Source organism: Spinacia oleracea, chromosome 1 (assembly GCF_020520425.1).
Source record: "Spinacia oleracea cultivar Varoflay chromosome 1, BTI_SOV_V1, whole genome shotgun sequence".
Classification (NCBI taxonomy): Eukaryota; Viridiplantae; Streptophyta; class Magnoliopsida; order Caryophyllales; family Amaranthaceae; genus Spinacia; species Spinacia oleracea.
In genome coordinates this window covers 70,775,213-70,847,301 of record NC_079487.1, presented here as the reverse complement: position 1 = coordinate 70,847,301, position 72,089 = coordinate 70,775,213, and the positions used below count along the sequence as shown (strand labels likewise).

At 39.3% G+C, this 72,089-nt stretch overlaps 1 long non-coding RNA gene and 1 pseudogene across 1 annotated transcript; one reads left to right on the top strand and one right to left on the bottom strand.

The window, feature by feature from the left end:
* Positions 1 to 16,306: 16,306 nt before the first annotated feature.
* LOC130465939 (uncharacterized) lies at positions 16,307 to 19,137 on the bottom strand. The gene is made up of 4 exons (XR_008925961.1): positions 19,088 to 19,137; positions 18,883 to 18,952; positions 17,447 to 17,516; positions 16,307 to 16,795 (listed from the first exon to the last, which is right to left on the bottom strand). It is a non-coding gene; the product is annotated as an uncharacterized lncRNA (long non-coding RNA).
* An 11,460-nt stretch (positions 19,138 to 30,597) lies between these two features.
* On the top strand, positions 30,598 to 33,995 carry LOC110775574 (uncharacterized; annotated as a pseudogene).
* The last annotated feature ends 38,094 nt before the right edge of the window (positions 33,996 to 72,089 follow it).

The following is a 72,089-nucleotide window of genomic DNA, read 5'->3' as shown; positions in this document are numbered from 1 at the left end:
GAATTTTGAAATGGAAAGGGATGCATTTTGTATGTAGAACATTAAGCTTCGTATTTGGAAAATCCAGCATTATGTTGCTGTGGATATTGAATTTGGGAACTTGACAGTCCGGCATTATGCCGCCGTGGACTTGGAGTGTAGGATTTGAAATTTGAAGGTTTGGAATTTTTGAACTTCGAGCTTGAGGTTTGAAATGCGGAATGGAAAATCGGCATTACGACGTCATGTATTTGGAATTTAAAGTTTTTAGCATAGGACTTGAAATTCGAAAGATTGACATGGAATTTTGAGGTTTGAAAATTGGAGTTGAAAAGTAGGCATTACGCCGGTCATGAACTTTGGCATTTGATCTTTGAGGTTTTGAGACATGGAATTGGCAACTTGACTTCGATGCTTGAAGACTTGAATGTTTGAAATAGAAAATCCGGCATGACGCTGTTGGATTTGTGTTTTTTGACTTTGAAGTTTGAAGTTTGAAATTTGGACTAGAAAATTCGGCATTAAGGCGCCGTTGGATTGAGTCTTGACTTGGAACTTGAAACTCGAAATTTGGACTAGAAAGTCCGGCATTATGGCGCCGTTGGGTTGTGTTTGAAGTTTTGGGCTAGAAAGTTTGAATTTGAACTTGAAGCTTGAAGACTAGGAAATCCGGCATTATGATGCCGTTGGATTTGGACTTGAAAATTGAGGTTTTGAACTAGAAAATTTGGATTGAAATTTGAAACTTGGAATTTGGACTAGAAAATCCAGCATTATGACGTCGTTGGATTTGGACTTGACTTGGAGATTTGAGGTTTTGAAAATAGAAAATCCTGCATTATGACGCCGTTGGATTGCATTTTGAACTTGGAACTTGGAATTTTGACTCGAAAATCCGGCATTATGACGCCGTTGGATTGATTTTGAATTTGTAGCTTGGAATTTGGACTCGAAAATCCGGCATTATGACGCCGTTGGATTTGAATTTTGAGTTTGGCATTTGTGCGTGAGGCGTGTTTAAGGGTTTGGAATCAAATGGAGTGACACTCCTAAAGACCCTAAAATCGGCGATTTAGATGCATGAGGTTTGAATGATGCTCCTAGGGGTTTGGTTTCCTAGTTGGAGGCTAATTGGTTTTGGCAAGCTAGAACTCGAGGTTAGCCATTCACACGTGCAAAGACGCCCACACAATGCACAAGTAGCATGTTGTCACACTAATCATGAATATGAATGCGACATGCAAAGTTCTCAACCTAAGGCCGGTCTAAGTTTTTGTATGATGCAAGTGGTCGGCTTTGGGTGTCAAAAAGGTACTCGGCTAAGAGACGGATCCGGCGACAAGCTTTCGTACTTGAATTTGTATTTGTAAAGCCCGTTTTTCGGCACTCGTTCACGAGGCTTGGGAGCGTCCTTCTAGATGCAAAAACAGACTAACTCCCAACACGAAAAGTTGAGCAAAAGTGGGCAACAAGCCACTATGAGCCACTGTTCAGGATGCAGGCAGCGGCGTTGGGCGCAGGGGCTGCGCCTGACGCCAATGCTGGCATCCAGTACTTCGGCAGATCAGTGGCTAGTTGCTCGAAATCTGCTCTCGTTTTTGAAATTGAAATTAGAAAAATCCCCAGCGGAGTCGCCAATTACTGTAGGGGTTTTTTTTTTATCTTTTTCCCGTTTCCTACAGTGGGGGGTTTGGCACGCGGCGGTTCGTTTAGAGAACCGTTGAATTGTTTTTGCACCTCGAAGGAGTCGCCACCAAACTTATTTTAGGTCTCGTTTGGGAAGACCGCACAATGACTCTATTTTTGGATAAGGCCTTGAATCCTTGGAACGGATGGGTGAGATCCGGGCTCGGGAACGAAAATGCTTATTCGGCGAGCTTTAGAAATATTCAAGTACGTTGGCACAATATTGTTTCGAAAATAAACCCTAAGATTAGACTATGTGGGTTTGCAAATTAGAACAAAATAGAATTTCTAATTGTACGGTGGTCACTTTGCTTTAAAGATTGATTTAAGGAACCTAAGGCCGGTTTGTCCCAAAATATCTTCGTTAAGCGTGATGCAACCTTTGTATTTTGTTGTATTTAGCATGTTGGTGATGAAAGCGATAAAGAACATAAAGCAACATCACAATACTAAATAAAGTGCGGAATTAGTAAACACAAGAACCCCTAGAAAAGGACTAGGGAGTAGGTCCACATTGCCTAGAAATGGACTAGCCAAGTAAAGGTGCGGAATTGAAAGTGCGAAATTGAAATTGCGGTATTGAAATTGCGGTATTGAAATTGCGGTATTGAAAGTGTGATATTGAAAGTGCGATATTGAAAGTGCGATATTGAAATGGCGATATTGAAATTTGTACTTGGGCACATGATATTCGAACGCCAAGCGGCTCCTTAAAAATAAGTGCGCCCGACACGAATTCAAAGCCAAAAATCTCAACTTGAGAGAGGTTCCTCAACCCAAATGTCCTAGATTTTGCATATTGAACTTGAAATTGAAAGCTTGAATATTGAAAGGTTTGAACTTGAAAAGATTAAAACTTTGAACTTGTAATGATTGAAATTTGAAAACTTGAACTTGTATGTTGAAATTTGAAGACTTGAACTTGTATATTGAAAAATGGAGTTTTGAATCTCAAAAGATTAAACCTTTAAATGCTAAAAGGTGTCATCTTTTATTACTCCATGCTTGAAGGTGATTCTAGTTCAAAGAGATGAATGCAAGCAACTTTGAACATCCTTGAATCTTGAAAGTTTGTATTTTGTATTTTGAAAAAGTTTGTATTTTTGAAAAAGCATGTATGATTGTTGCAAGTGGTGTTTTTATGACAAAAAAAGAACCAACTTGCTAATCATTTGAAATCAAAATAGCATGATTAATTGAAATGGGATTCGGATTTACCTAGTTAAGCTTAGGCTCGAGCTCCCAATTGCTCTTGAATTTAGGACTTTTTGTATGTGTTTTGAAGAGTTTTGAAGTTTGTATTGTGAAGAGTAATGTCGAAATTACGACGTTATATGTGTTGTGCTCCTCCTTTTTCGAAGGAAATTAGGGGTATTTATAGGAGGGAAATGGTGCAAAACGCCAGCACACGCCAGCGCTGGGCGCTGCTGACGTGGGCTGAATGCCGCCAAAAAGGACGAAAAGATGCCGTCCTTGAATTGTCTTGTATGGGTGTACCTTCGTACGAATAGTACGATGTTTGGAACGTAGTGTTTGCTTGGAGGTTAAAGCTTGAGTTTGCGTCTAAAAACAAACCTTTCTCGGGTTTTTGAATTCCGGTTTTACGGGGCGGGGCCCGGCATGCTCGGTTTTGTTGGTCGGCGCCAGAATTTGACTTGCCTTATATGATTTTGAGTGGAAAAGGCCTAGTAAGATCAATGGGATGGTCCAATAGTTGAGATTGTACTTGGATCTTGAAAATTGGATTTTGGAAGTTATATTTTGTACCGAGTTCCGGGAGGGGAACGGTCTCGGGGATTGGATTTTGGACTTTGGATATCGGAGGTATTCTTAGAAATTGGGATTTCCGCCTGGAGTTACTCCAATCGCCTAACAGGGATAATGGTTTCGTCATCATCCCAAAGGGGAGACACAAATTAGGTGTCTACAGGTTGGGTCATGTCAGATCGGAATTCATATCGGGTCATGTTAATGTCGGATCGAGTTAATCATGTAGCGGAAAAAAACAAGTCGATTTTCATCGGGTTTGGCATCTTATCGGTTCGAGTTAATCTCATGTTGGCTATTTATAATTATAATAGTCATATAATTTATTGTTACTAATAATAATAATAATAATAATAATAATAATAATAATAATAGTAATAGTAATAATAATAATAATAATAATAATAATAATAATAATAATAATAATAATAATAATAATAATAATAATAATAATAATAATAATAAGAAGAAGAAGAAGAAGAAGAATGATAAGAATAATGATATAACAATAAGAATCACAATAATAATAATAATAACAACAATAATAATAAAATATTGTTATTATTATTAAAATATATTAAACTTATTTCCGCTGGGCCCATCGCACAATGCCAGCGCCCAGCTGGGCGCACGGTCCAGCGCTGGCGCTGCGCCTTTGTGCTTGGCGTTGGCGCTGGACCTTGTGCCTAACGCTGTCCGTACGTCCCTTGCTCGTCGAGTGATGGGCCAACTCCCTTGCCGGCTTGTCGCTTGTTGTGATTCCGATTCGTTTTTCATTTTCGAAATTTCTTTTCGTTTCGAACAATATTTACGTTTCCGTTAATATTTCTGATTCCGATAATAATTTCCGATTCCGACAATATTTCCGATTCCTGTAATATTTCCGTTTCCTGAAATATTTCCGATTCCTGCAATATTTCTATTTCCGATAATATTTTACGATACGAACCATGTTTCCGTTTTCGGCAACATCTACGATTTGGATAATATTTACATTTCCGTCATGAACCATATTTCCGTTTCCGGCAACATCTTCACTTCCGGAATATTCTTTACTTTGCCTTTTGACGATTTCAGGTCCCACTAGAACCGAGATTCGTCATTTCCGAATAATCATAAATAGAGTACTTTAATGAATAATATATATACTTAAATACTTGATCCGTTCGAGTATTATTTGTGTGACCCCACAGGTTCAATCGAGAGTAAGCTGTGGATTAATATTATTAATTCCACTTGAACTGAAGCGGCCTCTAGCTAGACATTCAGTTCACTTGATCTCACTGAATTATTAACTTGTTTAATTAATACTGAACCGCATTTATTAGACTTGGCATTAAATTCATAAATGCAAACTTGGACCAAGGGCATTATTTCCTTCAGTCTCCCACTTGTCCTTAGGGACAAGTGTGCATTTCCTAATTCCTTTATCGCTCGATGCCTGCTCATGAACATAAGGTAAGAGTAGTCATCCTTATTATGTCCAGGTGTATTTCTCGGTGTTAGAGTACAACTGATCAAATAAACAGATAATCATAACCTATGATTCATCTAAGCACGACTATGCATTTTACAGTTTTTAGCTCTCCGAGTGGCCTTGTACAACGTTCGACATCTCATCCTGATTTATGGGAGGACAAACCCAATCTTGTGATCTTGAGGTTAGACTTAGTTTGATAGGTGACTACCTCATCGTTGCCGTTATAGTCTCCTTTTACGTTGCGACGATTGACAGCGTCAAAGCAACCAGTTCTCGAACAAGTAATCTTAAATCACTCAGGTATTGAGGATTAGTGTCTAATAATGTAGTGAAATTTACTTTGACATATTTTCATCTCTTACAGTAAAGTTTCATAGGTCTGTCTGATACTAATCTTATCAAGTAAGTATCTATGCAAATGATTGTGACATTTCCATGTCCACATAGTTCAAGAAACATAACTACAAGTCATCTTGCCTTTTAGTCGTCTAGCATTTTCTATGCATCCACCTTTATAGAAAACTTCCGACCAGGGAACATTTTCAACTTTTGACACTCAAGTTCACTTGATAGACATTTCTTAGTCACAGGACTGGTCCTGACAGTCTATCTTGAATATATTGTCAAATTTAAAGGACTCATCATTTAATAACCACAAATTTAATGGAAAATGATTTTTATTCATTTCTATGAATGGTTAACCAATTTTTTTTACAAAGTATTAAACTCTAAAACTTTAAAACATTCATTAAGGACATCAAAGCCATTCTCCAACATGCTTGATTCCCATAGCTGCAGTGTGCGAGTTGTGCTTCGCTTACGACAGAGGTTTAATTAATGGATCTGAGATGTTGTCGTCAGTTCCAATCTTGCTTATCTCGACCTATTTTCTCTCTACAAACTCTCGTAGAAGGTGAAATTTGCGAATTACATGTTTGACTCTCTGGTGATGTCTAGGATCCTTTGCTTGTGCAATATCTCCGTTATTGTCACAATATAGAGCTATCGGTCCTTTAATGGAGGGGACTACACCAAGTTCACCTATGAACATCCTTAGTCAAATAACTTCATTTGCTGCTTCATGTGCAGCAATGTACTCCGCTTCAGTTGTAGAATCCGCAATGGTGCTCTGTTTAGCACTTTTCCAGCTTACTACACCTCCGTTGAGGCAGAAGACAAACCCAGATTGTGATCTGAAATCATATTTGTCGGTTTGGAAACTTGCGTCCGTATAGCCTTTAACAATTAATTCATGATCTCCACCATAGACCAGGAAATCATCTTTGTGCCCTTTCAGATACTTCAGAATGTTCGTGGCAGTAGTCCAATGTGTCTCTCCTGGGTCTAACTTGTTAGGTTATGACAAATATAAAACATATATTTTATCCGGAAAAACCATAAAGCCAGGAATCCAAATTAATTGTCACATAGTTAATTAGCATAATTTAAGATACATACGTGTGACGCGTGCCTTCCCTAGCTGCTCCCGAACCGACCAAGAACAAGTTTAGGACTCCAAATGTCGCCCCTCCGTAGATAGTCCACAACACGTTCGGATCCGCGTTAGATTCAATTAACTAGAATATTATCTAAGGTTTTATGTTATTCGAAAGCTTAATTATTTGGCAAATTATTAAGTTAGTTTAATCCTAAACTATATGAATACCTGAGATTGTGATGTATAAATTGTGATTATGTATCACCTATTTATAGGGAGGAAATATCGGACTTAGATTTCCACTAGGATTCAATTTACTAAATCGATTTGAATTCTAGTTAAATTAATCCTTTTGAATTAAGTGTTTAATCAAACAACTAACTCTTGCGGATTTAGGAAAACCATTAATCGAATAATCCTAAGCGTCTAAGGGTTCGTAGCATCGCACGAACACACACACACACGCATCCCACGAAGGGGCGCGCTGTGCGCGGCCCTGCCCAGCAGCGCTGGCAGCACGCGGCCCATTGCTTGGGCGCTGCTGCTGGCCTACCATGCTTTGCTCGGTTGGGCCTGGCCTTGCTCCGTGCTCGGCTGGGCCTGCCTTGCTTGGCTGGGCCTGGCTTCATGCTGGGCCTTGCGTCTAGCAAGCTTGTCCGATGATTATTTCGTACGTCGCGCTTCCGATTCGTTTTCCGAATCCGGAATTCATTTTCGATTCTAACAATATTTAATTTTTCCGATTCTGGAATTTACTTCCGTTTCGAACAAATATTTAATATTTCCGATTCCGATAATATTTCCGATTCCGGCAATATTTCCGTTTCCGGCAATATTTCCATTTCCAATAACATTTTCCGATACGTACCATGTTTCCGTTTCAGGCAACCTCTACGACTTGGATAATATTTATATTTCCGATACGATCCATATTTCCGTTTCCGGCAATATCATCGTTTTCGTATTTATATTTTGCCTTTTGACGATTTCAGCTCCCATTGGAACCGAGATCCGTTGATTCCGAATATTCATAAATGAAGTATTTAATTCACTTAAATACTTGATCCGTTCATGTACTATTTTTGTGACCCTACGGGTTCAGTCAAGACTAAGTTGTGGATTAATATTATTAATTCCACTTGAACTGAAGCGGCCTCTAGCTAGGCATTCAACTCACTTGATCTCACTGAATTATTAACTTGTATAATTAATTAATACTGAACCGCATTTATTAGACTTAGCATTGAATGCATACTTGGACCAAGGAAATTATTTCCTTCAGTCTCCCACTTGTCCTTAGGGACAAGTGTGCATTGCCTAATTCCTTTGTCGCTTGATGCTTGCTCTTGAACATAAGGTAAGAGTAGTCATCCTTATTATGTCCAGAGGTATTTCAGAGTTCAACTGATGAAATAAATAGATAATCATAGCCTATGATTCATCTGAGCACGACCATGCATTTTTCAGTTTCTAGCTCTCCGAGTGGCCTTGTAAAACTTTCAGCATCTCATCCCGATTTATGGGAGGACAATCCCAATCTTGAGATCTTGAGTTTAGACTTCGTTTGATAGGTGATTACCCGAGCGTTGCCGTTATAGCCTCCTTTTACGGTGCGACGGTTGACAACGTCAAAGTAACCAGTTCTCAAACAAGTAATCTCAAATCACTCAGGTATTGAGGATTAGTGTCTAATAATGTAATGAAATTTACTTATGACAGATTTTCATCTCTTACAGTAAAGTTTCATAGGTCTGTCCGATACTAGACTTCTCAAAGTAAGTATCTATGCAAATGATTGCGACATTGCCATGTCCACATAGTTCAAGAAACAGAACTACTAGTCATCTTGCATTCTAGTCGTCTAGCGTTTTCTATGCGTCCACCTTTATAGAAAACTCCGACCAGGGACCATTTTCAACTTTTGACAATCAAGTTCACTTGATAGACATTTCTTAGTCACATTACTGGTCCTGACAGTCTATCTTGAATATATCGTCAAATTGAAGGGACTCATCATTTAATAAACCACAAATTAAATGGAAAATGAATTCTATTCATTTATATGAATGGTTAACCAATAACGTTTTACAAAGTATTAAACTCTTAAACTTTAAAACATTAATTAAGGACATCAAAGCCATTCCCCAACATGCTTGATTTCCATAGCTGCAGTGTGCGAGTTGTGCTTCGCTTGCGGCAGAGGTTTAGTCAATGGATCAGAGGTGTTGTCGTCAGTTCCAATCTTGCTTATCTCGACTTCTTTTCTTTCAACGAACTCTCGTAGAAGGTGAAATCTACGAAGTACATGCTTGACTCTCTGGTGGTGTCTAGGCTCCTTTGCCTGTGCAATAGCTCCGTTATTGTCACAATATAGGGCTATTGGTCCTTTAATGGAGGGGACTACACCAAGTTCTCCTATGAACTTCCTTAGCCAAATAGCTTCCTTTGCTGCTTCATGTGCAACAAGGTACTCCTCTTCAGTTGTAGAATCCGCAATGGTGCTATGTTTAGAACTTTTCCAGCTTACTGCACCTCCGTTGAGGCAGAAGAAAAACCCAGACTGTGATCTGAAATCATCCTTGTCGGTTTGGAAACTTGCGTCCGTATAGCCTTTAACAATTAATTCATCATCTCCACCATAGACCAGGAAATTTTCTTTGTGCCTTTTCAGGTACTTTAGAAAATTCTTGGCATCAGTCCAATGTGCCTCACCTAGGTCTGTGAAGGAAATATGTCCTTCACCCAAGGTGCATTAAGTCTAATACCAAGGTTCAGATTAATTGCGAACAATTAATTCAGTGAGATCAAGTGATCGGAACAGCTAGCTGGAGCAATGCTTCCGATCTGTGAGTTCTAATGGATATTGAACTCACAACTTACTCTTGACTGAACCTACAAGGTCACACCAATAACACGTAACAGATCACCAGATTAAATGAATCGGAAATGCATTTAATAGATTTTCGGGAATTAGTTGGAAACGTATTATACGATACGACCTTGGTCGGAATCGTAAATCGTATCGCGAATATTCGTAAGCTGGGCGACACGAATAAATCGTATCGTACGACGGTGATTCGTCGTATACGAAACGATAAATAATATATCGGAAATATATTAAATCGCGAATACGAAGGGCATCGGAGTTGCCGGCCCGTCGAGCCAAGCACGTAAGAGTGCAAGGCCCAACGAGCCAGCAAAGCTCGCGAGCCAAGGCAAGCAAGGCAAGCCCATTGGGCGCGAGCACGCAGCAGCAAGCAATAGCGCAACAGCAGCGACGAGCGAGCAAGGCCCACGGCCCAGCTGCTCGGCGCGCGCGCTGTGGGCTTCGGCCTGCAATGTGTCGCTGGACGCGGGCGTGTGTTTGTTGCTTGTCTCGCACGGCTTGCTAGCCGGCCTTGCTTCTTGCTTGGTCGGTTAGTAAGGTTAATGATATAACCTTACAACCTTGTTTCCAACATATACACAATTCATATTACTCAAACCCTAGAGACACAGAGAACCCTAATTCTCTCTGTGCCTCCAAAGTGAGTTCTTCCCAAAAGCAAAGTATCTTGATCAATTGTCTAAGCTACGATTATCAAGACGGATCTTATCGTATCGGTGAACCAAGTAGAGGAACGACAAGTGGAGTTCTTTGTTCGTGTTCGTTGACGGATTATTGTGGAAAACACGCTTCGAATGTAAGTATGCTTAATCTGTGCTTTATACATGTTTCCTGGCTTTGGGGATTGTTCCGCACATGTTATTATGTTTAATTGTATTCCCCTACAGTGGTATCAGAGCCTTATGTATTCAAAGCATGAATTAGCATGATTATTATTGTTTTTGCATCTGTCGAAAATTTTGATTTTTTGTTGATTTTTCGGAATTTTTTTACGAATTATTGGATGAATTGCGTATAATCAGGTCCGAAATCAAAAATCATCTCTTTTTCGATTTTTAAAACCCTAATCTGATGGAAAACGATTTTCTAAGATCAACTCATGGGAATAGAATTGCAAAAACAGGCCTCGAAGTATCGTTTTTTAGGCATTTTTGTTAATTTTTCATTAAAAATTAAAAGTGTCGGACAGTAATTCAATTAAAAGGTCGATCTAAACTACTCGGAATTGCTTGAAATTTTGACACAATGTTGCTGGGTAAATGCTTGATCTATGGTACAAATTTCAGATTTTCCGATAAGCATAAACCCTAATTTTGCCTTTCAACAATTCGTAAAATTTGAAACCCTAATTGAATTTTAATTAATTTTGGTTTAATAATTCGGTTAATTGGGGAAGGGGGTATAATTTCATGGGCCAGTGGCTATTTTTTAAAATTATTGGATTAAAATTTTGAATGGTTTTGTTAATTTTAATCGCACTTAAACCAAATTATTAATAATCTGAAATTTAATTGTTTATGAACGATATAAAGTTTCGGATTTTATTAATTAAAAGTTCAAACTTTAAAGTTAATTCGATCGTTCTTGAAAGTTTGAATATTGTTAGCCCTTGATTTATTAATTTTACGAAATTGGATTGTCGTTAAAGTTTATTAAATCGTTAAAAATCGTTGTTTTTCGAAAATTAAATCGTATCTTTTTTTTTGAAAAATAAAATTAATGCAAGTTCGTGAATTAAATTTAATTTTAATTAAGTTGGTCCGTTTTACGAACCAAAAACACGAACATGAGCATGGTGGAAGTATGGCTCGTCGAGCCATACGAGGCCATTGTGCTCGACCGAGCCATGCGACACGGGCAGCAGCAGCGATGCTGCGTGCCTCGTGCGCGCTAGGCGAGGAAGGGCAGGCGAGGTAGCTTGCGGGGCTGCGACGAAGCGAGGCGCAAGCCTTGTGACGTCGAGCACTCACGATGCACAACACGCAGCGCAGGGCAGCATCGCTTCGGGGACGCGCGCGCGCGAGCAATGGGGCGGGGTGCGCGAGCTCTTGCTCGTGTGCTCTTGGGCCTCACGCGAGGCGGGGCTGGGCGCAAGCCTAGCCCAATCAAGCAATTGGACTTTTTTTTAATCTTTTAATTCGTTGGGCTTCGTATATTTGCATTAATTTGGGCTAACGAGATATTTAATTTAATATTTTATTTGCTTGGGCCGGGCCGCGAGTTTTAATTTAATATTTCATAAATAATTATCCGGAATAATTATTGGTTTGAGTGGGAGCCACTAAATGAAATTAAAATGAAATAATTATTTTTTAATTATTTTCTTAGGTCGCATTATTTTAATTAAATTCAATTTTAATTAGAATAAAGTCTAAGGATTAATAATTTGGAAATTGATTAATCTTTTAGGACGCGTTTATGTGAACGTGAATTTTAATTAATTCACGTAAATACTTGCATATTTACATGGGCCATTCGTTTTAGCATACAAATGGGTGAATGCGTAGAATATATATTTTATGCAATGCAGGTACTCTAAGTGACTAGTATGGCCAATTTAGGATAGTTAAATACGGTCTGCGCACCGTTCTATATTTGAATTTAAAGTTTTAAATATGGTCTGCGTACCATGGAAATTTTGATGTAATTTTATTATTTTCAAGTATTTCTAAGCTTAGAACTTTAAGTTAGCATTTGAACGAAGATTCAAGACGATGCCAAGCCAACAAGGAGGTGATGAAGATTGGATGCTTCAAGACAAGAAGTTTTGGGCCATACTAGATCACCAATTATTTATGCAATTTAATATATATATATATATTATGCGTGAATGTATGAATGTATGTATGCTTTGCATGAACAGGTTGTTTCATATGAATCGATTAGTTTTAAGTTCACTTAATAATCGAACCAACATAGAAACAACTAGGTCCAAGTAATATTGAGTTTAAAAATTGCATTCCAAATCAACACTTACAAAAATCTAGGGATCTAAGATAGTAGGTTTACGCTAAAGCGATGTGCTATTTTAGTTGACTTAGGTGGTAAGGCGTCCTAAAGGAGCACATTGATTGTGGTTGCAACTCAAACAACAATGGCATTAAGTTGTGGCAATGGGATAAATTATGGCATTAGTTTATTAACCAAGAGTAATTTGGAGATTGCTAGCAATAGGTTTTTCTTACCTAAAATCTTAAACTACTTAAGACATGCTAAAGCTGCTTAAGGATTTAGGACTTTTAGGGTCTTGGAATCGTTTCATTCATTTTGGACCATGTTTTTTGCTTTTTGCATGAATGAAATGTTTTAATAGCTTTAATGATTGAATGTTTTTGCTTTTATTTCAAAGTTATTGAATTGTATGAATGGTTATTTATTGCAAATTCTTTTCGATTGTAGTAATCAAAATGGCCGCAAACAATAACACTTTCAACTTGCGTTCAATTCTCGGCAACAATTTCCTCGACTGGCAAAGGAACTTACAAATAGTTCTTATGCATGAGGAAAAAGAATATGTCCTTGAGGAAGAGTTACCGGAAGAGGCTGGGCCGGAGGTAACTCAAGCTGCCCTTAATCGTTGGATTCAGGCCAACAGGGATGTCAAATGTGTGATGCTTGCATCCATGAGTCATGAACTTCAGAAAACGTTCATTAACTCGGATGCTTACCAAATCATCTCGGAATTGAAGAACATGTTTCAGGACCAAGCCAGAATCGAAAGATTCGAGACTCAGAGGTTGATCCTTGAGACTAAGCTCAAGAAAGGAGAACCAGTGAGCCCACATGTTCTTAAAATGATTGGACTCTTTAAGAATATGAGAGCTCTAGATTCTGACGTCTCAAATGAAATGGCTATTGACATCATTCTCCATTCGCCTCATAATGGCTATGATCAGTTCAAGTTGAATTAGAACATGAACAGCATGGAGAAATCTCTTACTGAGCTTCACGGTATGCTGAAAACCGCTGAAAAGACGCTCAAGCAAGAGAACAAGCACGATATGCTTATGGTGCGTAAGGGCAAGAACTTCAAGAAATCAGGCAAGAATAAGGGCAAGAAGGGTAAGGGCAAGGCTTCACCCTCATCCAAGTCTAACGGCGCCAGTTCTGGTAAACAGAAAAGGGCGACTCGTTCTCCTGCCGACTCTGAATGCTTCTACTGCAAGAAGAAGGGGCATTGGAAGAGGGATTGCTTGAACAAGAAGGAAGATGAGAAGAACGGGAACGTTGCTTCTACTTCAGGTATGTATGTTATACATTGTAATCTTGCTAATTCTACTTCTTGGGTATTAGATACTGGTTGTGGCTCACACTTATGTTCCAATTCACATGGACTAAGGAGAAGTAGAAAGCTTGATAAAGGCGAGATGGATCTACGCGTGGGAAATGGAGCACGGATTGCTGCATTAGCCGTAAGATCTTATTTTATTTCTTTGCCTAGTGGGTTTGTTTTGGAACTAGAAAACTGTTACTATGTTCCTAGTATCACCAGAAACATCATTTCCGTTTCAAGTTTGGATTCTAAAGGTTTTAGTTTTCAATTTAAAGACAATAGTTGTTCTTTTGCTTTGAATGGAATGTTTTATGGTTCAGCACAACAAGAAAACGGTCTTTATGTGCTCGATACGAGCAAACACATTTATAACATAAACACCAAAAAGGCTAAAACTGGTGATTCGGATCTCACATTTCTGTGGCATTGTCGATTAGGCCATATAAACATAAAGCGCATGGAATTACTTCAACGGAAAGGAATTCTAGAATCATTCGACTTAGAGAAGATTGATCAATGCGAATCTTGTTTACTTGGCAAAATGACAAAGCAACCTTTCTCAAAGGTGGGAGAAAGAGCAAGAGAACTACTAGGGCTAATACATACGGACGTATGTGGGCCTATGAGTACGAAAGCTAGAGGTGAGTTCAGCTATTTCATAACGTTTACGGACGACTTCAGTAGATATGGCTATATTTACTAAATGAAGCACAAGTCTGAATCGTTTGAGAAATTCCGAGAATTTCAAAATGAAGTAGAGAATCAACATGGCAAGAAAATCAAAGCTCTAAGATCAGATCTAGGAGGTGAATATCTTAGCCACGAGTTTGATGACCATCTAAAAGAATGCGGTATTCTTTCTGAATTGACTGCTCCGGGGACACCTCAATGGAATGGAGTGTCGGAACAGAAATAGGACCTTACTCGATATGGTCAGGTCAATGATGGTTCAGGCCGAACTTCCTTTACAGTTCTGGGGACATGCGTTGCAAACTGCAGCACTCACACTGAATCGTGTTCCGTCAAAAGCTGTTGAAATGACTCCATACGAATTATGGACTGGGAAACTTCCAAAGTTGTCTTTTTTGAAGATTTGGGGTTGCGAAGCATATGTCAAGCGATTAATTTCGGACAAGCTACAACCTAAATCTGACAAATGTTTCTTCGTTGGGTATCCAAAAGAAACTATGGGGTATTACTTCTACAACAAGTCAGACAACAAGGTATTCGTTGCTCGTGACGGTGTCTTTTTGGAAAGAAATCATATTTCCAAATTGACAAGTGGGAGAATAATAGACCTCGAAGAGATTCGAGACGAACAACGAACTCAGAAATCTTTAGAAGGAGTTCAAGTTGATGAACCTCCAAGGTCTTTAGAAGAGCCAGTGGGAGTAGTTCCTCAAAACGTTGTTGCCCCTCGTAGGTCAAATAGAACTATTTTTCATCCGGACAGATGGACAGGCGTCCTCTTGACTGAAAACTTAGACGTTCTCATATTGGATAGTGATGAACCTTTGACTTACAAGCAAGCTATGACGAGCCCAAGCTCCATTAAATGGTTAGAGGCCATGCAATCTAAAATAGACTTCATGTCTGAAAATCAAGTCTGGGATTTGGTTGATTTGCCGGATGGGTTCACACCTATCGGATGCAAATGGGTCTTCAAGTTGAAGAAAGACAAAGATGGAATGGTATACATATACAAGGCTAGATTGGTAGCAAAAGGTTACAGGCAAGTTCACGGCGTTGACTACGATGAAACCTTTTCTCCAGTCGTGATGCTTAAGTCTATTCGGATAATCCTTGCGATTGCCGCTTTTCATGACAATGAAATATGACAAATGGATGTCAAAACTGCCTTCTTGAACGGTGTTCTTGAAGAGACTGTGTTCATGACAGAGCCGGAGGGTTTTGTCGATCAAAAGAACCAAGGAAAGGTATGCAAGCTTAAGAAGTCCATCTACGGACTAAAGCAGGCATCAAGGAGTTGGAATAAACGATTTGATGAAGCAATCAATAAGTTTGGCTTCATCAAGAATCAGGACGAATCTTGTGTATACAAGAAGGTCAGTGGGAGTAAAATTGCATTCCTAGTCTTGTATGTTGACGACATACTGCTTATTGGAAACAACATTCCTATGTTGGAGTCTGTAAAGACTTGGCTCGGGAAGTGTTTCTCAATGAAGGACTTAGGAGAGGCACAATATATATTGGGCATCAAGATCTATAGGGATAGATCTAAGAGGATGATTGGACTAAGCCAAAGCACTTACATTGACAAAGTGCTAGCTAGATTCAATATGATGGAAGCCAAGAGAGGCCATCTACCCATGTCACATGGTGTATATCTAAGCAAGAATCAGTGTCCCAAAACATCTGATGAGCGTAGAAAGATGAGTGGAATTCCATATTCTTCGGCTATTGGATCCATCATGTATGCTATGATTTGTACAAGGCCGAATTTTTTGTTCGCACTCAGTGCAACGAGCAGGTACCAGTAAGAACCAGGTGAGGCGCATTGGACTGCTGCCAACACTACTACAAAAATAGGCAAAGAGACCCGTCCAAATATGCATAAGAGACCTCCTCTGGACAGGTCTCTATCTCAGAGGTCTCTTTGATAAAGAGACCCCCTCATTAAAGGGGGTCTCTTATTAATAAAGAAAAGACCCTTTATCAGAGAAAGGGGGTCTGTTTTCCTAGCAACTCTAAAAATAATTTAATAGAAGAACAAACCCATCATTAAAGAAATGGGGTCTCTTTGATAAATAAAAAAGACCCACCATCAGAGAAATGGGGTCTCTTTGTTAGAAAAATTCAAACCCTATATTGAAGAAAGGGGGTCTCTTTGACATTTTAAATTTTTTTTTATTTTGAAAATCGAAAGACCTATGCTTATAGATAACGGGTCTCTTTTCAGCTATATTTTAAATAAAAAAAAAAAACAGTAGCGCACACACACACCAAAAGGGAAGCATCAAAACAAAATTACCATAATAATTAGTATTATATACAATATTTTACAACAAAAATTTAGAACTAAACACATATAAAATTAAGTCCTGCTACAACTATAGCATTAAACCATTTCATACGACCACCTACATTTTTCTAAGTTGTGTCTTTATGCTCCGTGAAATATCACCCAAAGCATCCCCTCAAAAAAAAAAATCACCCAAAGCATGATTCTAACGTAACACGCTCCAACATATGTGTCAAATCCACATCACGCCCTTGATCTCATCAATATTAGTTGGAGTAGGCACCGGGAGCTCGAACAAATAACTACAAGACAACTAAAGCACGTGAGAGAGAGCCCAAGGATAACAACTTTAGAAGTCATAATCACAAAGCATAATGTCACTAATTCACAAGTCAAAGTTGTGCAAAACAACATGAAGAAACTCGGATTAAGAACGCAGAACAAGACAAGCTGATAAGCACAAAATTGCCCATGAACGGCAAATCAGCAAGAACCAACACTATTTTGACCACCACAGAATTTACTCTGAATAGCAGATATATCTTGCAGGACTTAAATTTCAGAAGATTAAATTTCAGACAGCACAGTAAATACAGAAAATTAACGAACAAAACTTCATTTTATTTCCACCAAATTTTATCCAGATAATCAAAGTTACAACTTATGAAAGACAATTTCTGTCTGAACCCTTAACACGATTGTTCAAAATTATGATCTCATGAATATCAACAACCACAGTGAATCAAGCAGGAACTTATGATGATAACAAGCGATGAACCATCAGTTTTTTGTACAAAAACAGTGATCACAAGTTCACAACATAAAGTAGCAAAGCAGACATCAAGCTATCAGCCCCAGACTCCCAGTAAGCTCTTCAAACCAGAACTTCAAATCAGGACTTTGCATACCAGGTTCGAGGCTATATATCGTTCCAATGGAGAGTATATAATTACCTGGAAAGTATGTTGATCCATTGATCCATGCAAGCTAATGAGATATGTCAAGGTCCAGTGGTCCACAATCCTTCACAATGCAGAATTGTTCCTTCAGTCTTGCCAAATTGAAGTTATTTCTAAAATTCTAAATGACATGCATCGCTTTCATGAAGAAAGTAGACCAAATAAGAGTCAGAACCATTATTGCCATAAAAGGATACTTCTACTTCTAAGGCGCAATGCACAAAACTGCTGCTAAGTGCTAACACCTCAAGCAATCAGACCTATACACTACCACCAACAGAACCAGTTCCAAACACATAGTTGTTGACAGAAACCCAAGACTCTACATTCATTCGTGTACTGAATAAAGAATAAACGCAGGAAAAAACCACACAAAACAAACCCCAACATAAACTAAGCCCTCTAAAGTCTAAACAACTGAAAGCAACATAGATTTACTTTGACTCAAGGCCTAGAAAGTTATAAAGTTCTTAAGAATAAGACTATTCTAGGAGCAAAACTCAATACCAATGAATTGAAGTAACTAATAAGACTTCTTATAAATATATATCAACAACAGGCTCTGCACTCCGCATTTGTGATATTGTTCAATTGATGAATTCCTTGTTACACCAATGCTCAAGAAAGAAAGACCAAGATGAATGCCAACTAGGCAACTACAATTTCTGATGTTAAGGGAAGCTCCTTCTCTAACAAAATTTTGGCATTCAAGTACGCCATTAGTAATGGTGACATTAACAATGTAATTTTCTAAACAAGGCATAATCAAATACTCGTAAAAAATTCATGAAAAAACAAATGCCTGCGGCTGTAAGGCTCTGAGTTACGGCCACTTTATGGGAATGTCTACTTGTGATGTTATTTTTACTGAAACTGATCAAATTTCAGCTTGATTATACCTGTTTCCTGAAAACTAAAACTGAACATCATTCTGCCCAATTCAGCTATTTCAACTTGATTATACCTGGTTCCTGAAAACTAAAACTGAACACCAATCTGCTCAACATAAGGTTTATTTTTATTGCTCATTAACTTTTTCACTTTTTAAAAAAAGATACAAAAAGAAAGTAAACTAATTTCTGTTAATTATGAGAATGTTATATACTGGTGTAAACAGAAGGGACGCGCTGAAGTCTAAGAGATTTTAATTATGCCCGAATAATCTCTATCATATGAGACTCAAGTAACAAAGAATTCTGACTAATCTCAAGTCTTTAGAAGCTGCACAACTTGGGCTGATTGTACTAAAACCATTTTAACACACAAAATCAAGCAGGAACATCATTCGTAATCTTATCATAAGTATCGTCATGAACAAAAACCAAAACAAAAACCCTACCATACAAAGTCAATATCAAATCCAATTAAAAATATACAAATTTACAATCTTCAATGATACCAAATTATACGAAAAAATATCTAATTTTTACCTCACTTCAAACTTCCAAATCAAATTAACATGTCTGTACAATAGCTGCCAATCAACCAAATTTCATACGCCTGTATAAAAATCAGATTATCAAGCAAACACGTTCAAGAACAAACTAATTACTAAATAATATATTTAAAAAACCTTAGAAACCAAATCAAATTCATGGCGGAAAAAAAAACATGAAAAATAAAGTGCAGATATACCTTGCTCTGTTAGTTGTTGTTTGAGCTCCGCGACTTACTCACCATACGAAGCCTCCAAGGTTGATAAACTTTACAATGGAAAAATTGGAAACTATTGTATGAATTAAAGTCGGAAATTGAAATTTATATTTCGAAAATTAGGGTTCTTTTATTCAATTTCGATGAGCTGCAGAAATTGGTGATCTGCAAGAATATAAATTGGGGATTTCGATTGAGAATAACGGAGTGAGAAGTTTGAGAGATGAATGAATTCTCTGCGAATTTAATCAGATCTGAAATTGAGGTATTTGGGGTTTTATTTTCGCTGTACAGGGAAGGGAGAGAGAAGTAGGGGTTATGATTTCTGACCTTCTAATAATAATTTAATTGAGGAGCAGACCTGTTATAGGAGATAACGGGTCTCTTCATTTTTTATTAGTGGACCCCGCCTCTACGAGAAATCTCCTTTCTAAGCTAACGGGTCTCTTTTTTGCGCCCAGATAACATAAGAGACCTCTGATTTGTATCACGAGGTCTTATTAAGTAAAGAGACCCGTTAAGTACTCTAATGGATCTGTTTTTTTAGGTCTCTTTGGACATTTTTGTAGTAGTGCAAGAACATCCTAAAGTACCTGAAAAGGACTAAGGATCAGTTTCTGGTTTATAGTGGTACAGATGAGTTGATTGTTAAGGGTTATACGGACGCAAGCTTTCAAACCGACAGAGATGATTTCAGATCACAGTCTGGGTTTGTGTTCTGCCTCAACGGCGGAGCAGTAAGCTGGAAAAGTGCTAAGCAAAGCACTATTGTGGATTCTACAACTGAAGCCGAGTACATTGCTGCCTCAGAAGCAGCAAAGGAAGCTGTTTGGATTCGGAAGTTCATCGAAGAACTTGGTGTTGTCCCCTCCATTAAAGGACCAATGGCTTTGTATTGCGACAATAGCGGAGCCATTGCCCAGGCAAAGGAGCCTAGGAGCCACCAGAAGTCCAAGCACGTACTGCGGCGATTTCATATACTTCAAGAGATCGTTGAAAGAAAGGAAATCGAGATTTGCAAGGTTGGAACTGACGACAACGTCGCGGATCCATTGACTAAACCGTTGCCACAAGTGAAACACAACGCACATGTAGCAACCATGGGAATCAAGCATGTTGGAGGATGGCTTTGATTTTCTAAGTATTGTTTTAGAACATCTGTTAGATCTATGTTTAAAACAATTGGTTTAACCATTTCATATTTATGAAATTTATTTACTTCATATTCATTTAATTGTGGTTTAGAATTAAATGATAAGTCCATGTGATTCAAATCATTCAAATGGGATGTCAAGATGGATTCTTTGACAAAGAAACACCCATAAGTGAACTTGAATATTGAAGTCACAAAGGATCCCTAATCCAGGTCATTGAAAGGTGGACGACCAATGACTAATGAAGATTAGATTGCAAGTAGATAACTTAGTTCTGTTTCTTGAACTAGAGTGACTGGATGTCAGATTCTTTTGCATAGATACTTATTGGATCTTGTATCGGATTGACCATGACAACGCTTTAAGAGATTAAAGTCATGTCATAGGTAGTTCTCATTAATGGTGATTAGAAACCGTTCCTCATAACATGAGCGATTATGTCTGCTCGTTTGAGAATTAGTTCGCTTTGATACTAGCTAAACGTCGCACCGTAAAAGGAGGCTATAAAAGCAGTTATTGGGCATACTATGAATCAAAGTGAGTGTTCATAGATTGCAAGAATGGATTGTCCTCCTATCTTTGATAGGATAAGGTGTTGTTGTGTAACAAGGCCTCTTGGAGAGTTAGATACTATAAAATGCATGGCCGTGCTCAGAATGGTTAGGCTTAACCTTCTGCAAAAGTTTGACAGTTGAACTCTGTAATCCGAGAAACACTTCTGGACCTAATAAGGATGGCTTGGATCTTACCTTATGTTCAGTAAGTAACACTAAGTGACAAAGGAATATGGATGCACACTTGTCTGAATGACAAGTGGGAGATTGAAGGAAATATGTCCTTCACCCAAGGTGCATTAAGTCTAATACCAAGGTTCAGATTAATTGCGAAAAATTAATTCAGTGAGATCAAGTGATCGGAACAGCTAGCTGGAGCAATGCTTCCGATCAGTGAGTTCTAATGGATATTGAACTCACAACTTACTCTTGACTGAACCTACAAGGTCACACCAATGACACGTAACAGATCACCGGATTAAATGAATCGGAAATTCATTTAATAGCTTTTCGGGAATTAGTTGGAAACGTATTATACGATACGACCTTTGTCGAAATCGTATATCATATCGCGAATATTCGTAAGCTGGGCGACACGAATAAATCTTATCGTACGACGGTGATTCGTCGTATACGAAACGATAAATAATATATCGGAAATATATTAAATCGCGAATACGAAGGGCATCGGAGTTGCCGGCCCGTCGAGTCAAGCACGTAAGCGTGCAAGGCCCAACGAGCCAGCAAAGCTCGCGAGCCAAGGCAAGCAAGGCAAGCCCATTGGGCGTGAGCACGCAGCAGCAAGCAATAGCGCAACAGCAGCGACGAGCGAGCAAGGCCCACGACCCAGCTGCTCGTCGCGAGCGCTGTGGGCATCGGCCTGCAGTGTGTCGCTAGACGCGGGCGTGTGTCCGTTGCTTGGCTCGCACGGCTTGCTAGCCGGCCTTGCTTCTTGCTTGGTCGGTTAGTAAGGTTAATGATATAATTAACCTTACAACCTTGTTTCCATCATACACACAATTCATATTACTCAAACCCTAGAGACACAGAGAACCCTAATTCTCTCTGTGCCTCCAAAGTGAGTTCTTCCCAAAAGCAAAGTATCTTGATCAATTGTCTAAGCTACGATTATCAAGACGGATCTGATCGTGTCGGTGAACCAAGTAGAGGAACGACAAGTGGAGTTCTTTGTTCGTGTTCGTTGACGGATTATTGTGGAAAACACGCTTCGAATGTAAGTTTGCTTAATCTGTGCTTTATACATGTTTCCTGGCTTTGGGGATTGTTCCGCACATGTTATTATGTTTAACTGTATTCCCCTACAGTCTGACTGTTATCTGCTAGTAGCACTAAGTGCGTATGCAACATCCGGGCGTGTACATATCATAGCATACATTATTGAACCAATCAATGATGCATATGGAATCCCACTCATTCGTCCACGCTCATCCAGTGTTTTTGGGCACCGAGTCTTGCTTAGAGTCATTCCATGAGACATGGGTAGGTAGCCTCGCTTGGAGTCTGCCATATTGAACCTTTCAAGCACCTTATTGATATAAGTTCTTTGACTAAGTCCAATCATCCTTTTAGATCTATCTCTGTAAATCTTGATGCCCAATATGTATTGTGCTTCTCCTAGATCCTTCATCGAAAAATATTTCCCAAGCCAAATGTTGACAGAGTTCAACATAGGAATGCCGTTTCCGATAAGTAATATGTCGTCGACATATAATACTAGAAAAGCAATTTTGCTCCCACTGACCTTCTTGTATACACAAGATTCGTCTGCATTTTTGATGAAGCCAAAGTCACTAACTGCTTCATCAAAACGTATATTCGAGCTCCTTGATGCTTGCTTCAATCCGTAAATGGATTTCTCAAGCTTGCATACCTTTTTAGCATTCCCCTCAAGATGTGTCATAAACACAGTTTCTGTTAAAATGTCGTTTAAGAAAGAGGTAATAAACACACCCATCTGCCATATTTTGTAATCGTAATATGCAGCGATTGCTAACATTATCCGAATAGACTTCAGAATTACACCACACCGTGGACTTGCCTGTAACCTTTGCAACCAATCTAGCTTTGAAAACTTCTAGTTTCCCATCCTTGTCCTTTTTCAGTTTGAAAACCCATTTGCTTCCTATAGCTTGGTAGCCATCTGGCAAATCGACCAAATCCCAAAGTTGGTTTTCAGACATGGAGTCTAATTCAGATTGCATGGCTTCTTGCCACGGCTTGGAGCTAGGGCTCGTCATAGCTTGTTTGTAAGTCGCAGGTTCATCTCTTTCCAGCAATAGAATTTCATGGATCACGTTCGTTAAAATACCTAAGTATCTTTCCGGTTGAGACCTATATTTTGCGATCTATGCGGGGTTACATTTCTAGATAGTTCTTGATTCTCACCAGATACTCCTAAAGATCTATGAGTTTCAACCTAAATGTCATCTTGAGAATTCTCTAGAGTTTGTTGTTCGACTCGAATTTCTTCGAGGTCTACTTTTCTCCCACTTGTCATTTTGGAAATGTGATCTCTTTCCAAAAGATACCATCTCGAGCAACAAACACCTTGTTCTCATATGTATTGTAGAAGTAATACCTCTTTGTTTCCTTTGGGTAGCCCACAAGGATACATTTGTCAGATTTCGGTTGAAGTTTGTCTGAAATTAATCGTTTGACGTATACTTCACATCCCTAAATCTTAAGAAAAGACACATTTGGAGGCTTTCCAAACCATAACTCATATTGAGTCTTTACGACAGCTTTAGAAGGAGCTCTATTTAGTGTGAGTGCAGCTGTGTTTAGTGCATGTCCCCAAAGTTCTATTGGAAGTTCGGCCTGACCCATCATTGATCTAACCATGTCTAGCAAGGTTCTATTCCTCCATTCTGACACACCGTTCCATTGAGGTGTTCCGGGAGGAGTCAATTCTGATAGAATTCCACATTCTTCCAGATGGTCATCAAATTCATAGCTCAGATATTCACCGCCTCTATCAGACCGCAGTTCCTTAATCTTCTTGCCTAACTGATTATCTACTTCACTCTGAAATTCTTTGAATTTGTCAAAGGATTCAGACTTATTCTTCATTAGGTAGACATAACCATATCTACTGAAGTCATCAGTGAAAGTGATAAAGTAGCTGAAACCACCTTTAGCATTTGTACTCATTGGTCCATATACATATGTATGGATTAAACCCAATAGTTCAGTTGCTCTTTCTCCAACTTTAGAGAAAGGTTGCTTTGTCATTTTGCCAAGTAATTAAACATGATTCGCACTTACCATAATCCTCTAAGTCAAATGGTTCTAGAATTCCTTCCTTTTGAAGTCCTTTTATGCGCTTCATGTTAATATGGCCTGATCGACAATGCCCCAGATAAGTGAGATCTGAATCATTATTTTTGGCCTTTTTGGTATTTATGTTATAAACTTGTTTGTCGTGATCTAATAAATAAAGTCCATTGACTAATCTAGCAGATCCATAAAACATCTCTTTAAAATAAAATTAGCAACTATTGTCTTTTATTAAAAAGGAAAATCCCTTAGCAATGAGTCAAAGAATCTAGGGTTAGAGTCTTGCATCAATCAAGTGCCCTTAGAGGCCGAACTTCATGTCAAAGTTGTCGATCTAATGATTGCTAATTTCAATATACTTCAATTTCATCCTACTCTTCAAGTCCAACTTCAAAACACATTCCTAATTCAAACAACTTTGCTTCTCAAGAAACTGACCTTGAAATCTTAAAAGATATTTAAAATCATGAAAGCAGGACGCCCATAATTGAGGAAACAGAAAAAGTTAACCCATCTAACAACAGTGATACAAAAGTAGTTCAGATTGGTTTAACTCTATCTCAAGCAGAGCGAGATGATATGGTCAAGCTACTTTCAGAGTACATAGACGTCTTCGCATGGTCCTATCATGATATGTCAGGGGTTGATCCAAGCATCGATCAGCACACAATTCCCCTCATTCCAGGTTCAAATCCCATTAAGCAGAAACTCCGTCGCATGAAACCGGAAGTTTCCCTCAAAATGAGAAAAGGTCTCTAAGTAGCTAGAGGTCGGGTTTGTTCGAGAGTCCAAGTATCCAGAATGGATTTAAAATGTCTCCCGGTTTCGGAAAAGTATGGCAAAGTTCTAATGTGTGTCAATTATAGAGATCTTAATAGGGCCAGCCCTAAAGACGGTTTTCCACTTCCACACATCGACATTTTGGTCGACAAAACAACAAATCATGCCTTACTCTCTTTTATGGACTGGTATACAGGCTAAAATCAGATTCCCATGGCAGAGGAAGACATGGAGAAAAAAACCTTCATCACTCAGTGGGTAGATATTGCTACACAATTATGTCGTTTGGACTAAAGAACGCGGGGGCTACTTATCAAAGAACAGCCACAACCATCATGAGTGACATGATTCACAGGGAAATCGAGGTATATTTTGAGGACATGATCGTCAAATCCATAGAGCGTCATGAACCTACAACAGTGCTTCGAAAATTCTTCAACAAACTCAGGAAATACAATATGAGGCTCAATCCTAAAAAATGTGCATTCGGGGTAACGTTAGGCAATTTGCTCGGATATGTCATTAGTTCTCGTGGCATCGAGGCTGACCCTTCCAAAATAAAGGCCATTCTAGATATGAAAGCGCCAACATATGAAAAAGAAATTCAGGGGTTCCTTGGAAAATTACAATACATCAGCAGATTAATCTCAAAGCTCACCATGGGCTATGAGCCATTGTTTCGAAAACTCCGCAAGAGTGAGCCTAAGGTATGGGACGAAGACTGTCAACATGTATTTGACACCATCAAGGGCTATCTTTCAAATCCGCCAGTTTTGAAGCCGACAATACTGGGTACCCCACTCAGGCTTTATCTTACAACGAATGACTCAGCAGTTGGGGCCATGCTCGCCCAAGAAATCGAAGGCAAAGTAAATGCCGTGTACTATTTGAGCAAGAAGCTACTCGAATAGGAAACCAGATATACTCAACTCGAAAGCTCAATATCGCCTTGGTTTGGGCCACAAAGAAACTCAAACACTACATGCTCTCCCAAATAGTGCATGTAATTTGCAAAGCATATCCTCTCAAGTTCTTATTCGAAAAACCGACTCTCAATGGACGGCTGTCCAGATGGTTGGTTATGCTAGCTGAATTTAATATGAAATACATCCCTCAAAAGTCTTTCAAGGGTTCAACGGTCTCTGATTTTCTGGCTGACTGTCCTATCGAGGCAAAGGAAGAAAGTTATGACCTACTCGATGGTTCTAATGACAAGTGACGACAGTTGGTCGTTGCACTTTGGCGGTGCTTCCAATCAATGCGGATGCGGTGTCGGGGTAATCCTAATATCTCCCGACGGCACTCACACCCCAACCCTTGCAAAGCTACAATTCAATGTTACAAAAAATACGGCCGAGTATGAAGCCTTCATTATGGGTCTGGAAGCCGCCATATCATTGGGTGTTCAGAAAGTTTGAGTGTACGGGGACTCTTCCCTAATCATCAACCAGATTTCCGCTAAATGGGAGGTCAGGAGTGAAAGCTTGTCCCTTTACCAATCCTATCTCGAGAAGCTGTCCGAGAAGGTTGAAGAGCTTCGTTATACATACCTACCCAGGGAAGAGAATCAGTTCGCCGATGCACTGGTGAAACTAGCATCAAGATCAACATCCCAAACGGTATGGCTGAAATGCCACTTACAATTGAAACCCGTCAAGAAGCAGCATATGTCCTTGCTATTAACGATGTCGAGCCTGAGGAAGGCGGACCCTGGTTTTCAGAAATTATAAGGTACTTACAAACTTTCGAATATCCGCCACATTTTTCAAGCAAGAATCAAAGGGCTTTGTGTCTCCAATCAGCAAACTTTTTTCTAGAAGGTGGTATTCTATGAAAAAGGTCTCATGATCGCCTCAATCTCCTATGTGTTGACAAACATGAAGCACAAAAGGTCATGGATACCGTACATGCCGGGGTATGTGGCGCTCATATGAATGGGAGAATGTTAGCCCTCAAAATCATTCGGGCTCGGTACTCCTGGACCACTCTCGAGCAAGACTGCTACTTCTTTGTCAAGAAGTGTCATATTTGCCAAAAGTGTGCGAACCTGAAGCACATTCCTCCATCCTTTCTATATTCACAATCATCACCATGGCCATTCTCAGTTTGGGGTATCGACGCCATCGGCAAAGTCACTCCACCAGGCACCAGAGGTCATGAGTTCATACTGGTTGCAATCGATTATTTCACCAAGTGGGTCGAAACCAGATCTTTAAAAATATTGGGTTCCAAGCAAGTGGCCCAGTTCATTCATATTCAGATACTATGTTCCTCACGAATTCATCAGTGATCAGGGGATCAATTTGCAAGGCAAATGTGAAGATCTATTCACAAAGTACAAAATTCAACATAATCGTTCTTCGCCTTATCGCCCACAGACCAATGGGGCAGTCGAGCGGCCAACAAAAATGTCAAGACCATCATCATGAAAATGACAAACAATTACAAGGAATGGTCGCAGAAACTACACTTTGCATTGCGGGGGTATCGAACTTCGATTCGCACTTCAACCGGCGCAACTCCATTTTCATTGGTCTATGGAATGGAAGCAGTACAAGCTATTGAGCTGGAACTACCTTATTTAAGGGTAGTCTTCGAAAAAAAAACCCAGAAGCTGCATGGTTACAATAAACATATGATGAGCTAGTCATGCTCGATGAGCGCAGGCTTCAAGCCGCTCACCATGTACAAGTCTATCAGCGCCGAGTGGCCAGACATTTCAACAAAAGGGTCAGACCCGAAACGTCAAAGAAGGCGAGCTTGTCCTGAAAGCCCTTGGAAAGAGCGTCATGGATCCAAGGAGAAAATTCAGACCAAACTGGGCCAGGCCATACATTGTCAAGAAGATCCTCTCTGGGGGAGCAGTTGAATTAACAGATGTCGATGGTACTGAGTTCCGTTATTTGACGAACATGGATCAACTCAAGAAGTTCTATGTCTAAATTCAAATAATTCAAGTTCAATTTTCAAAAATTTCTGTAAGTTAGAACTACTTTTGGCCTGATTCCTTAACGGGACACGTAGGCAGCCTCATTCCGAGGCCCGACCACCTTAATATTCAAAACATTCATGTTTCCTCAATTAAGGGCATCCTAAAAATAAAATCAAGTTCAAAAACCAAATTTCAATCATTGTTGTTGTTCTCATTCCAAATGTGCAAATAAAAAGCATGTTCTAGCAGAATTTGGCACGATTTTCAAATGACTCTTATTCAATGGCTCTAAGGCCTGAATTCAAGCAAGCCCATGCGCGCAAGGCAGCAAGGCAACCCGCCAGCATCGCAAGGCCCAGCCAAGCAAAGCGCAAGGCCAGGCCCAAGCGTGGCTAGTAGGCTGGCACGCCCACTCGTGGGCTGCAGCGCTGCTGGGCCGAGTCTTCTCCCCGCGCGCGCGCGCTCCCAGCGCCCCTTGTGGGTTGTGCGTGCGTGTGTGCGTTGAGTTCCTGCATGCATCGAATCCTTAAGCAATTAGGATTAGATTAAAGATTAATTTTCTAAAGCTACTAGAGTTAGTTGTTAAATTAAACATTAACTTAATAGTTTTAATTAATGTCTAATTCTAATAGGATTAGATTAATTGAAACTTAGTAGGCTTCTAGTTCCAATAATCCAATCCTATAAATAGGTGATGGCATTCACAATTTATAATCACCCAATTCAAGTATTCATATAGTTTTAAGGTTAAAACTAAAGTTAATAATTTGCCACAAATTATATTCGAATAACTTAAAACCTTAGGTTGAATTCTAGTTAATTAAATCTAAGGCGGATCCGAACGTGCTGTGTACTATCTACGGAGGGACTACACTTGGAGTCCTAAACTTGTTCTTGTTCGGTTCGGGGGCAGCTAGGGAGGGCGCGCTACAAATGTATGCATCCTAAATTATGCTAATTGTTATGTGGCAATTAATTTGGATTCCTGGCTTTATGGTTTCTCCGCATGAAATATATTTGCTTTATATGTATCATAACCTAACTGTGGTATCACGAGCCTCTAATTAATTCCATAATCAATTATAGTTAACATGGTTAAATTTTATAAATTTGCAATGAATTAAAGGGGTGTATAATTTCGTTTTTAGTATTAAGTGCAAATTCGTGCGATTATTTAATTATATGTTCGCAGAATTTTCGGCAGTTTAGTCAATAATGGTTGGAATCGTATAATTTTATAGTGAATTTCGCATGTAAACGGCGTTTTAAATTTTTTACTAAAATCAAAGATTTGATGCCGAACCGAGAATTCCCAAATTCGAAGCCTAACTATGACTTTCCGGAGGTTTTAGGTTTTCGAACGCAAAATTTGTAATTTTTAAGATGTTAAATTAAATATTTGCGTTTCTTGTTTGTAAATCTTGAATCTATAATTGACCTACTGTATATGTTTAACAATTTTAATTCTTAAACTTGTTAATTATACAACCTAATTTGTAATTGTAATTAATTTGTTGAAATTCGAATAAATTTAGAATTTGATTTGATTTTCATAATTAATTGACAATTTAATTAGGAATCCATGATTAAAAACCACCATAAAATTTGTTAAATTTAGTAAATTTTATTTTTTTATGACCTAGATTTGAATCCATGAAAATAAACTTGATCGGAAATTAATTTGAATAATAAATTTTCGATTTTTTACCCTAAATTTATGAAATTAATATGATTTATTAATTCTTCTATAAATTTAAATTATAAAGTTTTGATTTTATAAAAACCGCTCACGAATCTTGCACGCACAAAGCAATGGACGCTAAGTGTTACCCTTAAGGGGTGTTGTATAGTGCGGGCATGCGACGACGAGCAAGGGAGCTCGTCGCCCATGCGGTACATATGCAGCGAGCAAGCATGTGGCACGCGAGCACAAGGCAGTAGCCCTGCCAGGCCCGGCCATTAGGAGGTCTGGTCGGACCTACAGCACCGGGCCCAAAATTTTAAGGGGCTCAAAAATTTTTTTTACTGGTTTTAAAGCTTAAAAAAAAAAGAGCACTTTCCTTCTAACTTCCCTTCCCCGTGTCCCGTGATTCCAGTGTTCTTCCTCAAACTCAATAACGCTTCAAATTCTCTCTCCTTCGCATTCTTTGATTTCCCAAAAATCAGTCAATTAGACAACTAATTCCCTTAATTATCTCTCCTAAACACCGAATTCTTCTCCTACAATTATGAAAAAATTACCGTTCATCTTCGTTTTCAGATCTATCAACCCATTCAATTCATTTTCTGAGAATACCCACCTAAATTTGTGGTGTTCAATGGATAAATTTCATATATTTATATATGAATCAAGATTCAAGATCGATTCATCTACAATTTCGAATTCTTTTCAATTCAAAATTTCGAATTCTTTTCAATTCAAAAGAGGGGAATTGCCGAATTGGGGAAATTCGTGTGAAACTGTGAATCGTGTTATTTCGAAGCCGGGCCTGAAGCATCTGCAGGAAGGCAATTTCAGATTTCTTCTTTTTCTTCCGTTAATCCGTTCTTCGTTTGGCAAGGAATCCAAGTTGTATCTTTCTTTAATTCTTTCGTTCTTCGTTCTTCTGTTCTTAATGATTTTAATCTTTTATATTTTTATAATTTTATTGCTATAATTTTTATGTATTTTTGAATTGTTGTTTGATTTTTCAATGCTGAAATATTTAATATTGTATTTGTAATTGTTAAATTGTAGTTATTCTATTTACGTTTTCAATTATTGAATTATCAATTATGCCTCCTAAAATCAGGAAACATAAATCTGGCTCTGAAAAACGTAAATGGAAAAAAAGAATGGAAGAGTTAGATTTTTCTCTAAGAGGATTTCTGGATAAGTTTATTGTAAGGGAACCACCTGTAGAGAATGATAATACTGGTGGACCTAGTGGTATAGAGGAGCAGAATGTAGAAACTTTAAATGAAAATGATAATTGTGCTAATGGAAATGATGGTGATGATGTGCTTTTAAACGAAAACAATAGTGTTGGTGGAGATGAAAATAATGAATCCGTTCATAATCATCCTATTGACAATGAAATGGACCTTGAAATTAAAATAATGATGGTGGGAATAATGTGGATGATAATGTGAGGCAAGAAAACAATGCAAACAAATTTGAAATTTTTTATACATAGATATATTTGATCCGAGAAATTGGGATGGTCTTGATTCTAAAATGATTGATATTTTGGCAGTCAAAGGTCCTAAAAGAGATTTGTCCTTTGATAAAGGTCCCAAAGATAGATTATCTAAGCGATTTTCTGCAACTTTATACTATAGAGTCTTATCTAATGGAGAGAAGTGCGATAGAGAGTGGCTTGTTTATTCGAAAGAGCTTGATAGAGTTTTTTTTTTTTGTTGCAAATTGTTTAAAACAGGTTATGGAAGAAGTCAATTAACTAATGAAGGTTTTGGGGATTGGACACATGTTAGTAAAAGACTAAAAGAGCATGAAACAAGTCCTGAACATTTTAAGAACATGGGAATTTGGTATGATTTGCGTTTGAGGTTGCAAAAGAATGAGACTATTGATAAAGTCGCTCAAAAACAACTTAATAAAGAAAAAAAAAATTGGAAAAAATTTATACAAAGAATCATTGCAATTACAAAGTTTCTAGCAAAATATAATTTAGCATTTCGTGGTACAAATGAGCGAATATATCAAAGTAATAATGGAATTTTCTTGGGCTTTGTTGAATCGTTGGCAGAATTTGATTCTGTTATCCAAGAGCATGTTCGGCGTATTACTAACGATGAAATCCATATTCATTATCTTGGCCATAACATCCAAAATGAGTTAATACGTTTGCTTGGTTATGCAATCAAATCTGAAATTATCAAGAAAGTTAAACAAGCAAAGTATTTCTTTGTTATTCTTGATTGTACTCCTGATATTAGCCACCAAGAGCAAATGTCTTTAATAATACGATATGTTGATGTTTCTTCAAAACCCATGATTATTGAAGAGTCTTTTTTAGGTTTCCTAATTGTGAATGACACAAGTGGTCAAGGGCTTTTTCATGTTTTACAAAAAGAGTTGAAAGATCTTGGTCTTGACATAGATAATGTGCGTGGACAAGGTTATGATAATGGAGCTAATATGAAAGGAAAACATCAAGGAGTACAAAAGAGACTTTTAGATATAAATCCTAGAGTTTTTTATACTCCTTGCGGTTTCCATAGTCTAAACTTGTTGCTATGTGATATGGCTAATACTTGTGGTAAAGCTAGGGATTTTTTTGGGATCATTCAACGAATTTATACGATATTTGCAAATTGCACAAAAGGTGGAAAATTTTGAAAGATAATGTTAAAGGATTGACTCCTAAGTCTTTATCATCCACTCATTGGGAAAGTCGTGTTGATAGTGTTAAAGCCATTAGATTTCAAATGATTGATATACGTGAAGCTTTACTCCAAGTAGCACATGAAACCACTGATTATGATAACAAAGGATTGAGTGAAGCTAAATATTTAGCAGAAAATGAGCTTTGTGATTTTGAGTTTTTGGTAGCAATAGTTATTTGGTATGAAACACTATATGTTGTTAACTTGGTTAGTAAAAATTTACAATCGGATGATATGCTACTTGATGTTGCTATTGAAAAAATAAAGGTCTTAGCTTCTTTTTTTGAGAAATATAGAGAAACGGGTTTTAAAGATGCCCTTAACACTGCCAAGGAGATTCCTCTAGAGATGAATGTTGATCCTGTTTTTCCTCAAAAACGTGAAATTCGAAGAAAACGTTTTTTTGATGAGAATCCAGATGATGCACCATCTGTTTCACAATCTATAGAGGAGTCATTTAGAGTAAATTATTTTTTATTCATTATTGATCAAGCCATTGTTTCTCTTAAGAGGAGATTTGAGCAATTTCAAGAATATGAAAATCTATTTGGCTTTCTATTTACTTCTTATAAGTTGCAGTCACTTGATGATGAAAGTTTGAAGTCATGTTGTGCTAACTTTGTAATTGCACTTGAGGATAATAGTGGGCAATCTGATATTAATGGGGACGAACTGTATGTCGAGTTAAGGTTACTTAGAGAATTTTTGCCTCAACAAAACATGGGACCATTAGATATCTTAATGTTCTTGAAAGGTCATGATTTTTTTCCCAACACATTTGTTGCATACAGAATTTTGTTGACTGTACCTGTGACTGTTGCATCTGCCGAGAGAAGTTTTTCCAAATTGAAGTTGTTGAAGTCATATATGCGATCTACGATGACACAAGAAAGACTCAATGGATTGGCAATGATGGCAATTGAGAACGATATTTTGGAAACAATTGATTATGGAGATATAATTGATGATTTTGCTTCAAAGAATGTTAGGAGGATGTGTCTTTTTAAGTAATAAAAGATCAATCTCTTTGGTTTTGTAGTTTGGTCTTGGTTTACCCTTGCTGTTGAAAACACTTGTGATGGTAATCTTCTATTTTCTTTCATCATAATTCATATGCATGCATTCTTAACCGGAATTATCACATCATTTTGTTCTTTGCAACGTTATTAACTTAAATGCATATCTGTAGTAGTGCAGTGATTAATTTGATACAATTTCTAAAGGTTATAAACTCTGTGTTTGTCTTAATAATGTTATTATGCAGTCCCGGATCGGGAGGTGGCAGCAACCGAGCTCCGGTGATACATTCAGGCGGTTGGAGTTTGGCTATTTTTTTGCTCTGTCTTCACATGATCGTGCTCCAGAGATTTCTGTGATTCGTTTATACTTGGAAGTTGGAAGTCTTATTGTGTACAAGTTAGATTTTGTCTTTCTTTCCGTCTTCTTCATTTTTTTCAAGATTGTGGAAATTGGATTTAGTGTTGTAGGTGGAAATTGGATTCAATGTTTTGAAATTCAGCAAAAACGGGTTAAATTTTATTCGTCAAACATACTTTATAATTCTGGTCCTGGATTTAATTAGCATATGGCATAATTCTGGTTTTGTTGTCTTAGATTATGGTTTGCTCAGGCCAATCTGTTGTAGTGTTGTTGTTGTGTAGGCCAGTTGTTGTGCAGGCTTCTTGTTCAGATGTGTTCATGTTGTGCAGGTTGCCAGGCTTACTGCTGCTCATCTGCTGCTTGTAGTGCTCATCTACTGCCTGACAGGTGCACAGGCTGCCTAATTGGTGCAGCTGTTGCACTGTGTAAAGGCTGCCTCCTGATTTTTTGTTGTTGTTGTGCTCTACTGCTGCTGTGATGACTGCTCTGCTGCTTGCTGTTAAGTTATGATACATATAAACGAATATAAATCATGCGGAAAAAACCATGAACGCCAGGATTCCAAATTAATTGCCACATAACAATTAGCATAATTAGGATGCATACTCTTTGTAGCGTGCCCTCCCTTGCTGCGCCCGAACCGAACAAGAACAAGTCTTTGAGGACTCCAAGTGTCGTCCCTCCGTAGAAAGCCCACAACACGTCCGGATCCGCCTTAAGATTGACAAACTAGAATCGCCCTTAAGGTACTAAAATATTCGACTATTATGGGCAAGTGTATGACTGAATTTTTGCTCAAATTCTTACCTTTGAATATTTCAAAACTCGTTATAAATTATGAGCCTTGATTTCATATTTGTAGGCCATGGAATAAGAAATCGAATCCTACTAGAATACGAATTAATTAACTTCGAATCCTAGCAGAACTCTTATTTAATTAATTTATCTTTTTAGGATTAGGAAATTTAATCATCAAACGAATCCTATACGCTTTAGGTTTCGTATGTGAACACAAACACACATGCACGCACAACAGCCCACGAGGGGCGCCATGCGCGCGCGCGCGCGAAGCCTAAGCGACGCAGCCCACTCGGCCACGAAGCCCACGAGCTGCCTGCCCCTTTGGCGCGCGTTGGGCCTGCCTTGCGGTGGGTCTGGCGCAGCCTTGGGCTGGGCGTGTGTGGCGCGCTATTTCCTTGCTGGACGCGGGCCTGGCTTCGTTGCTGGGCCTTCGTCTAGCAAGCTCGTCCGATGCTAATTCATACGATGCGCTTCCGATTAATTTCCCGATTCCGGAATTCATTTCCGATACGAACAATATTTAACATTTTCGATTCCGAAATTAATTTCCGTCTCGAACAAATATTTAATATTTCCGTTTCCGGAATTATTTTCCGATTCCGATAATATTTCCGATTCTGACAATATTTCCGTTTCCGGCAATATTTCCGATTCCGGCAATATTTCCATTTCCGATAATATTTTCCGATACGTACCATGTTTCCATTTCCGGCAACATCTACGACTTGGATAATATTTATATTTCCGATACGATCCATATTTCCGTTTCCGGCAATATCATCGTTTCCGGAGTATTCATTTACTTGCCTTTGACGATCTCAGCTCCCACTGAAACTAAGATTCGTCGATTCCGAATATTGGTTAGATAGAGTATTTAATGCCATTAAATACTTGATCCGTTTACGTACTATTTGTGTGACCCTACGGGTTCAGTCAAGAGTAAGCTGTGGATTAATATCACTAATTTGCTTGAACTGAAGCGGCCTCTAGCCAGGCATACAGTTCACTTGATCTCACTGAATTATTAACTTGCAGAATTAATACTGAACCGCATTTATTACACTTATCATTAAATGCATACTTGGACCAAGGGCATTATTTCCTTCAGTCTCCCACTTGTCCTTAGGGACAAGTGTGCATTTCCTATTTCCTTTGTCACTCGATGCTTGCTCTTGAACATAAGGTAAGAGTTGTCATCCTTATTATGTCCAGAGGTGTTTCTCGGTTTCGGAGTTCAACTGATCAAATAAACAGATAATCATAGCCTATGATTCATCTGAGCACGGCCATGCATTTTACATTTTCTAGCTCTCCGAGTGGCCTTGTACAACTTTCAGCATCTCATCCCGGTTTATGGGAGGATAATCCCAATCTTGCGATCTTGAGATTAGACTTCGTTTGATAGGTGATTACCTGAGCGTTGCCTTTATAGCCTCCTTTTACGGTGCGACGGTTGACAACGTCAAAGTAAGCAGTTCTCAAACAAGTAATCTCAAATCACTCAGGTATTGAAGATTAGTGTCTAATAATTTTAATGAAATTTACTTATGACAGGTTTTCATCTCTTACAGTAAAGTTTCATAGGTCTTTCCGATACTAGTCTTCCCAAAGTAAGTATCTATGAAAATGATTACGACATTGCCATGTCCACATAGTTCAAGAAATAGAACTACTAGTCACCTTGCACTCTGACCAGGGACCATTTTCAACTTTTGACATTCAAGTTCACTTGATAGACATTTCTTAGTCACAGGACTGGTCCTGACAGTCTATCTTGAATATATCGTCAAATTAAAGGGACACATCATTTAATAAACCACAAATTAAATGGAAAAATGAATTCTATTCATTAATGTGAATGATTAATCAATAATGTTTTACAAAGTATTAAACTCTAAAACTTTAAAACATTAAATAAGGACATCAAAGCCATTCTCCAACATGCTTGATTCATATAGCTGCAGTGTGCGAGTTGTGCTTCGCCTGCGGCAGAGGTTTAGTTAATGGATCTGAGATGTTGTCATCAGTTCCAATCTTGCTTTTCTCGACTTCTTTTCTTTCAACGAACTCTGGTAGATGGTGAAATCTACGAAGTACATGTTTGACTCTTTGATGGTGCCTAGGCTCCTTTGCCTATGCAATAGCTCTATTATTATCACAATACAGAGCTATTGGTCCTTTAATGGAGGGGACTACAACAAGTTCACCTATGAACTTCCTTAGCCATATAGATTCCTTTGCTGCTTCATGTGCAGCAATGTACTCCGCTTCAGTTGTAGAATCCGCAATGGTGCTCTGCTTAGCACTTTTCCAGCTTACTGCACCTCCGTTGAGGCAGAAGACAAACCCAGACTGTGATTTGAAATCATCTTTGTCGGTTTGGAAACTTGCGTCCATATAGCCTTTAAGAATTAATTCATCATCTCCACCATAGACCAGGAAGTCATCTTTGTGCCTTTTCAGGTACTTCAGAATGTTCTTGGCAGCAGTCCAATGTGCCTCTCCTGGGTCTGACTGGTATTTGCTCGTAGCACTGAGTGCATACGCAACATCTGGGCGTGTACATATCATAGCATACATTATTGAACCAATCAATGATGCATATGGAATCCCACTCATTCGTCTACGCTCATGTAGTGTTTTTGGGCACTTAGTCTTGCTTAGAGTCATTCCATGAGACATGGGTAGGTAGCCTCACTTGGAGTCTGCCATTTTGAACCTTTCAAGCACCTTATTGATATAAGTGCTTTGACTGAGTCCAATCATCTTCTTAGATCTATCTCTGTAAATCTTGATGCCCAGTATGTACTGTGCTTCTCCTAGATCCTTCATCGAAAAACATTTCCCAAGCCAAATCTTGACAAAGTTCAACATAGGAATGTCATTTCCGATAAGTAATATATCGTCGACATATAATACTAGAAAAGCAGTTTTGTTCCCACTGACCTTCTTGTATACACAAGATTCGTTAGCGTTCTTGATGAAACCAAAGTCACTGACTGCTTCATGAAAACGTATATTCCAGCTCCTTGATGCTTGCTTCAATCCGTAGATTGATTTCATAAGCTTGCATACCTTTTTAGCATTCTTTGGATCCTAAAAACCCTCAGGATGTGTCATAAACACAGTTTCTGTTAAAATGCCGTTTAAGAAAGCGGTTTTGACATCCATCTGCCATATTTCGTAATCGTAATATGCAGCGATTGCTAACAATATCCGAATAGACTTTAGCATTGGAACTGGTGAAAATGTTTCATCGTAATCCACACCGTGGAATTGCCTGTAACCTTTTGCAAACAATCTAGCTTTGAAAACTTCAAGTTTCCCATCCTTGTCCTTTTTCAGTTTGAAAACCCATTTGCTTCCTATGGCTTGGTAGTCATCTGGCAAATCGACCAAATCCCAAATTTGGTTTTCAGACATGGAGTCTAAGTCATATTGCATGGCTGCTTGCCATTGCTTAGAGCTAGGGCTCGTCATAGCTTGTTTGTAAGTCGCAGGTTCATCACTTTCAAGTAATAGAACGTCACAGCTCTCGTTCGTCAAAATACCTAAGTACCTTTCCGGTTGAGATGTATATCTCTGCGATATACGCGGGGTTACATTTCTAGATGGTCCATGATTCTCACCAGATTCTTCTAAAGATCTTTGAGTTTCATCCTGAATGTCATCTTGAGCATTCTCTAGAGTTTGTTGTTCGACTCCAATTTCTTCGAGGTCTACTTTTCTCCCACTTGTCATTTTGGAAATGTGATCTCTTTCCAAAAAGATACCATCTCGAGCAACAAACACCTTGTTCTCAGATGTATTGTAGAAGTAATACCCCTTTGTTTCCTTTGGATAGCCCACAAGGATACATTTGTCAGATTTTAGATGAATTTTGTGTGAAGTTAATCGTTTGACGTATACTTCACATCCCCAAATCTTAAGAAAAGACACTTTTGGAGGCTTTCCAAACCATAACTCATATGGAGTCTTTTCAACAGCTTTAGACGGAGCTCTATTTATAGTGAGTGCAGCTGTATTTAGTGCATGTCCCCAAAATTCTATTGGAAGTTCGGCCTGACCCATCATTGATCTAACCATGTCTAGCAAGGTTCTATTCCTCCGTTCCGACACACCGTTCCATTGTGATGTTCCAAGAGGAGTCAATTCTGATAGAATTCCACATTCTTTCAGATGGTCATCAAATTCATAGCTCCGATATTCACCGCCTCTGTCAGACAGCAATGCCTTAATCTTCTTTCCTAATTTATTCTCTACTTCACTCTGAAATTCCTTGAATTTGTCAAAGGATTCAGACTTATGCTTCATTAGGTAGACATAACCATATCTACTGAAGTTATCAGTGAAAGTGATAAAGTAGCTGAAACCACCTCTAGCATTTGTACTCATTGGTCCACATACATCTGTATGGATTAAACCCAATAGTTCAGTTTCTCTTTCTCCAACTTTAGAGAAAGGTTGCTTTGTCATTTTGCCAAGTAAACATGATTTGCACTTACCATAATCCTCTAAGTCAAATGGTTCTAGAATTCCTTCCTTTTGAAGTCTTTCTACGCGTTTCAAGTTAATATGGCCTAATCGACAATGCCACAGATATGTGAGATCTGAATCATCCTTTTTGGCCTTTTTGGTATTTATGTTATAAACTTGTTTGTCGTGATCTAATAAATAAAGTCCATTGAATAATCTAGCAGATCCATAAAACATCTCTTTAAAATAAAACGAACAACTATTGTCTTTTATTAAAAAGGAAAATCCCTTAGCATCTAAGCAAGAAACAGAAATGATGTTTTTAGTAAGACTTGGATCATGGAAACAGTCTTCCAGTTCCAAAACTAGCCCAGAGGGCAACGACAAATAATAAGTTCCTACAGCTAATGCAGCAATCCTTGCTCCATTTCCCACTCGTAGGTCGACTTCACCCTTGCTTAACCTTCTACTTCTTCTTAGTCCCTGCGAATTGGAACATAAGTGTGAGCCACAACCTGTATCTAATACCCAAGAAGTTGAATTAGCAAGTATACAGTCTATAACGAAAATACCTGAAGATGGAACGACTGTTCCGTTCTTCTGATCTTCCTTAAGCTTCAAGCAATCTCTCTTCTAATGCCCCTTCTTCTTGCAGTAGAAGCATTCAGATTCAGAAGTGGGTTGGCTCACCTTCTTCTTTTCAGATTTGGTGCCGCCTGGTTGCTTAGTCTGGATGGCCTTGTTGCCACCTTAGCATTCCTCTTCTTTCCAGATTTCTTGAACTTGCCCCCACGCACCATAAGCACATCTTGCTTATCACTTTTGAGCGTTTTTTCAGCGGTCTTCAGCATACCGTGAAGCTCAGTGAGCGTTTTGTCCAGACTATTCATACTGTAGTTCAGCTTGAACTGAGCATACCCGCTATGAAGAGAATGGAGGATGGTGTCTACAGCTATTTCCTGAGAGAATTGCTGATCCAGCCGACTCATATTCTCAATGAGTCCAATCATTTTGAGAAAATGTGGACTTACGGGCTCGCCTTTCTTAAGCTTGGTCTCAAGAATTTTCCTATGAGTCTCGAATATTTCAACTCGAGCCAGATCTTGGAACATGTTCTTTAACTCACTGATGATCGTGAAAGCATCTGAGTTGATGAACGTTTTCTGTAGATCTGCACTCATGGTTGCAAGCATTAGACATTTCACATCCTTGTTGGCATCAATCCAACGATTGAGGGCTGCCTGAGTGACCCCGTCGCCAGCGGCTTCGGGCATCGCCTCTTCCAGGACATACTCCTTTTCTTCCTGCATAAGAACTATTTGCAAGTTCCTTTGCCAGTCATGGAAGTTCTTCCCGTTCAACTTCTCCTTTTCGAGAATTGATCGGATGTTGAATGAATTGGTGTTTGCCATAATTAAAACTACAATTGAAAAAAGAATAAACAAATAAATAACCATTCACAGTTTCTCTTAATAAACTTTAAATTCTAGCATACACGCATAATTTATCATTTATTAAGCATTTTATTTAAGTTATGTATTCCGGAAGGTGTGAATAAAATGATTCCAAGATCCTTAAATCATTGAAGAATTAAGCACGTTATGTATTTAGACTCAATTCTAAAATATTTTAGGTAAGCAAAGCCTTTGCTAATAGTCTAGAAACTACTCTTGGTTGATAGGTACGTCTAAGAACTTATTAGGTAAACCTATCGCATTTGCCACGACATAAAAGGACTCCTTACTTATATCGTTGAGTTTCACCAAAACTAACATGTACTCACAATATTTGTGTACCTTACCCCTTTAGAATCAATAAGTAACACCTCGCTATGGCGGAAAACTATTACTAATATTGATGTAAAGGTTATCCAAGTAAGTGTTATTTTGGCATGGCACCTTTTAACTCAATTTTTAAGTTTGGAACTTAAGGCTCTTACTATGTTGGTTAGATTTTAAGTGAACTAAAATCCTTAATCATGCAACATAATCAAGCGACAATCTCATGCATAATTAAGACATATTTAAAGCAATAAATAACTTAGAACATGCATAAGATATAAATGTGATCTAGTATGGCCCGACTTCATCTTGAAGCTTCAACTTCAAAGCCCGTCTTGGAAAATGGATTGGAAACTCCAAAGTCCGTCTTGAAAATCTCCGTGGGAGGCGCCATTTTCTTCAAATAGGATAAGCTATAATTAAACTAATTACAACTATTTGATGGTACGCAGAACATATTTAAAAGCAATAAAATTTGGTACTTTAGATCAATATTACATTCAAATTAATGGTACGCAGACCATATTTACTATCCTATTTGGGCCATACTAGTCACTTTTCAATAACCTGCAAAACAGTACATATACAATATATACCATTCACCCATTCATTATCATGAATGGCCCACATAGCTGGTTAGTAGAACATGTTATGCATCACATAAATATTTGCAGCAATTAATCAAGGGCACCAATAATCTACCAATTATCCATTCCTTATTAATTCTAATCAAGTTGTTTAACCTTAAATGAATGTAGACCTAATCAAGAGTTTATGACTAAAATGATCCCACTTAAACCAATAAATTCACATGCTTTACTAATTTTAAACATAAAAATGTATTTCCTAGTCTAACCGGAAACATACAATTTTAATTAAAATTTAAAGCTCATATAAATTTATAATTGAATCCATTTAATTTATTTTCAGTTGAATTAATTGAATTTAAATTAATTCAAGGTTTTAATTTTAGTAAAATAATTAGTATAAATAAATTTATAATAATTAGATTATTCAAAATTAAATTCCGAGAAAACAATTACGAATTTTAAAATTAATTAAAATCGTTTCCGAACTGAAAATTTAAAATTAAAATCAAAACGCATCAATCGTAACAAGACGAGGCACTTGGGCTTGCATCCAAGCCCCGTCGAGTGCACGAGGCAGCAGCGCCCCTCGACTGATCGTATGGCATCACACGAGCAGGCCACACGCAACGCAGCAAGCCCAGGCCACGTTGCGCGCACCTTGCCTCACTCGACGCGTCTGGTTGCTTCGCTGGGCGCAGCAAGCTCGCTGCCCACACGGGACTGCTCGCCTAGCTCACGCCAATGCCCATCTCCTATCGCCCACTCGCCCACGCTGCACACAACACTTGAGACAAGGGCAACGTGATGCCTTGTGCTCGTGTGCCATGGCCCTTGCTCGCTGCATTGTACCGCATGGGCGACGAGCTCCGTTGCTCGTCGTCGTATGCCCGCACTATACAACACCCCTTAAGGGTAACACGTAGTGTAACACCCTAATAATTCCTTGCTTTTATAAAATCATTTTCCAACTTAAAATAAAGGAATTACTAAAGCATTACCGCCATCGTGATAACGGTTAAGGCTATTACCAGAATTACGCAGCGGAATTTAATGTCAACTAACTTTTAAAAACATAATTAATGAAATATCGAGGCCTCCTACAATTTGGAACCATTGTGGCCCAAAACCCAAAACATAAATAGTTCAAACATTTCAAACATAATTAAAGTATTATTAAATGGTTCGAAATACGAAAACATGCAACTCTCTCGATCATCCCAAGCCACATGATTCCGATCTACCAACCTGCTATATTATTCTACTCCCCATCAATGCAAGTGCAAATGATGGATCATCATAGGGTCATAAAGGCAAAGGCCATGACCAAAACACACAAAGCACGTAGTCAGCAAAAGCTGAGTACTTACAAGAATAGAGTGAAATGAAACTAAAACATGCATCACTCACTAAGTACTAATCAACATGCAAAAGCCATATAATAATTAACAAACAAATCATGAATACAAGACTCGACTCTTGACTCACAATTTAATTAGAATAAGCTTCGAATGGGCCAAAAGAATATTCCATAAAGGAAAGGTGATGGGAGCCAACCATACACCAAATAATAATAATAAATTCGGGCCATACCGAGTGTCGGACCATACCGACGGAATTCCTGCACATAATATAAATGAAACAACGTCTTGTATCATTAGTAAGAGTACGAGCTTTCCGGCAAGACCCCCCCCATTGTTCATACTCAAGGTATATACGTTCCAAGAGTTTTGAAGCTTGTTCCGGTTGCACTTTACGTTTATTAATATTTTATTTAAGGGTGAACTCAAGACTTACCAACATGCACACATACAATTAATAAACAACAACCAAGACTATCTTATTTTAATGCTTTAGGACTTGTGATCAATCAAAGCAAGAAACTTGTGGAATTACAACCATGTTCCTCCTCACCAAAGTGAGACTCCACATCATGCACATTAGCATGAGGGTTGTGCCCTTGCACGACAACTTCTAATTCATTTCATACATAATATTCCCAACTGAACCGTACATGTGCGGTGGCTTACGTGAGCTAACCCTTCACATGTGGTAAAATAAATAGTACAACGAGGTACGAATAAGTGGCTCAAAGTATGCTAGACATCCCGTACAATAGCATACAAATAAATAATTCATCCCTTGCATGTGAAACAAACCATACATGCATAAATATTGAACAACATGATTGACAATGAAATCCATACTCATAATAATTTCAACATGCTTGTTCAACAATTAATCCAACAACTCCAACATCATAAATCACATGCTCGTTCACCAAAATAAACATGATTCCTCATAATATAATTGACATCATCAACAATCATGTAATGTCATTGACAAAAGGTGTGGTCGCCCTAGACTTGTACGTACCTTGAATACCTAAGCGTAGGGGCCACTTTGCAGCAAGAAATCACCTCCTATCATCAAAATAATGAAACTTAAATTATTTTCATGTTCATTAAATTTCCAGCAACTTTATGAAATTTAAAACCTCATTTAAACTTTAGAATTCAATCGTTTTTCAATAATATAATCGTCTCAATTTGCAAAATCAATCCCTAGTACAAAAACATACTTTTTCCGCCTTTAAAAATCAATAAAAATCAACACTTTAAGCCTTTATTCAAATCTGAAAATATAATTGATTATCATAATTAAAATCATCACCTAATTATGCTAATCAATTGACTCATTAGTTCTAGGTTAAAACCCTAACTTGAAAATCCCAATAAAACTAGTTTATTATTATAAAAATCAATGCTTTATTCAATAAATAAATCTGAAAATTCATCCTTTAATAATTAAAACAAACCTAATAAATCACAACACGCAAATCCTCAAACCACGGTATTCATAACCGGTTCCCAACATTTTAATTACTCAAAACAATATTAATATTATAATTTAAAATACGGAATTTAAATAGAATAGGTAAAAAAGAAGAGAATTATACCAATCCGGCCTATAGCACGGAACAACCACGAATTAGATTGATTGGGCGAAAGATTGAACAAGAACGAACACACACACACAACGCACAACTCGTGTGCGTGTGTGCGCAGCGACGAAGGGGGATACAGCAGGGCCGCGCGCGGGCTGGATGCTGTGCGCGAGAGACGAGAGCGAGTGAGCGAGAGTGTGGGCGTGCGAGGAGGGCGAGGCACGCAGCAGCGTGCAGCACTGCTGGGCGCGGAACGAGAGAGGAAGAGAGGGAGTGCTGGGCGCTGGGCGCGACAACACGCGAGGGCACAAGGGGCAGCGTGCGCTGGGGCGTGAGGCCGAGCAGCACGAGGGCACAACAGCACGAAGGCACGAGCACGGGGCTGCGTGCGTGCAGGCTTGCGGACGAGAGAGAGGAGAGGGAGTTGGAGTGATGGGCAAGCAAAGCAAAAGAGAGGGTTTATGAGATTTTAGGGGTTCAATTAATGATGAGGAGTCCTATTTATAGGCTCCTTATTTTTAATGGGCTAGGCTTAGGGAATTAGGTTTGGGCTTAGCAATTAATGATTGGGCTAGCCAAGAGCTTGGAATTAAATTCTTTTGATTGGGCTCGTTTAATAAAACGAATCGGACTTTTTATTTAAAACCCGAAGCCTTAAAAAAATCATTTGCAACCCATTTAATTTCCCGACTCAAAAATTAAATTTGTTTCGTAATTAATTAAAATAATAAATATTCTAATTAATTAAAATACATTAAATAAAATACATTTAAATATTATTTAAATGCTAATAAATCGTAAAATGCTTTATAAATATCATAAAAATACGAGGTATTACAGTCTACCCTCCTTAAAAGAAGTTTCGTCCCGAAACTTGGGTTCGGAAATCAAAATTCAACTCAAAACTTGAGACTTTCTGAGACTTTCAATGCGTTCATTTGCAAAAAAAATTAAGTTACGTTGCTGTACTCTTTACGTGATTAAACAGGACAATAATAAGTGCAAATTCAATAGAAAGCACTAAATTGAGCATGAAATAGGGGAAAACAAGGTAAAAAGCGCGAAATTCTTCCGCACTCTACCCCCCTTAAAAGACACGAGTTACGACCCCGTAACTCAACTAACCTCGGGAAAAAGCTCGGGATATTTCTTTCTCATTTCGTCCTCCGCTTCCCAAGTAGCTTCCTCGGATTCTTGGTTAGACCACAACACTTTGACAATTTTCACATCTTTAGTACGCGTACTACGCACTTTGCTATCAAGGATTTTGACAGGTCTTTCCTCAAAAGTTAGACTTTGGTCTAATTCTATGGTCTCCGGTTGCAACACATGCGACTTATCCGGGATATATTTCCTTAACTGAGATATGTGGAACACATTATGCACTCTATGCAAGTCCATAGGCAAGGCTAGTCTATAAGCTACCTTTCCGATTCTTTCTAATATCTCATATGGGCCTATGTACTTAGGGCTTAACTTCCCTTTCTTTCCAAATCTCATGACACCTTTCATTGGTGACACTTTGAGTAACACTTTATCACCTATATTGACCTCTTCATCCCTACGTTTCAAGTCTGCATAACTCTTTTGGCGATCTTGCGCCGCTTGAATCTTTGATTGGATGGTTCGGATTTGGTTCATGGTGTCCTCTATCATTTGAGGTCCCAACACTACGGTTTCACTAATATCGTTCCAGCAAAGTGGACTTCTACACTTTTGTCCATACAGAGCCTCAAATGGTGCCATTCCAATGCTAGCATGATAGTTATTGTTATAGGAAAACTCAATCAAATCTAGGCTATCTTCCCAACTTCCTTGGAAATCAATAACGCATGCCCGAAGCATGTCCTCCAGGGTTTGGATAGTCCTTTCAGTTTGTCCATCCGTGGCTGGGTGGAAGGCTGTACTCATTTTCAATGTCGTACCAAAGCTCTTCTTCACACTTTTCCAGAAATTCGAAAGAAACCTTGAATCCCTATCTGACACGATATCCTTAGGAACTCCATGTAACCTCACAACATTCTTAATGTAAGCTTTAGCAAGTTGTTCCATTTTCCAGGTTTCCTTCATTGGTATAAACACTCTTGACTTAGTCAACCTATCTACCACAACCCAAATTGTATCATTCCCAGTCTTTGACTTAGGTAAACAAGTGACGAAGTCCATAGAAATACAGTCCCATTTCCAGCTTGGAATCTCTAAAGGTTGGACCTTTCCTTGAGTTCTCCTGTGCTCTATTTTAACCTTCTGACAAGTCAGACATTTAGCCACAAATTCAGCCACTTCGTTCTTCATCCTTGGCCACCAATAGACCTTTTTCAAGTCCTTATACAACTTGTCACCACCTGGGTGCACAGAATATAGCGTATTATGCCCTTCTTTCATCAATTTGTCTTTCAATTCTCCACACTTTTGAGGCACGCACCACCTGCCTTTGTACCTCAAACTTCCATCATCATGGATTCGGAATTCTAACTCCTTACCTTGCGAAATCTTTTCCTTGATTTGCTCCAACTTTACATCACCAACTTGATTTTCCTTAACCTCATCAAATATTGACGGCTGGATGGTTAAGGCATTCATCATTCCTTCAAGGCCCTCACCACTCACTATTTCAAGGTTCAAATGCTGCATGTCCTTACACAGCTCGTTAGCAACTACTAACGCATTAATACTATGACTTGATTTCCATCTCAAGGCATCCGCAACTACATTGGATTTTTCTTTATGGTACTGGATATCCAAATCATAGTCCTTAATTAACTCCAACCACCTTCGTTGGCGCATATTCAGGTCCTTCCGTGTCAAGATGTACCTTAAACTCGTGTGATCCGTAAATATCCTACACTTCACACCATACAGATAGTGTCTCCATATCTTCAATGCAAACACTATAGCAGCCAGCTCTAAATCATGGGTAGGGTAATTGGATTCATATGGCTTCCATTGCCTTGACGCATACGCAATAACCTTCCCGTTCTGCATCAATACACACCCTAAACCATTCTTAGAGGCATCACTATACACATCATATGCACCACTTTCATCTCGTAAGGTTAACATTAGCGCGGTTTCAATCGCGTCTTTAAGGCTTGGAATGCTTCCTCACACTGGTCACTCCATTCAAACTTTGCTTCCTTCTTCATCAAGGTAGTCATGGGCTTGGCTATCCTAGAGAAGTCTTGCACAAAGCGCCTATAGTAGCCAGCTAATCCCAGAAAACTACGAATGTCAGTCACACTCTTGGGTGTAGGCCATTCACTAACAGCTTTGATGTTAGTAGGGTCAACTGCCACTCCTTCTTTAGATACAAAATGTCCCAAAAATGCAACTCTTTCCAACCAAAACTCACACTTTGAGAACTTAGCATACAACTGGTTATCTCTCAAGGTACTCAACACAGATCTCAAGTGTTCCGCGTGATCCTCTTCACTCTTAGAATACACTAGGATGTCATCTATGAAAACCACTATAAACTTGTCCAAATAGGCATGGAATACATGGTTCATTAAGTCCATAAATATTGCAGGGGCATTGGTTAACCCAAAAGGCATAACAGTGAACTCATAATGTCCGTATCTAGTCCTGAATGCGGTCTTTGGTATGTCGTGATCAGCGATTCTCAATTGATGATAACCCGAACGCAAATCGATCTTTGAAAAGATTCCAGCTCCTTTCAGTTGGTCAAATAGGTCTTCTATCCTAGGTAATGGATACTTGTTCTTGATCGTGACCTTATTGAGCTCCCTGTAGTCTATACAGAGCCTCATACTTCCATCCTTTTTCTTCCCAAACAACACTGGTGCTTCCCAAGGCGACTCACTTGGCCTAATGTAACCTTTCTCCAATAGATCCTCTAGTTGGCCTTTTAACTCATTCATTTCTGCTGGAGCCATTCGATAAGGTGCTTTTGAAATAGGGGAGGTTCCAAGAACTAAATCTATGGTAAAGTCAATAGGTCGATTGGGAGGCATCCCCGGGATCTCTTTTGGAAATACATCAAGGAATTCATTAACTACTGCAATATCTTCAGGCTGATCCTTGACCACATGCTCTAGGTTCCTCACATTACATAAGAAGGCTGGGTTCCCTTTTCCGACTAGCTTCACGAGTTCCATTGCCGTGATGATTCCTATGTTCTTAGGCTTACCAAAATGACGATATGACACTACTTTGCCTAGGCTAGACCTCAAGTAAACCTTCTGCTTCTCACAATCTATTTTGGCTTTGAACATGGCCAACCAATCCATTCCTAGAATTACATCTAGCTCTCCTAACTCAAACTCGATTAGGTTAAATAAGAACACGGTCTTGGCTATGGTCAAAGGCACATCTCTATGGATTTTGGTACACTTCACTATACTACCAGTAGGTATGACTATAGGTACTTCAATTGTCTCAGGCTCTTTCCACCCTAGTTTCCCCAAAGCATCTACTGATATAAAAGATTAAGTCGCACCAGAATCAAATAGAACTTTAACTAAAACGAAATTAATAGAAAAAGTACCCGCTATGACGTCAGAGGAAGTTTCCGCTTCTTGCCTATATATCACATTCAACTTTCCTTGGGCAACTCCTTTGTTATAGCCACCTCAATTGGTGTTCCCATTGTTGTTTCGGTTCCCATTCTGCTGTTGGTTTCCTCTAGGCTTTCCATGGTTCTGGTGATTGCCATTGCTATCGCCATTGTTATTGCCATTGTTACCACCTTGGTAGTTCCTTTAGTTTCCACCTCCATTTCCCCCATTCCAGTTCTGATTGTTCCGATTATTGCCTTGGTGGTTACCTTGGTTAGGCTTTCCATTCTTAGAATAGCATTCATACTCCCTATGGCCTAACTTCTGACAGAATCTACAAGTCACTAAGTTTCCATCACAATCCTTTCCAGGGTGATTCATATTACAGAGCCTACATTCGTAGGTCCGTACTCCATTCCTTCCAGACTGATTTCCACCACCTTGGTTGTTGCGATTACCCCCATTCTTGGCCCTAAACTGAAAATTCCCATTTCCTTTGTGCTTCTTAAAATTCGCCTGATTTTGATGGTTATTCCCTTGATTCGAGCTTCCGCCATCCTTTCTCTTTTAAGCACTACCATTCTTCCTTTGTTGTAACCCATACAGGTGATCAGCTTTCCCGTACAGGGTATCTAATGAGGTAAAGGTCTCTCCAGACAACAACAGCTGTAAGTCCATGGTCAAACCATTCTCAAATCTTTGAGCCCTGAGCTCTTCCGTTGCCACTACTTCAGGTGCAAACCTAGACAACTCTATAAACTTAGAATAGTATTCCGTCACAGACAGACCCCCCATTTTGAGTTCAATGAACTCCTGCGCCTTTTGCTTCTTCAGATAAGGTGGGTAAAACTTGTTCCTTAGTGCAGTTTTGAATGCTTCCCACCCAAAGTTAGGTGTGGCTCTAAGGGTATTCTCACATCGTTGCCACCATAAATCAGCTTCACCTCTCAGGTAGTACAGAGCACTGTTCACCCTAAGGTTTTCGGGGCAATTCACAGCTACAATGAGCTTATCAAACTCTCTCAACCAGTTTTCAAGCACACTTAGTTCAATCTCTCTGCTATAGAGTGGAGGCTTGCTTTGAGCTATTTTCTTAAACATTTCCCCAGCCGGATCATGCACTGGGTTGGCTCTAGTTTTAGCTAGGTCTCGAACTACCTCAGCTAGTTGTCTAACCACTTCTAAAATTTCTTGGTTAGCTATATCCCTTCTCCTGAATAAAATGAAAAGGCTAACTTTAATATTGGTTGGACATGACATTCCTAAGGCACTAGTTCGACAACGAACCTACTCACAACAAGAACACGTTTAGGCACAACCTAAGGGAAGAGTTGACGCCATTCTTGGGCCTTCTCACCCCACTATTCATGCAAGTAAATTTAGATGGTTGCTCCTAGACCACCTTGCACATAAAATTTCATTGAAGAAATAACAATTAATCCCTTTGCGATACCCACAAGACTTAGAATGGAGAATTGAACCTAAAGGATAACGAAAAGGAAATTCTATTCTTTTATTAAAACTCCAATGAATAAGTCTTACATCCACTAATGCCATAACATTTATTCTCCAACTATAATAAAACTAAAACCATAAATAGTATCTTTGCCACTTTATTAATCAACGAAAAATAAAACTAAGGATTACATTTCTCTAGAGACTAACGTCATCACGACGATCATTTCTTTCCTTGTATTGCTCTGGAGTAAATTCTTGATCATTAGGATCATCCAAGTCTTCTTCCGGATCCGAGTCTTCATCCATAGCCTCATCATTTTGCTGTGGCTCACTATCAACCACATTGTTCTCTTCAAGCTCATCTTCAGATCCACTGGATATCTCAATGGTTGGTTCAGGAACTATAGGGTTAGGATTTTCAATCTCTACCACATCATCATCACTATCCTCCTCAACCTCACTAGCTTGCTCATCATGGATCATGTCATCCTCACCATCACTTTCTATTCCTCCATAGGCCATACCTAGACCCGCAGAATACTTCCCATCCTCATAGCTATTTTCCGCAACCTCTAAGATAGTAGCAAGAACCGCAGAATCATACTTCCACCTACCATCACTAGTCCCATATTTGTACCAATTAGGGGTACCATCACCAAAATGCATGTCACTGAACTTGTTCTTGAGGTCTATGTAAGGGTTCTTCTGGGGTAAACAATGTATAACCATACTAGCCATCATATCTTTGTGCCTAAGGTGGGGCATATTCTTGGTCGAAGCCAAATAGTCACAAGCCAACACGATCTTCTGAACATACGTGCGAGGAGTCTCATTATCCATCTTCTCGAAGTATCCTAGACTGGTGAACTTAGAAGGTAGCATCCTTAATTCCTGAAAATTCACAACTAAAAAGTCTTACTAACGCGTTTCCATAGGAGTTCCAACCCCAAAAGGATACAATAAATAGTTCGTGGAGCCATACAATTTTCAATGCACAAATATATGCTCAACATGAAATATGATGCACTTAATCACAATAAGCAAGATAAAACATGGTTAGAACATATACATGGCAATTAATAATCCACATAATCACATAAAATGCATACTTAAACTAATATGCCCTTCTTAGTCTACTCATTTCTCACTTGAAAATAATATTAATTTTCGAAATTAATTAAGAAATAACTCTTAACTTAGTTGAAATTATTTAAATTAAAATCGAAAATTATTAAGAATTATTGGTTAATTGAATAAATAAATAAATAAATTTCGGATAATTAAAAATAAAAAGAAATCTGAAAAAAAAAATTAAATAAAAATTCGAAAAAATGATATTCGAATAATAATAAATAAATAAATAATAAAATAAAATAAATAAATAATTCGGATATTTTAAGAAAATCCGAAAATAATAAAATTTATTCGAAATTTTCGAGTGAAATAAAAAAATATTTCGGAAATTTTTAATTAAATTAAATAATAACCCAACTTTTCAACTTATTTCAAACGACCCAAAATAGTTGATATTTGACCTTTAAAATATTGAGTACTGAAAATAATATGTTTTGACTTTAGGAAAATAATATTTAAAAATCTTAAAGTTTCGCATTAGTATCCGATTACCACTTTGTAGTATTGATTACTACAAAGAAGGAATGAAACTAAGCTCTAGTATACCACTTTGTAACACCCTAATAATTCCTTGCTTTTATAAAATCATTTTCCAACTTAAAATAAAGGAATTACTAAAGCATTACCGCCACCGTGATAACGCTTAAGGCTATTACCAGAATTACGCAGCGGAATTTAATGTCAACTAACTTTTAAAAACATAATTAATGAAATATCGAGGCCTCCTACAATTTGGAACCATAATGGCCCAAAACCCAAAACATAAATAGTTCAAACATTTCAAACATAATTAAAGTATTATTAAATGGTTCGAAATACGAAAACATGCAACTCTCTCGATCATCCCAAGCCACATGATTCCGATCTACCAACCTGCTATAATATTCTACTCCCCATCAATGCAAGTGCAAATGATGGATCATCATAGGGTCATTAAGGCAAAGGCCATGACCAAAACACACAAAGCACGTAGTCAGCAAAAGCTTAGTACTTACAAGAATAGAGTGAAATGAAACTAAAACATGGATCACTCACTAAGTACTATTCAACATGCAAAAGCCATATAATAATTAACAATCAAATCATGAATACAAGACTCGACTCTTGACTCACAATTTAATTAGAATAAGCTTCGAACGGGCCAAAATAATATTCCATAAAGGAAAGGTGATGGGAGCCAACCATACACCAAATAATAATAATAATAAATTCGGGCCATACCGAGTGTCGGGCCATACTGACGGAATTCCTAAGCATAATATAAATGAAACAACGTCTTGTATCATTAGTAGGAGTACGAGCTTTCCGGCAAGACTCCCCCCATTGTTCATACTCAAGGTATATACGTTCCAAGAGTTTTGAAGCTTGTTCCGGTTGCACTTTACGTTTATTAATATTTTATTTAAGGGTGAACTCAAGACTTACCAACATGCACACATACAATTAATAAACAACAACCAAGACTATCTTATTTTAATGCTTTAGGACTTGTGATCAATCAAAGCAAGACACTTGTGGAATTACTACCATGTTCCTCCTCACCAAAGTGAGACTCCACATCATGCACATTAGCATGAGGGTTGTGCCCTTGCACGACAAATCCTAATTCATTTCATACATAATATTCCCAACTGAACCCTACATGTGCGGTGGCTTACGTGAGCTAACCCTTCACATGTGGTAAAATAAATAGTACAACGAGGTACGAATAATTGGTTCAAAGAATGCTACACATCCCGTACAATAGCATACAAATAAATAATCCATCCCTTGCATGTGAAACAAACCATACATGCATAAATATTGAACAACATGATTGACAATGAAATCCATACTCATAATAATTTCAACATGCTTGTTCAACAATTAATCCAACAAATCCAACATCATAAATCACATGCTCGTTCACCAAAATAAACATGATTCCTCATAATATAATTCACATCATCAACAATCATGTAATGTCATTGACAAAAGGTGTGGTCGCCCTAGACTTGTACGTACCTTGAATACCTAAACGTAGGGGCCACTTTGCAATAACGAGCACTCAGCTAGAAATCACCTCCTATCATCAAAATAATGAAACTTAAATTATTTCCATGTTCATTAAATTTCCAGCAACTTTATAAAATTTAAAACCTCATTTAAACTTTAGAATTCAATCTTTTTTCAATAATATAATCGTTTCAATTTGCAAAATCAATCCCTTGTACAAAAACATACTTTTTCCGCCTTTAAAAATCAATAAAAATCAACACTTTAAGCCTTTATTCAAATATGAAAATATATTGATTATCATAATTAAAATAATCACCTAATCATGCTAATCAATTGACTCATTAGGTCTAGGTTAAAACCCTAACTTGAAAATCCCAATAAAACTAGTTTATTATCATAAAAATCAATGCTTTATTCAATAAACAAATTTGAAAATTCATCCTTTAGTAATTAAAACAAACCTAATAAATCACAACACGCAAATCCTCAAACTACGGTATTCATAACCGGTTCCCAGCATTTTAATTACTCAAAACAATATTAATATTATAATTTAAAATACGAAATTTAAATAGAATAGGTAAGGAAGAAGAGAATTATACCAATCCGGCCTATAGCACGGAACAACCACGAATTAGAGTGATTGGGCAAAAGATTGAACAAGAACGAACACACACACACAACGCACAACTCGTGTGTGTGTGTGCGCAGCGACGAAGGGGGACGCAGCAGGGCCGCGCACGGGCTAGGCGCTGCGCGCGAGAGACGAGAGCGAGTGAGCAAGAGTGTGGGCGTGCGAGGAGGGCGAGGCACGCAGCAGCGTGCAGCACTGCTGGGCGCGAAACGAGAGAGGGAGAGAGGGAGTGCTGGGCGCTGGGCGCGACAACGTGCGAGGGCACAAGGGGCAGCGCGCGCTGGGGTGTGAGGACGAGCAGCAAGAGGGCACAGCAGCACGAAGGCAAGAGCACAAGGCTGCGTGCGTGCGGGCGTGCAGACGAGAGAGAGGAGATGCAGTTCGAGTGATGGGCAAGCAAAGCAAAAGAGAGGGTTTATGAGATTTTAGGGGTTCAATTAATGATGAGGAGTCCTATTTATAGGCTCCTTATTTTTAATATGCTAGGCTTAGGGAATTAGGTTTGGGCTTAGCAATTAATGATTGGGCTAGCCAAGAGCTTGGAATTAAATTCTTTTGATTGGGCTCGTTTAATAAAACGAATTGGACTTTTTATTTAAAACCCGAAGCCTTAAAAAAATCATTTGCAACCCATTTAATTTCCCGACTCAAGAATTAAATTCGTTTCGTAATTAATTAAAATAATAAATATTCTAATTAATTAAAATACATTAAATAAAATACATTTAATTATTATTTAAATGCTAATAAATCGTAAAATGCTTTATAAATATAATAAAAATATACTTATAAATATTATAAAAATACGAGGTATTACACGTAGCGTCCATTGCTTTGTGCGTGCAAGTTTTATGAGCGAATTTCATAAAAATTAAAACTTTTATTTCAAAAATAATGACAAATTAATAAATCATATTAATTTCATAATTTTAGGGCGAAAAATCGAAAATTTATTAATCAATTAATTTCCGATTATCATGGATTCAAATCTAGGTCATAAAAATCTAAAATGTATCATAACTTAACAATTTTTATGGTGGTTTTTAATCATGGATACCTAATTAAATCGTGAATTAATTATGAAAATCAAATCAATTCTAAATTATTCGAATTTCAACAAATTAATTACAATTACAAATTAGGTTGTATAATTAACAAGCTTAGGCATTCAAATTTGTTAAACATATACAGTAGGTCAATCAAAAATTCATTTAACAACAAGAATCGCAAATATTCAATTTAACATCTTAAAATTACAAAGTTTTGCGTTCCAAAAACTAAAACGTCCGAAAAGTCATAGTTAGGCTTCTAATTTGGGAATTCTGCGTTCGGCCGAAAAATAATAATTTTGTCAAAATTTTAGAATGCCTTTTACATGCGCAATTGACACAAAAACCACTCGATTTCGTTGAGTAACGAAGAAACTGCCGAAAAACTGCGTACATATAATTAAATAAACGCAATTTGCAATTAATTAACAATTACGAAAATTAATCACCCCTTTTAATTCTTATCAAATTTGTAATTAATTTGTTGAAATTAATCACCCCTTTTAACAATTACAATTCTTTTAATTCCTTTTAATTAATTAATATTGAACCGCATTTATTAGACTTATCATTAAATGCATACTTGGACCAAGGGCATTATTTCCTTCAGTCTCCCACTTGTCCTTAGGGACAAGTGTGCATTTCCTAATTCCTTTGTCACTCGATGCTTGCTCTTGAACATAAGTTAAGAGTTGTCATCCTTATTATGTCCAGAGGTGTTTCTCGGTTTCAGAGTTCAACTGATCAAATAAACTGATAATCATAGCCTATGATTCATCTGAGCACGGCCATGCATTATCCAGTTTCTAGCTCTCCGAGTGGCCTTGTACAACTTTCAGCATCTCATCCCGATTTATGGGAGGACAATCCCAATCTTGCGATCTAAAGATTAGACTTCGTTTGAAAGGTGATTATTAGACTTATCATTAAATGCATACTTAGACAAAGGGCATTATTTCCTTCACTTGCTTGGTCTGCAGTGATGCTTGCTCTACTGGCTACTGCTGACTGCTTGCTCTGTTAACTGCTGCGGGCTCTACTGCTGTGCTGCGTACTCTACTGCTGTGCTGTGTGTTCTTTTGGCTACTGGCTACTGCTGCTTGCTCTACTGGCTACTGCTGCGTGTTCTGTTGCGTGCTCTACTGCATTTTTTTTAAGTCGAGCAAGTCAGCAGTAGCCAGTAGAGCAAGCAGCACTGCAGACCAAGCAAGTGAAGGAAATAATGCCTTTGGTCCAAGTATGCATTTAATGATAAGTCTAATAATCACCTATAAAACGAAGTCTAATCTCAAGATCGCAAGATTGGGATTATCCTCCCATAAATAGGGATGAGATGCTGAAAGTTGTACAAGGCCACTCGGAGAGCTAGAAACTGTAAAATGCATGGCCGTGCCCAGATGAATCATAGGCTATGATTATCTGTTTATTTGATCAGTTGAACTCTGAAACCGAGAAATACCTCTGGACATAATAAGGATGACAACTCTTACCTTATGTTCATGAGCAAGCATCAAGCGACAAAGGAATTAGGAAATGCACACTTGTCCCTAAGGACAAGTGGGAGACTGAAGGAAATAATGCCCTTGGTCAAAGTATGCATTCAATGCAAAGTCTAATAAATGCGGTTCAGTATTAATTAATTATACAAGTTAATAATTCAGTGAGATCAAGTGAACTGTATGCCTAGCTAGAGGCCGCTTTAGTTCAAGTGGAATTAATAATATTAATCCACAACTTACTCTTGACTGAACCCGTAGGGTCACACAAATAGTACGTGAACGGATCAAGTATTTAAGTGAATTAAATACTCCATTTATGGATATTTGGAATCGACGGATCTCGGTTCCAGTGGGAGCTGAAATCGTCAAAAGGCAAATTATAAATACTCCGGAAACTATGATATTGCCGGAAACGGAAATATGGATCGTATCGGAAATATAAATATTATTCAAGTCGTAGATGTTGCCGGAAACGGAAACATGGTACGTATCGGAAAATATTATCGGAAATGGAAAAATTGTCGGAATCGGAAATATTGCCGGAAACAGAAATATTGTCGTAATCGGAAATATTATTGGAATCGGAAAATTTTTCCGGAATCGGAAATATTAAATATTTGTTCAAAACGGAAATTAATTCCAGAATTGGAAATATTAAATATTGTTCAAATCGGAAATGAATTCCGGAATCGGAAAATTAATCGGAAATGCGTCGTACGAAATAAACATCGGACGAGCTTGCTAGACGCAAGGCCCAGCACGAAGCCAGGCCTGCGCCTAGCAAGCCCATGCGCGCAAGGCAGCAAGGCAACCCGTCAGCATCGCAAGGCCCAGCCAAGCAAAGCGCAAGGCCAGGCCCAAGCGTGGCTAGCAGGCTGGCACGCCCACTCGTGGGCTACAGCGCTGCTGGGCTGAGTCTTTTCCGCGCGCGCGTGCGCCTTGCTGTAGACACCTACTTTTGTCCCTATTCCCGCAAGGGAAAGGTTCGATGATGAAGACGTAAAAACTCCACTTGACAACGCATCTCCTATAAAATAAACGAATCTCGATTCCCCATTTCATTTCACCCGAAACCTGCTATTTTTGGAAACCTGCTAAAAATAGTAACTGCCGTAAAAGGTACTCCCTCCTTCCCGGAATACTTGACCTGTTTTCCTTATCGGGCCGTCCCTTAATACTTGACCTGTTTCTAAAAATGGAAATATTCTAACAATATTATATTATTTCTCACTCCACCCCTATTAACCCACCTACCCCCTACTCCAGACAAAAAATAATTAAAAATTCAACCCCTACTCTCCCTCAACCCCACCTCTTAACCCACCTCCCACTAACTACATTAAAATAATACCCCACTATCAACTACTACCTATTAAATTAAATAAGTCAATTCAAGTTCCTTAAACTCTGTGCCGGTCAAACCGGGTCGAGTATTCCGGGACGGAGGGAGTAGCTTCTAAAAGTGGCAAATCATAAAAGATAGAAACCTGTCAGAATTAGGTGTTGCATTCCAACATAAATCCTAAATGAGAAAGAAAGCTGCGAGAATCCTATTCCTAATGTGATTCGGAAATAAGAGTTACGTATTAATTGAAATCCTAACGAGCCTAGAGTTCGTAACGGGCCCGGATGCATTCTGTCACAAAATTGATACGCGCTAAAAGACTCGAATTAATCTCAAACTCTACGGATTTCAGGAATCCGAATCTGACTAAAGAAAACAGCCCAGACCCTATTTTCAACGCCTGGCTCTGGGCGCCGAAATCTTCGGCGCCCAGGCCTGGGCGCTGAAAATACCCGGGTATGTGTTTTTTCCTAATTCTTTGTGGATTAGAACTCTGCAATTCTATCTTTCCACGAACTCTTTCCTATAAATAGGCCCCTAAATTCGACGTGAAAGAACACAACAACAACACACAATTATATTCTGAGTATTGACTCCAACCCATAAATCGAACAGAACGTATCCTGTCCCATAATTGAGATTCGTTAAATAAAAAGGAGAAATAGGAAAGTCAAAGTGGTTAGTTTTCTGAGAACCGTGACGCACCTCTCAAGGGTGCGTCGTAATGTGTCCCTTTTCGATGATTTAACTGCTTTCCTCGCCCTTTTTATGAACTGTTAAACTAACCTAATCTGATTGTTCTATCACGCCTAACAAATATAATATTTTTGGGAAATCGGATTATCATGCTAGGTCCCTTAATGTTATTTAAATCAGATAATCACGATCGAATTAGTATTATATGTTGCATATTGCTAAAATCAACTCAGATTAGTTTAATAGTTAACGCATATCCCTTCAATTATTTATGCTGAACTAGTAAGGATATCCTGCCTCTGGAGTTATCGACGAGCGAAGTACTCCTCTCGGTAGTTACAGTCCCCCGAACCCTCAATCTCTACCTTGCGGGTGTATATTGAGAGATCCCCACACCAGGGATCACAAGGGAACCTACGGCCGTCGTGGTCAAACATAATTGCACTCCCTTTATGTCACGATAACCGGGTTTTGTCAGTTTTTCTCATTGTCGTTAAAAACTGAATGGCGACTCCTATATTACTAGTCAATTGGGTGTATACTCACAGGAAATCCAATTACACTTGATTGAATAAAAAGAATCGTCACACCCACGAGGGACGAGGTCACGCATTAGCCTTCCGCTTTATTGACCCCCTCACAGTGGCGACTCCACTGGGGATAGTGAAGGAAATACTCGTGCTTGTAGGTAATCAAAATAGCCGAAGGGTGAAACGATCCTACCCCGCGTTTATTTCCCCATCAAGTTGGGACGACCTGAAAATCAGCATATTAATGTGAACGGGCAGAACCGCATAACGAATCTCGGCTCCCTCGGGAGTTGGGACTAAGGATACCGTTTTTCGCCAATAGGGGGGTGCATACGCCGCGCATGTTTCCCACTCGGTACTTGTGCAGGTAGTACACCTATCCCGAACCCAATCGCTCGCTCATTAGGTCCCTCTCTCCTGCATGCCCCCTTGGCTTGCACTTGCGGGTTGGCCTCTTGAGCGAAATTCGTCTGTTGAAGATACTACCTCGACCGGGGCATGTGTTGGATCTACGATAGAAGCGGTACCAAGCCAGGCGCAAATAAACTACCCATAGAAGCCTATCATAAACTACGTGGCATATTTAATTTTCAAATCCATGTTTGTAATGTAGTTATGTGTAGCGAAATATGTGATTGTGTGTGACAAACTATCCTAGAAAACCAACGACCTTAAAAACTGCCCAAACATTCATAGACTAATTTGCCAAAGAGTTATACCGAAACACGTGTTCCGCAAACCCGAATGATCGCCACAAAATAAGCGACGCTCGGGATGGCCTGTAACGAATCCCACAAACGCTGTTACGCGTAAAGGACGTTATTAGGCAAGCACGCAAATCGAAGTCGCATAAACAGAAAACAGAAAACGAGAACCAACCAGGGACGAATTTTTCAACGCCCCTGGCTGGGCGCCAGAATTTCTCACGCCCCTCGCTGGGCGCTGAAGTTGCTCCTTGGCCTTCTGGTCAGGCGCAGCAGCCTCGGTGCCCGCGTGAAAGGAAAATATGTAGCGCAAAAAAATGTTCATAAAAAAGAATTGCTACGAGGGCATAAGAAAAGCGCTCGATTCCAAAAGCGACTCGCAAAAAAATTAATAACTCTTTGTGTCGTTGTTAGGCCTCCTACGACGACAATACCCGGCACCAAAACCGAACGTGCTAATAACTATGAATGGCACACGGGCAAGTGTTTCGAAAATCCAAAGAATGACCAAAATAAAAAAAAACCAAAAAGTGTACCGACAAAAGAAAAAAGTGAAAAACCAATTTAGAGAGTCGAAGTCTAGACTAAGTAATGCTTGAAACTTTGGGAACCTAAACTTTAGCTTATCTTATGCCTAGGACTGGTCCTGCCACTTGGTGCCGATCAGGGAATCAACGGTTAGTGCGTCTCCAAGATACATCGCCAACACCAGGTTTAGTAACTCCATGCTCCGTCCGTCGTCCCTCATTTCAAGGATCTCCGCTTCCCCAACCTCGATTCGCACCTTCAAACATGTCCATCGAAGATTTGCGAGACCAGATGGTCCAAATGACCCAACTTATGGGCCAACAGAAAATGGAAAATGAAGCTTTAGCGGCTGCGCAAGCCAAAAATGACCTCGATAACGAGAAGAGGATTGAAAAAATGGTCCTACAGCAAACCATGGGGAGCAAATACTTCTCCCTCGATCCTGAACCTTTTCCTGGCAAATTACCAGAAAAGTTCAGTTCATCTGACTTACCAAAGTTCAAGGCCACGGACAACCCTCGTGATCATCTACTGAGCTTTGTGAATACCATGAACTTGAAAGGCGTGGACAAGTCCATGTACTTACCTGCCTTTCCTTTGCCCTTGGAACCTCTGCCGCTCAAATGGTACTATCACTAGGACCCTAAGCTCTTCCCCACTTGGGAAGACTTTGTCAATGTCTTCATCAAGCAATACTCGTCGAACATGGATTTCCAAGTCACCATACGCGAGCTGGAAGTTCTCTTCCAAAAGAAAAATTAGGGTTTCACAACCTACTTTGCTAGATGGAGGGACCAGGCGGCCCAGCTAATCAATAGGCCTCCCGAAACCGAATTGGTCCAAAAATTCATTGACAACCTGGACCCGGCTTACAGACAACACCTTAGGTACCTGGGACTCGACACTTTCAAAAGAGTTTATGATATGGGAATAAAGATCGAGGAAGACCTCGCCAAAACCATACAGAGCAAACCCACATATAAGACCAACACCTATAATCGGGGTAACACATCCCAAGCCCAAGAAGTCCATGCTGTAGAAGAGGCTCCCGCCCGAAGAAACCCTGTAAGGTGGGTCCGAGACCGAAAGTTTTCCCCACTCGGGTCAACTTTGGTACAAGCCTTTGAAATTAACCAATCAAGGAAAGTTGAGACCTATAGGCCCCACCCGTGACCCTCCTGTCAAAAGCAAATATTGGGTCGAAGGTACTTACTGCAAATTCCATCAAGGAAATGGGCATGACACTGAAAACTGCTGGAGTCTAAAACATACGATCCAGGACATGATAGAGGATGAAGTGATACCTCTCCCTAACGTTGGCAAACCCAACAACAATAAGAGCCCACTCGGCTCTTGTCACATCTCTCTCGACCAACCAGAGAATTTCGACCCCACGGTGTATATTACACCTCAAGGTGCACCACTAGCTGTGGTCCCTATGGATCGAATCGAGAGGGAAGTGTGCGGTGTGTGGAACGATGATGCTGAAGATATTTACCTATCTCAAGTCTCGGGCCAGGACTTCTTCACTGAAACTTGGCCCGGGTATGCTCTCATTGACACCACCCCTCAGGAGCCCGAGGTCGACAACCTCACCCGATCCGGAAGGATATACCAACCGGATATTCACCCGCCTCCTATTGACGACATCCCGGTTAGGCAAACTCCTGAGAATGGACGGCACGCCACCGTCGCGGAAGTCATTGAAAATCCTCTCCTGAAACAACTAAAAAGAACCAAGGCTGAGATTACCATCTGGGATCTTATGTGTACTTCAAAGGAACATCGCGAAAAGCTTATTTGCTCACTTGACCTCATCTCAGTACCTACAGATATCACACCTGACTCATTGGTTAGCCATGTCACGAGAGATGCCGGAGAAAAGGCCATAGTTTTCCCTGATAAAGACTTACCCAAAGAGGGGGGTGCTCACAATAAAGCCCTTTACCTAGTGGTTGGATGCAAAGGACAAAACATCCCCCTAGCGCTCGTAGATAATGGTTCGGCGGTTAATGTCTGCCCATTGCGAACCGCCCATTGCTTGGGGCTAGGAAACAATGACTTCCAAACCTCCACGCAAGGGGTACGAGCTTATGATAACTCCCGAAGGCCTGTATTGGAAAAAATCAACCTTACCATACAAACCGGGCCTGTGGCACGCACCACGGAGTTTCAAATAATCGACATCAAGCCCACTTTCAACCTCCTCTTGGGGCGACCTTGGCTCCATGACTTAGGAGTTGTGGCTTCTACCTTGCACCAAATGGTTAAACTTAACCATAACGGGGTAATACTAGAAATCCGCGCCCCTCCTCTCGACGTCAGTTGTACTATGGTTGGAACGACCGAAACTGCAGACGACCTTTTTGGGTTTCAAATGGAAGAAACAATCCAGTTCATCGAAGATTATGATCCATCATTCCTAGACCCGCATGCATCCCGAGTGATCCCTAGAATGCTGTTAGCTCAAGGCTATTTTCCAGGAACCCCATTGGGCATAACGAAGAAGGAATGCACATTCCATCCTTTTCCCGACAAATCTACTCCCTTTGGCTTAGGTTATGAACCAACGGAGGAAGATATTGCTGACCACCTATCTAGGCTACGCCTTAACAAAAACAAACCAACCACCCTCCTTCCCCCATATCAAAGGACCCTTAACGGGATGTTCGTTAGGGAAGGAGAAGAACACCCATGCTGTGATTTCCCTGAACCCTTCGTTCAGGATGGCTTGCTAAAACCCGGATTTGAAATTTTCCATGACTGCCACACCTTGGATGAGGCACCCCACCTCGCCAAGGCTAAAACAGCTGAAATATTGGATAACCAGGCTCTATGGACATTGTTTAACGAATCGAGGCCTATGGAGAACGAGACTGTGATGACTACCCTAGCTTTACAAGATGAAGGTTTCGATCCAACCCGGTTAATCTCTCCTGCATCAACGCTAGAAGAGGTCGAGAACGGATGGGTGAAGACATATCAGTGGGTCAATGCAAAAGGAATGGAATTCAAGATGAGTACCGGTGAAGGACCGAAGTTTTATGAGACTAAACCCCAGGCTTGAGCCACATAGAGCACCATTAGTAAAAAGCGCCTAGTAGTTCTTTAGATTGATAAAAATAATAATAATAATAATAATAATAGAGACTTTAGATGGTCTTAAGGCCGCTTAGAATATAGGTCAGTTTTATTTCAGTGTGTTTTCCTTACTTTCCGAATCAATAAAGGCGTAATATTTCTCCTAAAATTTTTATTCTAACACTAAATAAACACCAAATGTACTTGCAAAATACAAAAATAAAGAGGCGGCCAACTCTAGGCCCAACAAACAAAGCCCACTCGGTTTTGAAATAGTGCCATGGGAACCAATTCCCGAAACCCACAAAATAAACCACACTATTCCATTCATATCCCCAAAACCTAAAAAGCCAACCAGTGTCATCATAAGAACCAATCCATGCAACCCAAAATCAAAGGAAATCAAAAATTTAAAACAATGCAAATGTTACCAAAAAAAAAAGATTCATAAAACATAGATTCCATCATACCCTTCACTAACAACCCACCTCCAAAGCCTACACAAAGATCTTCATAACTTCCGCACCCTAACTCCATTTTCAAAACTGTTTCAAGTCACCAATAGAAAAAATTAATCCAGACAAAAGTGCATTTCACGCTAACAGTCAAAAAAGCCTCCAAAATAGCCTCAAAATTAACTTTAAATACGAAGCACAATATCAAGGCACAAAAAAAGAGAAATAGAAATAAACGCAAGAACATGTGAAGCAAAGCGTCAAAAATTGACCGCCCAAGTCATTTTCAGCGCCCAGGGCTGGGCGCCGAAATTTCTGACGCCCCAGCCTGGGCGTTGAAACTCTCTGCCTGCCAAAAGTTTTCTTTTTGAAAGTGCTCGTCATTTTATCCGCACACAACGGAAAAATAACAAACACTTGGGGGGTACAATACGTATCCAAATAGGTTTACCAAGAATATAGCTATACAAATTAGTCGAATTTTACGCAACCTATGGCAAAAAAAAACGGCAGATGAAAATGATGATAAATACTTCACTCATTTGACCAATTAAGTAATATGTTTCCACTTCAGGACATATCTACCGAAATCCGGCATACTAGAACTTATTCTAAAGCTAGAACTACGGGCGACCTGATTCTGACAAGATACGTAGGCAATCCTTACCAAGGATTCGGTCCAAATAAAAAAAAATAAAAAATTCTTTGTGCGAAAAGTGTTAGACATATAAAATACATAAAAAAGAGGAGAAACAAAATAAAAGAGTGAAAATGAAAACTAAAAGTACGCCTTTATTAAAATATAATAAGAAGGAAAACAGAGTGCTAAAAATAAAAACAAACACGACTGAAATAAATAAAGGGCACCTACACCCTAGCAAGAACTACACTACTCTAGTTCTTCTGGATCATCAAATAAAGTCTTGTAGAGGGCAATATTCGCAGGATCCACTCCCACAGTCCTCTGCGCTGCCCCAATGTCAATCTCCATAAGAACCGGCTCCTGGACACTAACTTCCAAAGATGTCAAGGCTTCAGAAACATTCTCAATTATAGCCCACTCAGCCTCGAAGGCACGGGCAATGGTGGGAGAAGGGTTATTATCATCAACTAAACTAGCCACTGTTTCTACAGGCGGCTGAGCCTTCCTAATCCATACATTGTTCCGGCGACGATCTCCGCGAGAGCTTGCATTTCTTTTAACAACAGTAGGCCCCTTCATGTTAGGCATCTTTTTAGGCCTGAAACTGGAACGGGGAGAAACTTCCTTTCGCTTTCGATCAGGACGAGCTTTCACAGTCTTAACACTATAGGTACGAGGTTTGGCAGAATCAGGACCCTCATACTTAACACGAATACGAGGTATCAAAAGCTCAGCCGGCTCCCCATTACGAGCCTCGGTCCTCACAACCTTATTATCGGAGCTCATCCACAACTTGTAGTTTTCAGAAAGACCCACAAAGCCATTTGTAGCTACGGGCCAACGCGGGGGACCATCATAATACTTGGCCCACGCTAAGACCCGTGTTTGTGAAAAGGCCGCTACCTTAGGTGGTACCATATCAGAAAAGGGGATAGTCTGCCTTAAACCATATTGACGCATGACTCGGTAAGGGAAAATATAAATGGGACGAGATAGCCCCAACAAAGAAACATAAACCGATACATCAGACCCCCCTGTCATAGTAGTCAAACCCCACCATGGTACCACCCACTTAATAGAACAAATGCCATAAGTAAAAAAGGAGGTCCATTCGGCCTCGTCCTGGCCTTGGTGCAAGTATTTTCGGTTACCCAAAGCTATAGGACGATAATGTTTAGGATCCGCAGGAGCTTCCAAAAGTCTAAGCCGTTCCGCAAGCCAAATCTGCAAAAACAGGTACGATCGAATCAAAAGAATGAAAAGAAAGAAAAAAACGGTTCCTGGGGTGCAGTTTCAACGCCCAGGACCAGGCGCCGAATATTCCAGCGCCCAGCCCTGGGCGCTGAAACTCAGCCCCAGGCAAAAAGAAATATATGCAAAAAAAACATACATGTGCGCAAGGAAAAGATCGATTACCTGTAGCAATAGGGGGCTCCCCTTAAAATATTCAGATTTGGCGCCCTTCTTCAGTTCATCCGCACTCAGCAAAGTCTCAGCAACAACCAACGGCATAATAGAATAGCAACTTTCCATCTGGCTAATCAAGGGGATCAACCTTATGTCACCGATCTCACCATTATTATTCGACAGCAAATAATGATTCAGCAAGCAAAATACAAGGGCTCGAATGTTCAGTTTTTGTTCGGTCATATTCTTACTAGGCCTAAAGTGATGTTTTACAAGTTTCGCCAAGTTAACCTTATCATCTACAACAATTTCAGCAAACATGTTATCATCTAGCCCTAGGAAAGCCCTTATGGTTGTTTTACCCTCTTCAAAAGTGCCAGGGGTAACAGGAGTAGCATTAGTAGGATAACCAAGGATCGCAGCAAATTCATCAGGCAAAGGACATATTTCATTGCCCCGAAAGGCAAAAACATGATGATCGAAGTCCCAAAAGCTTAAGGCAGCATGCAGAAAGTTATAATCAATATTAATTTGTTGTAAACCTAAAAGTGCCTCTAAGTGGTATTCTTTTAACAAAGATTTTTCTGTGGGAGTAAGCGCCCGCAGCCAACGCCTAACAGTCCGTTGGAGTGAGAAAGTAGGGATCGACATGGCAAAAGCAGTGAATAATTAGAGCATAGCAAAAGGAGAGAAAGAATTTGAGAGTGGTGGAAAATAAGGACGTATCTAGCCCCCTATATATAGCTGAACGCACCCAATGACATCCTGATCCCATTCGAAAACGTGTTAGGAAATCCGAAAGTCAAATATTACCAGGAAAGGAATTTCAGCGCCCCCGGCTGGGCGCCGAAATGTTTAACGCCTGGCCTTGGGCGCTGAAAATGCAGCCCAAGGCCCAGATTTCACAAAACACGGAACAGGAAAGGACTTAAGACCGTGTTGCTAAACACGAGGCCCTATTGCAAGTAGGATCAAGCCCAAAGCACCTTTAGCTCCCAAATAAGCAAGAAAAAAAATATAATAAAAAATATAATAAAACTTGGTCGAAACTTAGACTCGTCTCAGAAAATGCTCATGTGCACTTTTCAAAAAAAAAGCAAGTTAAATGTCAAGGTCATTCTTCGAAACACCAAAAATATGTGTCGTCAAGTCATTGGTTTTCCAAATAAAAAATATCTGTCTATCAAAGGGTTAATCCAGGCCAAGCTAAAACCGGATGTCACCTGAAAACTAAAGTCGCACTCCACGGCTTCGCTAAAGTAGCACACTACTATAGAAGGTCGCTCGCACATACGAGCATGACCCCAAACATGATTACAAGATGCGAAAAACAACCGACGAGCCCCAGTGCTTGGGGGCTCGCGAAAAAATAGACTCCAACGAGGAGCGCGCGATCAAAATCACATTCCCGGACTGCGCCATACACCATATCATGTTTGGATATCTCAAAAAAAAAGAAAAAAAGAACAACAATAGGTTCAACCTCATCGAAAGGACATCACTGACACTTGTGCACGGTCCTCTGGTCAAAGACCAAGTCGAGCCGTAAAGACTAGCTCAAAATCACGAAAACGGAGGGTCGCAAGACAAAGATCCGTCTGAACACGTTGTCAGCCCACGTTCAGGTTACAACTAAATTCGAGCACCCCTCGAAAGAATTCGCTCTTGCAAGAAGGAATAAAAAGAAATTCTCAAAAGAAATCACAAAGAGCCAAAGAAATAGGAACTTGCCCATCTTGAGTCGGCAAGATCGCGTCACAAACCGCGCGAGTTCCCAAATCAAAAAGAAAACGAATTCAGGGACGTCCACCCTCAGCGGACAGGGCTCGCCCACCCTCAGCGGGCGGGGTCTGCGTCACTAGCCGCGCAGGTCCTCAGTTTTTGAAAGAAATAAAATCTTCAAATTTAAAATAGGCTCGCCATCTTCAGCCGGCGGGGTCTACGGCGCAAACGACGTAGATTCGTCCACTTCTATCGGACGGGGTGTCCACCCTTAGCGGACAAGGTTCGCCATCTTCAGCCGGCGGGGTCTACGTCACAAACCGCGTAGGTCCTTATTTTCAAAATTTCAAAAACAGATTCGTCCACTTCTATCGGACGGGGTGTCCACCCTTAGCGGACAAGGTTCGCCATCTTCAGCCGGCGGGGTCTAAGTCACAAACCGCGTAGGTCCTTATTTTCAAAATTTCAAAAACAAATTCGTCCACTTCTATCGGACGGGGTGTCCACCCTTAGCGGACAGACTCGCCATCTTCAGCCGGCGGGGTCTGCGCCATTAAACCGCGCAGGTCCTTAGTCGCTGCAGCGATAACTTTTGCTGGATTTTCCTTCGTTTTACGTCCTATAAAAACAAGGGTGCTGGATTTTCCTTCGTTTTACGTCCTATAAAAACAAGGGGGTTTTCTCGTTTAGCTAGCCCTGAAAATGAGAATCTTTAAAAAAACGTTTTTACCTTGTAATTGGGCTTGGCCAGGCCCAATTACACTTTATAGCTTTGATTTCGAAAAACTCTGTAGCTACTCCCAATGACAAAGTGAGGGAGTTTCTACGCACCTTTAGATCCTTCCAATGACAAAGTGAGGAAGTTTCTATACTATCAGTTGACAAATCCCAATGACACGTGAGGGATATGTCGACACATCAAGTGATGACCCTTAAGTCAAATGTTATCACTCGGGGGCTCGTGAGACCCTCGCAAAACAGGTCACAATACACCGTGGCTTGTGTGACGCACTCCGTCTAATACTTTGACCATCGTCTTACTCCAAGACTCAGTCAAAGTGGGGGCTAACTGTAGACACCTACTTTTGTCCCCATTCCCGCAAGGGAAAGGTTCGATGATGAAGACGTAAAAACTCCAGTTGACAACGCATCTCCTATAAAATAAACGAATCTCGATTCCCCATTTCATTTCACACAAAACCTGCTATTTATGGAAACCTGCTAAAAATAGTAACTGCCATAAAAGGTAGCTTCTAAAATTGGCAAATCATAAAAGATAGAAACCTGTCAGAATTAGGTGTTGCATTCCAACATAAATCCTAAATGAGATAGAAAACTGCGAGAATCCTATTCCTAATGTGATTCGGAAATAAGAGTTACGTATTAATTGAAATCCTAACGAGCCTAGAGTTCGTAACGGGCCCGGATGCATTCCGTCATAAAATTGATACGCGCTAAAAGACTCGAATTAATCTCAAACTCTACGGATTTCAGGAATCCGAATCTGACTAAAGAAAACAGCCCAGACCCTATTTTCAACGCCTGGCTCTGGGCGCCGAAATACCCGGGTACGTGTTTTTTCCTAATTCTTTGTGGATTAGAACTCTGCAATTCTATCTTTCCACGAACTCTTCCCTATAAATAGGCCCCTAAATTAGACGTGAAAGAACACAACAACAACACACAATTATATTCTGAGTATTGACTCCAACCCTTAGCCTAAACCTCTCGCTGCGAAATTGTTCACGCGTTCTGTCGCAATCGATCCATAAATCGAACATAACGTATCCAGTCCCATAATTGAGATTCGTTAAATAAAAAGGAGAAATAGCAAAGTCAAAGTGGTTAGTTTTCTGAGAACCGTGACGCACCTCTCAAGGGTGCGTCGTAATGTGTCCATTTTCGATGATTTAACTGCTTTCCTCGCCCTCTTTATGAACTGTTAAACTAACCTAATCTGATTGTTCTATCACGCCTAACAAATATAATATTTTTGGGAAATCGGATTATCATGCTAGGTCCCTTCATGTTATTTAAATCAGATAATCACGATCGAATTAGTATTATATGTTGCATATTGCTAAAATCAACTCAGATTAGTTTAATAGTTAACGCATGTCCCTTCAATTATTTATGCTGAGCTAGTAAGGATATCCTGCCTCTGGAGTTATCGACGAGCGAAGTACTCCTCTCGGTAGTTACAGTCCCCCGAACCCTCAATCTCTACCTTGCGGGTGTATATTGAGAGATCCCCACACCAGGGATCACAAGGGAACCTACGGCCGTCGTGGTCAAACATAATTGCACTCCCTTTATGTCACGATAACCGGGTTTTGTCAGTTTTTCTCATTGTCGTTAAAAACTGAATGGCGACTCCTATATTACTAGTCAATTGGGTGTATACTCACAGGAAATCCAATTACACTTGATTGAATAAAAAGAATCGTCACACCCACGAGGGACGAGGTCACGCATTAGCCTCGCGCTTTTTCGACCCCTCACACCAGCGCCCCTCGTGGGCTGTGCGTGCGTGTGTGCGTTGAGTTCGTGCATGCATCGAATCCTTAAGCAATTAGGATTAAATTAAAGATTAATTTCCTAAAGCTACTAGAGTTAGTTGTTAAATTAAACATTAACTTAATAGTTTTAATTAATGTCTAATTCTAATAGGATTAGATTAATTGAAACCTAGTAGGCTTCTAGTTCCAATAATCCAACCCTATAAATAGGTGATGGGATTCACAATTTATAATCACCGAATTCAAGTATTCATATAGTTTTATGTTTAAAACTAAAGTTAATAATTTGCCACAAATTATATTCGAATAACTTAAAACATTAGGTTGAATTCTAGTTAATTAAATCTAAGGCGGATCCGAACGTGCTGGGGACTATCTACGGAGGGACTACACTTGGAGTCCTAAACTTGTTCTTGTTCGGTTCGGGAGCAGCTAGGGAGCGCACGCTACAAATGTATGCATCCTAAATTATGCTAATTGATATGTGGCAATTAATTTGGATTCCTGGCTTTATGGTTTTTCCGCATGAAATATATATGCTTTATATGTATCATAACCTAACAACTATCCCCTCGCCCTTCTTGCAATCATTCATCCATATTCACCTTGCCCAAGCGGCGGGAGAAGGAACTAGAAAACTTTCCAAGGCATGATGATGATGAACCTCCTTTTGAACCGGAACGGTCAAGCACCGAATGGGCCACACTCTTGAAGGAAATATTTCCTTCACCCAATGTGCATTAGTCTAATACCAAGGTTCAGATTAATTGAGAAAAATTAATTCAGTGAGATCAAGTGATCGGAACAGCTGGCTGGAGCAATGCTTCCGATCAGTGAGTTCTGATTTATATTCACATCTTACTGTTGATTGAACCTATAAGGTCACACCATTAGCATGTAACAGATCACCTGATTAAATGAATCAAAATTTCATTTAATAGCTTTTCGGGAATATAGTTCGGAAAAACATAAATATATGATATGACATTGGATCGGAATCGTATATCGTATTGCGTCAGGCGAAACAAATAATCGTATCGTACGACGATGAATCGTGAAGTACTATGCGATAAACAATTTTCGTAAGGCTTTGTACGCAAATACGAGAAGACAACGCTTCCGGCCCGACGAGCCAAGCGCGCAAGGCCCATCAAGCGCAGCAGCGCGCCAGCACAACGAGCAAGGCCTAAGCCTTCGGCTAGGCGCACTCGGATCAGAAGCAGCAGCGACGCACACATCACGACCCAAGTCCCAACGCATGTGTGGCTTTGCGCGTATGGGCTTGCGAGTAATGCTGGCCGGTCTTGGCCTTGTGCCTTGGCCAGTTGGTGTTATAACCGAAAGGTTATAACACTAATCCATAACTTATGCTTTTCCATACACTTTAATCTAATAATTTTCTAACCTAAGTATAGAGAAAACCTAAAATCTCTTTGTGCCTCCGTTAGAAGTGTTCTTCCCAAAAAGAAAACAATCTTGATTGACTTCTAAGCCATCAATCTCAAGACGGATCTGAACGTGTCGGTGAACCAAGTAGAGGAACGACATCTAGAGTTCTTGTTCGTTTTCGTGATTCGTTGAACTAGGGAAAATACGCTACAAACGTAAGTATTGCTTAAACTGTACTTTATACATGCTTCCTGGCTTTGGGGTTATTCCGCTATTATGTAATGTATTTAACTGTAAACCCCTATAGTGGTATCATGAGCTACATGTATTCAAAGTACTTATTAGCATGTTTTATGTGTTTGTGATTATTGTCGAATTTTTATGAATATTTTCATGAATTTTTCGTATTTTTCTGGATTATTGGATAAGTCGTAGAAATTAATTCTGATTTCGTAATATGTTGGAAATTCAATTTTTCTGACCCTAATCTGATTGGAAACAGCGTTTTAAGATCAAATCATGAGAACAGAATCTCAAAAACAGGCCCTGAAGTTTGCGTTTTTGGGCGTTTTTGTTAATTAATGAATTAAATCATTAA